General features: G+C 48.5%; 1 protein-coding gene across 2 annotated transcripts; it reads right to left on the bottom strand.

The window, feature by feature from the left end:
• Positions 1 to 21,749: 21,749 nt before the first annotated feature.
• On the bottom strand, positions 21,750 to 68,702 carry CD82 (CD82 molecule). Of its 2 annotated transcripts, none has more exons than XM_040409389.1 (9): positions 68,570 to 68,702; positions 40,753 to 40,827; positions 30,297 to 30,369; positions 29,690 to 29,814; positions 29,508 to 29,582; positions 27,424 to 27,531; positions 25,573 to 25,722; positions 24,624 to 24,707; positions 21,750 to 22,065 (listed from the first exon to the last, which is right to left on the bottom strand). In XM_040409389.1, exons 2-9 carry the CDS (start codon positions 40,816 to 40,818, stop codon positions 21,988 to 21,990), a joined length of 759 nt encoding a protein of 252 aa, XP_040265323.1. In that variant the 5' UTR covers positions 40,819 to 40,827; positions 68,570 to 68,702; the 3' UTR covers positions 21,750 to 21,987. The 2 variants fall into 2 exon arrangements, with proteins under 2 accessions (XP_040265323.1, XP_040265324.1); XM_040409390.1 differs by lacking the exon at positions 68,570 to 68,702 and adding an exon at positions 65,495 to 65,621.
• Between the last annotated feature and the right edge of the window lie 3,387 nt (positions 68,703 to 72,089).

The following is a 72,089-nucleotide window of genomic DNA, read 5'->3' as shown; positions in this document are numbered from 1 at the left end:
ACAGCCTGTCCCTGCTCCACACAGCAACCTCCCCCTACACTGGCAAAACACGGAATGTAAAATGGCGGCCAGATCAGGTTTATTTATAAGGTAGGGGGTACGTCCATGTGCTGAAACATCTCAAATGGCTGTCCTGTACCACCCGATGGATGTGTCATGGGTCAAAGTTCTTCACAATGTAAAAGAATACGGCGGGCGCGAATATCTCCATATGTCCGCATGTTCGGCGAATCGCAAACGCGCAAAGTGCGCTGCGAACCGACCGCCGGGTGAACCGCAAGGCCATCTCTAGTCCTCAATGCCTTATAATAAAAAGAAAAGTCAAATTGCCCCCACATTAATATAAATCAAGCTCCCCTCACAGTGTCAATTGCGGTCCGCAATGCACGGGCACCGACCGCGGGGCAGCCGCATGTGGATCGCAGACCCATTCACTTGAATGGGGTCCGCAATCCGTCCGTTCCGCAAAAAAAAGATAGAACAAGTTCTAGCTTTTTGCAGAACGGAAGCACGGAACAGAACACCACAGAAGCCCTCCGTGGGGTTCCGTAGTACTTCCGCGGGGTTCCGTAGTGCTTCCGTGGGGTTCCGTAGTACTTCCGCGGGGTTCCGTTCCGTGCTTCCGTGGGGTTCCGTTCCGTGCTTCAAGTGAATGGTTCCGCATCCGTGATGCGGAATACACACAGCCGGTGCCCTGTGTATTGCGGAACCGCTGTATGCGGCCCGCAATTCGGCCACGGGAGCACTACGGCCATGTGAACAAGCCCTTATATTGAACAGTATTTTGCGCTGCACCGTGGTATTGTTGTCCCTGCCTTCTGCCAATTTGCACCCGTTTACACCATGGGGATACTTTTAGTTTTTGTTTGCCAGGGCCACATCAGGTTCCCAGTCCTCCCTTGGTCGCAGTATAAAACAAGTGATGGGGTGTCTCCTGCTGCCTGCTCTTCTGGGATGACTCTGTTTATGGCTCACCCGTATGTGTCCCTCTATATACAGTAACCATATGGTAGCGCCTTGTGTCAATGGAAACAATCGAAGGATAACAGGTTGTGTAAGCTGCATGTGCGGAGTACGAGCCCCTGACAAATGCCAGTCGTATATATATACATATGTATATATTTTACTTGCTCGGCCCCCAGACCCCTCTCAGTGCCCAACATGCTGCAACAAATGCTGACAATCTGCCATTAACCCCAAACAGGTGCCTTGTAAACAGTCTGCTGTGACACCCCTCTGACCGGCCCAAACAGGTGCCCCCATCACCAGACTGAAAGGGTCAGGAGCATCTGTGGAGAAACCCCACGGAAGGAATGCTGCATCGTCTCTACTGATGGGGAAGTGAAGAGACAAAAAGTTCTCAGAAAATCCACCAACGGCTGCAGATTAATCTGAAGAGGGGTTAATAGTAGGGAGGTTCCACCCAGTCAGGAACCAAGAGCGTCGCCCTCTCTGGAGGACTCGGCACATCTGGGAGTTACAGGCACAGTCCATTGCTTTCACTGTGAGAACTGTGCAATGCTACATTTCTCCTGTGGTGGCGCTGCAGGGAAATGGGACACTTGATTACCGCTGATCGTCGACGATTCCAACACAGAGGGGGTTATTTATCAAAGACAAGGTTTTTATGCCGGTATTTAATTGTTTGATAGCCCCTGCACTGCCGGAGGATGCGCCTAGTTTATGATGCAGCAGTCCGTGCGCCTGCTGGAGGATGCACCTAATTTATGATGCAGCAGTCCATGTGCCTGCCGGAGAATGCGCCTAATTTATGATGCAGCAGTCCGTACGCCTGCCGGAGGATGCGCCTAATTTATGAAGCAGCAGTCCGTGCGCCTGCCAGAGAATGCGCCTAATTTATGATGCAGCAGTCCGTACGCCTGCCGGAGGATGCGCCTAATTTATGATGCAGCAGTCCGTACGCCTGCCGGAGGATGCGCCTAATTTATGATGCAGCAGTCCGTGCGCCTGGCGGAGGATGCGCCTAATTTATGATGCAGCAGTCTGTGCGCCTGCCAGAGAATGCGCCTAATTTATGATGCAGCAGTCCGTACGCCTGCCGGAGGATGCGCCTAATTTATGATGCAGCAGTCCGTGCGCCTGCCGGAGGATGCGCCTAATTTATGAAGCAGCAGTCCGTGCGCCTGCCGGAGGATGCGCCTAATTTATAATGCAGCAGTCTGTGCGCCTGCCGGAGAATGCGCCTAATTTATGATGCAGCAGTACATGCGCCTGCCGGAGGATGCACCTAATTTATGATGAAGCAGTCCATGCGCCTGCCGGAGAATGCACCTAATTTATGATGCAGCAGTCCGTGCGCCTGCCGGAGGATGCGCCTAATTTATGATGCAGCAGTCCATGCGCCTGCCGGAGGATGCGCCTAATTTATGATGCAGCAGTCTGTGCGCCTGCCAGAGAATGCGCCTAATTTATGATGCAGCAGTCCGTACGCCTGCCGGAGGATGCGCCTAATTTATGATGCAGCAGTCCGTACGCCTGCCGGAGGATGCGCCTAATTTATGATGCAGCAGTCCGTGCGCCTGGCGGAGGATGCGCCTAATTTATGATGCAGCAGTCTGTGCGCCTGCCAGAGAATGCGCCTAATTTATGATGCAGCAGTCCGTACGCCTGCCGGAGGATGCGCCTAATTTATGATGCAGCAGTCCGTGCGCCTGCCGGAGGATGCGCCTAATTTATGAAGCAGCAGTCCGTGCTCCTGCCGGAGGATGCGCCTAATTTATAATGCAGCAGTCTGTGCGCCTGCCGGAGAATGCGCCTAATTTATGATGCAGCAGTCCTTGCGCCTGCCGGAGAATGCACCTAATTTATGATGCAGCAGTCCGTGCGCCTGCCGGAGAATGCACCTAATTTATGATGCAGCAGTCCGTGCGCCCGCTGGAGGATGCGCCTAATTTATGATGCAGCAGTCCGTGTGCCTGCCGGAGGATGCGCCTAGTTTATGATGCAGCAGTCCATGCGCCTGCCGGAGGATGCGCCTAGTTTATGATGCAGCAGTCCATGCGCCTGCCGGAGGATGCGCCTAGTTTATGATGCAGCAGTCCATGCGCCTGCCGGAGGATGCGCCTAGTTTATGATGCAGCAGTCCATGCGCCTGCCGGAGGATGCGCCTAATTTATGATGCAGCAGTCCGTGCGCCTGGCGGAGGATGCGCCTAATTTATGATGCAGCAGTCTGTGCGCCTGCCAGAGAATGCGCCTAATTTATGATGCAGCAGTCCGTACGCCTGCCGGAGGATGCGCCTAATTTATGATGCAGCAGTCCGTGCGCCTGCCGGAGGATGCGCCTAATTTATGAAGCAGCAGTCCGTGCTCCTGCCGGAGGATGCGCCTAATTTATAATGCAGCAGTCTGTGCGCCTGCCGGAGAATGCGCCTAATTTATGATGCAGCAGTCCTTGCGCCTGCCGGAGAATGCACCTAATTTATGATGCAGCAGTCCGTGCGCCTGCCGGAGAATGCACCTAATTTATGATGCAGCAGTCCGTGCGCCCGCTGGAGGATGCGCCTAATTTATGATGCAGCAGTCCGTGTGCCTGCCGGAGGATGCGCCTAGTTTATGATGCAGCAGTCCATGCGCCTGGCGGAGGATGCGCCTAATTTATGATGCAGCAGTCCATGCGCCTGCCGGAGGATGCGCCTAGTTTATGATGCAGCAGTCCATGCGCCTGCCGGAGGATGCGCCTAGTTTATGATGCAGCAGTCCATGCGCCTGCCGGAGGATGCGCCTAGTTTATGATGCAGCAGTCCGTGCACCTGCCGGAGGATGCGCCTAGTTTATGATGCAGCAGTCCGTGCGCCAGGATTTACGCTTGTTTCCAGGTATACATGGTAATGAACTTTCCGAGGCTGCTGTCCGCGACCCCCATGGACCCTTGCACCCCTGCACCCCGCCTGCCACTCCACAGTGGTAAGGATGACATAAAATAATGCCACATGCGACAAAATATTGTTGCACGCGTGTTAAAAAGTCACAAAAAGGGTCTTGCAACTTTTTTTAACTCCAAACTGACATTACTAAATGACCCCCAACGCGTGTAAATGATTTTCTGGGGATCTTTTCCTCTTCCATTCGCTTTCAGCGGGATATTTGGAGGCGTTACAGAGTCTGGTACCAACCGGTGATGGATCGACCTGAGGTGGGAGGGGGGCTGCCGGGAAATGGAGGAAGGGAGCGTGGGAGGGGCGGGGGGTGATGTCATGTCTTTAGGGAGCAGTCACCTTCTGCCCCTTCTTTTGGGCTTGTATGCGGCCATCCCTCGGTATCAGGAGACGTTCGTCTCTTTTGCAGATTTTGATGAGTTCTCTGGGAAATCTTACATCTATTTATAACAATGTGGTCGGATTCTAAGTAAAAACACGTGTTCCCGGCCGTTACTGAGCGGACATTTATGGGGACCGCTCGCTGTGTGAAGGTCCTGGAGCGCCTATTTACACTCAGCTATCTCTTTACTTTGGTCAATAGGGGGCGCTCCTGGTCATCACAATTAGCAGGTCCCCCAGGGGCGAGGAACCGTACAGCTGAAGGGTAAACCGTGCAGGCACATGAGACAGGAAAGCCCCATGACAGTCCACACGCGCGGTCATGGAGCCGACTACACAAACGTCTTCTTTTAGGGTTTCCATTCACTTCCAGGGAAGTTCCAGCTAAAAAGTGCATTTATCCAGTTGATTTCAAAGGTTTAACCGTTGTTTCGGAATTGTGTAATATAGAACGCGATTCAAGTCTTCTTTATTTTTCAAAAGCTCTGCTTGCTGTCATGGCTCAGTGCAGACTTCAGGCTGGACTCCACACTGATACATTTTACCTGGACTGATACACTGTAACGATTTGACAGGAGGGAGCTCACAGAGGATTGCCAAGACTGGATTCCATTGTCACGAACTGTCAGCTGTGATCGTCTGCTGCTCACATACACGGCGACAAGAGGTGTGTCACCTGGACATGATCAGGGTTGATTTTTAGCCGCACTGACAGAAAGCAGAGATCTTGAAAGTGGTGGGAAACGAAAAACGTGGAATGTGATTGTGAATCAAAAACACAGAAGAAGTGGAAATCTTTCCCTTAGGGCTCGTGCACACGACCATATGTATTTTGCGGTCTGCAAAAAATACGGATGATGTCCATGTGCATTCATTTTTTTTGAAAAACGGAACAGCCATCCCCTAATAGAACTTTACTATCCTTGACCGTAATGCGGACAATAATAGGACAACGGAAATACAGACATACGGAAATGGAATGCACACGGAGTAACTTCCGTTTTTTTTTGCGGACCCATTGAAATGAATGGTTCTGTATATGGTCCGCATAAAAAAAAAGGAACGGACTCGGAAAGAAAATCCTTAGGGATCATGCACACGAACGTTTCCTGCCCTTTCCGTGCAATTTGCGGTCCCTAATGCACGGGCACCGTCCGTGTGGCTGTCCCAGACCTGTTCAACTAGAAACAGAAATATGGAAACAGAACGCACACGGAGTACCTTCTTTTTTTTATTTGCGGACCCATTGAAATGAATGGTTCCGCATACGGTCCGCAAAAAAAAACAACGTATTGGACACGGAAAGAAAATACATTCGTGTGCATGAACCCTAAGGGCTCATGCACACGGACGCATACGGCGGGTCCACGATACACGGGCACTGGCTGTCTGCATCCCGCATTACGTATCACGGATACATTCACATCAAGGGGTCCGCAATCCGGGAGAATTGGAAGCACTACGGAGTGCTTTCTTGGGCTTACTGTACGTGGTTCCGCACCGCAAAAAAGTAGTGAATGCACTACTTTTTTGCGATACGGACAGATCACGGACCCATTCAGGTTGAATGGGTCTGGATCTGTCTGCGGCAGCCGCACGGATGTTGCGGTCCACAATGCACGTAACGGCTAGCACATTGTCGTGTTCACGAACCCTAAGACATACTAAGCATCTCTGTATGAATTTGCTCAGCAGCACAGATCTCTCTCCTATCCTGATAATCTGTTACAATGTGTCAGTGCTAATAAAATGTATCAGCCCGGAGTCTGCGTCGCCCACAGGGGATACAACTCAGAGGGGAATCTGTAAACAATAAAGGTTTATGCCCATTGACAGCAGGGATCTTGAAGACGGTGAAGATGCAATGATTAAAGCGGTTGCGATAAGAAATAATTGAATTCCTTATCCACAGGAGAAGTGATAATCATCTGATCTGTGGGGGCCTGACCGATGGGATCCCCACTGATCACAAGAACCGAGCGGATCTATAGGACTGCTGTAGATCGCTAGCTATCTCCATGAGGCCCAACACGAGGAATGAAATGGCAGCGCAGATGCTGGACCACTGCCTCCATGCGTATAGACCCTACAGGGAGAATTCCCAGTGGGCCGATGACCCCCCAGGTTGCCTGAGCCCCCCTCTTGAGATCTGATGCCCCCAGTGTTCAATAAGGTCAGGGACCTATGTACCAGGCCGCTGCCGCAGGTGCCCTCCTGAATTCAACTGTGCTACAGTCCTCAGGGGCTGTCATGGAGGTCTGGGCTGAATGGAGAAGATGAGGAAAGAGAACATCTACATCAGTGCTGTACTGGGTGGTACTGCTAGGGTAGTATTTTGGGGTATTTCATTCTGCTCCAGCTATATTGTGTGTAACACTGTGTTGGACTCCCCCACAACATGAGGCCATGTTTAGTATTTTTTTTCCAGGGCTACTTTAATTTCCCGTTGCAGCCCTGCCTATAGGGGGGCAACGGACAACCCATTCTTGTCATCAGCGATGGTCCCAGTGCTCAGACCCCCTCCTATATGAGTAAATATCCTCGAAGCTGTGTATAGGGGGGATACATTTAAATCTTGGGGCAACCCCTTTAAGTTTTACTTACAAAGCCCCAGGTGCAGGGCTGGAGAGCGGAGGACGCCTGACCGCTCCCTGCCCCCCGTCCTCCTCATCTGCTGATCTTGCAGCATCGTGTCAGGTGAAGTTATTTTCGACCAGTCGGAGATTGTGCCCCCATAGCCTCAGGCAGCACTTTCTACACATCCTGCTTCAATGCTCTGCCCTACATAGCGGCCTCTCCCATCCTCTCACATCTGCTCGACGCGCTGAAAACAGGACGTATGCTGAGCGCCGCTCCGATACACGTCCTGTAAGGACGGCTCATGGAGGAGGATCTGCGACATGGTCTGCCAATTGTACAACCTTACGGTGTTGGCTCTCCCGTCTCTGCTCCGATCTACCTACCTGATCAGACCTGGGAGAAGGTGGTCAGTTGTCCGGGAAGGATCCGTGTGTCCGTTTTTTTTGCTGTCCGTGTGTCATCCGTGTTTCACAAAATAAATTTCAAAGCATCTCTACCTATTAATCCGTGAAACACAGATGACAACCGTGGTTTTTCATGGACCCATAGACTATAATGGGCGTGACAGACAAAATAGAGCGTGCATCCCACGGACCGCGCTAAAACACTGATGAATGGGGACGTGTGCTGTCCATGGAGAACACGTACGTGGAACGCTGACGTGTGAATGAGGCTTTAACATTGGGTCTGGAGGGTGGACCCCCGCTATGACATCCTTATGAGAGAACCCCTTTAAATGGCATCTGTCAGCAGTTTTGTCCCTATGACACCGGCTGACCTGTTACATGTGCGCTCGGCAGCTGAAGGCATCTGTGTTGGTCCCGTGTTCATATGTGTCCGCATTGCTGAGAAAAATGATGTTTTAATATATGCAAATGAGCCTCTAGGAGCAACGGGGGCGTTGCCATTACACCTAGAGGCTCTGCTCTCTCTGCAACTGCTGCGCCCGCCCCCTGCACTTTGATTGACAGGACCAGGCAGTAAAAATGTCATCTTGCCTGCCTGGCCCTGTCAATCAAAGTGCAGAAGACGCTGCAGTTGCAGAGAGAGCTGAGCCTTTAGGTGTAATGGTAACGCCCCCATTGCTCCTAGAGGCTAATTTGCATATAATAGAACATAATTTTTCTCAGCAATGCGGGCACATATGAACACGGGACCAACACAGATGCCTTCAGCTGCCGAGCGCACATGTAACAGGTCAGCCGGTGTCATAGATACAAAACTGCTGACAGATGCCCTTTAAACACTGATGAATTATCTTCAGGACATGCCATCAGTATAGGAGTTGTGGTGGTCTTATCCCAGGGATGATCAGAAGAATAGAGGGGTCTTGGAAACATTGCGCACTGGCTTGTCTGTGAATGGAACAGAGCTGCAGTACCAGGTACGGCCACGTCTGTATGTGTGGCGCTGATCATCAGCATTTAACTGCTGGAAATCCCTTTAAATAAGGCACAAAAACTTCAAAATAAAAAAGACTAAAACTATCATGTATTTTCCTTCTCGTCTCTCATTCTTCCACGACTTTGGCATCTTAGTAGCCAACATCTGACGGGCACAGCTTGGGTGCCGAACATTAAACAATGAGGAGTCTCCTGGATATTTTGCATCACTTATGCTTTGGCTCAAAATTGTTGGCTGAAGTCTCCACCATTAATGGCATCACAAAGTGCCAGAAGGCAAAGGAGGCCCCCACCACCACCTCCTCAAGCCAAAAGACCGGGGCCCCAGCACTGGAAGCCAAGACGAGGAAACGACTGAAGACAAGAAGTAGCCAGTAATGGGCTGACGTTCCTCCATGTGAGTCAGGAACCCACAAGGAAGAGGAATTCTGGGTAGTAAAAAGGGTTGCAAGCTTTTCTGCACTGCGAGTGCCATGTTACCATGTATCTGAAGATCTGTGACTCAGTTATTGCTATTGCAAGACTACAACCCCCAGCATGTGCTGAAAATGATTCATCAGGGAAAAAAAATCCCCCAAAATTGGAATGAAAATCAGCACAGGATTCAATGTGCTCCTCTTATCGCCATCTTGTGGTCCAATTAGGGAATGACATCTGCAGGCACAATCTATGTGAGGGGTATTTTATATGTTATGTGCGATAAAGTCAGTCAGTTGTATATGGAGGATAGATCCCTAGGCTTGTGCCCCCCATAGACCAATGAGACATTGACCTCCTAAACTTCCATCCATGGTGCGCTTGTTCTCGATCACAAAAATTTAAATGGCTCAAAAAACTCACAGTAGGGGGCTTTGTTACCCATCCGCAGGCTCCCTCAGACCCCCTGGTCCTTTCCCATATTGTATATAAGGGAGTGGGAGTCCCATATTGTATATAAGACATGCTGCTCTGAGGAGGGTCCCCGACTCTGTACACTATGAAGTGACATTTTACGGGGTGCTGTCAAAGCAGAAGGAAGGGGCTGACAGGCCAATGCTGAATTTGCCATTGCAAAATGTTTACTTGTCCACTGCCCCCATAATAGTGCTGGCTATAGTGACCCTATAACAAGAAAGCCAACCACAGTGCCCCCATAACTGAGCAATCCAGTGCCCACATAACAGTGATGGCTCCAGTGCCCACATAACAGAAGACGCTCCGGTGCCCACATAACAGTGACAGCCCAGTGCCCATGTAACATAGATGGCTCCAGTGCCCCCATAACTGAGCCATCCAGTGCCAACATAACGGAGGCGGCTCCAGTGCTCATATAACCAGGGCCGTCTTTAATATTGATTGGACCCTGGTCCCTGGGCAAAAATTTACTTGGGCCCCCTGGATCCCGCCTTCCCACACCTTAGCAGGCAATCACGCCCTCCACCACAACAGACACACAAAAAATCCACACATCTGGTAGAGTCCAGTGAATGACTGTAAATACTTCAAGTTCTGAGGACTCCAGCGGCTCAGGGTCAGTGCTCGGGGCAGCTGGGCTCAGGCTGGAAGTGGGCACCGCTCTGCAGGAAGGAGACCGAGGCTCGGCTCACCCTAGCGTTACAGTGCACCCCAGCACCCCACAGTATGCAGTATAGCACCCTATAGTATACAGCACCACACAGTATGCAGTATAGCACCCCACACTATACAGTACCCCACAGTATATAGTAGAGCAGTATAGCATCCCACACTATACAGTACCACACAGTATATAGTAGAGCAGTATAGCAGCCCACAGTATACAGCACCCCACAGTATACAACACCTCACCGTATACAGCACTCCAAACTATACACGATACAGCCCCCCACACTATACAGTACAGCAGTATAGCACTCCACACTATACCGCACCCACAGTATACAGTATACAGACCCCCACAGTATACAGTACAGCACTATAGCACTCCACAATATACAGGCCCCCCCACACTATACAGGCCCCCCCACAGTATACAGGCCCCCCCCCCACAGTATACAGGCCCCCCACACTATACAGGCCACCCACACTATACAAGCCCCCCCACACTATACAGCCCCCTCCCCAGTATACAGGCCCCTATAGTATACAGGCCCCCACACAGTATACAGGCCCCCACACAGTATACAGCCCCCCACACAGTATACAGCCCACCACACAGTATACAGGCCCCCACACAGTATACAGGCCCCCAAACAGTATACAGCCCACCACACAGTATACAGCCCCCCCACAGTATACAGTCCCACACAGTATACAGCCCCCCACAGTATACAGGCCCCCACACAGTATACAGCACCCCACTATACAGTAGTTTACAGTATATTAACATAACAGCCCCTGTCACCTTTTTCTGATGTAATATTCACACAATAAAGCTCCACAGTTAACTTCTGCAACACTCCTTGTAGGACCTGTGATGACCTCATAGCCATGTGACCAGTAATATTGCTAGGTTACTGGTCACATGGTGATGATGTAATCTAAGGTCCTAGATCACAACTTTAACACAGTACGATGCCTGGACTCAGTGCCGGCAGGCATGGCATAGCAGCACCCCTGTGTAGCTGACAGCTTGACACCCGGGGGAGTGGCTAGCAGGGCTCAAGAGGCAGCTGCCTTGGGCCCCCCAGGAGCAACTGGGCTCGGGGCAGCTGCCCCTTTTGCCCCTTGGTAAAGACGGCCCTGCATATAACAGTGACAGCCCCGGTGTCCACATACATGTTTTTTAATGTTAGATTAAACCTCTCTACCAGGCCGTCCGTTTGCGGATGATAAACGGACGTCCGTAGCCGTTTTATGTGCAGCAACTTACAGAGTTCCCTCATGACCTTTGATATAAAAGGAGTCCCTTGGTTGGTCAGAACCTCTTTAGGTAGTCCCACTCAGGAAAACATCTCCATTAACTCCTTAGCTATGAGTTTGGCTGATGTATGACGCAGTGGCACCGCCTCCGGGTACCGAGTGGCGTAGTCTAGGATGACCAAGATGTGTTGGTGCCCTCTAGCGGACTTCGGTACTGGGCCTATGAGATCCATATCGATTCGATCGAACGGAACCTCGATCATCGGGAGAGGGACCAGGGGACTACGGAAATGTGGCTGGGAGCTCGTTATCTGGCAGGTTCGGCAAGACTTACTACTGTTCCACCTCTCTGAACACACTGGGCCAGTAGAACCGCTGTAGAATCCGGTCCTGTGTTTTCTGTTGGCCCAGGTGTCTCCCAAGAACACGAGCTTGCGATACGCCTTGGGCACCACCAGCTATTCAATATGCTCACCCCGCATCTTCTGATGAACCACAAAACGGGGAAACATCGACTCGGCCCCCGGTTGTTGAGGTTCACCATCAACTGTTACCACATTTTCCCAGGCCTGAGATAGAGTCGGGTCCTGGTGCTGTACTGAAACTTTCCCCGGAGACGTTGAGGTCTGCCAGCTCAGGACCCGGCGGCAAATCCTCCACATCTCCCACCCTTACACTCAGCGGGGTTGCCTCCCCCTCTTCCACCGCAGTGGCAGTCACCCCTACGGCTGGCCCTTCGTTTTCAGGTTCCCAGGGGTCCGGTTTACCCCCTGAGCCAGGCCACTCTACTGGGGTTACACCTGTCTCACGGTTATTGGTAACTTTCGTATCAGGCCACAGGGTCGGGAAACCCGGGAAGTCTCTCCCAATTATAAGTTCATAATGTAAATTGGTGGCGACGGCCACCTCGTGAGTCCACCTGCCGGCCACCGTGGACAGAGACACCAGGGCGGTGGGATAGTCCTTTAAGTCTCCATGGATGCACACGACCCCGACTTTTCGGCCAGTATACTCGGCGAGCAGCACCAGGGCAGCTCTTATCAGGGACACCAGACTCCCTGAGTCCAGCAGAGCCACCGCCAGAGTGTCTCCCACTTCCACCTGGCACAGGTGGCTGTTGTCTATTGTCTCGGGAGTACCTGTTGCACACAGCTTCCTGGCATACAATGAGTGGCGGTAGCCATAGTTAGTATCCATGGGTTTACCCCGATGGAGACAGTCGACCCTTATGTGGCCAGGCTCCCGACACCGCCAGCAGACCATCGGAGCTGAGTCTGCAGGGGGTACATCCCGTGCGGGTTTTGCTGGCACCAGTCGCCGGGTCTGGGGTGGAGATTTCCGGGGTTTGACTGCCCCCCTCCCAAAAGATCCCTGGTAGCCTCATAGCGCTCCACCAGGTCGACCATCTCAAGGGCATTACCAGGAGACACCTGGCCGATCCAGTGCTGGAGAGGGTGCGGCAAAGCCCTCCAGAATACATCAGCCAACAGACGGTCCAGCATAGCAGTGGAATTCAGCACATCAGGCTGCAGCCATTTTTGCAACCGGTGTAACAGATCATAATACTGCAGTCTCGTGGGTTCAGCGGGGTAAACTCCCACCGATGCACCCGCTGGGCCCGGACCAACACATTCATCCCCAGTCTTGCCAGAATCTCACCCTTTACGGTCAGGTAGTCGGCCGCTTGATCATCCGGTAAGTCGAAAAACACCTGCTGGGGTCCGGATGCCAGGAACGGAGCGACGACCTCAGCCCATTGATCTCAGGGTAGCTTCTCCCTCACGGCCACCTTTTCGAACACCACCAGATAGGTGTCGATGTTGTCTGAGGGGGTCATCTTAGGGATCACCGCACAGATCGCTTTCCGGGCATCGTGGCCGTTCTGGGACCCTCCTGCCGCTTGTAAAGCCATCACATGCTGCAATAGCAGCTGGTTGGTTTCCTGCTGCTGCTTATTAGCCTCCTGCTGCTGCAAGTTACCCTCCACAAGGGCTTTCACAACAGCTTCCATTTTGTTAAGGGACACGGGTTGTAATCTCGCTGGTTTGATGTAAGAAATACAACCATGCCCGGAAAAACAAACATTTTTCGGCCTTCAGGCCAGCCTCACTGTGCTGCCCGCATCCTCCACCAATTGTGGGGATTCGCTCTGGTAGGCAGGTTAGCGGATAAAAAGTCAGTTTCAAGGAAAACAGTCACCTTGTGTTTCTGGTGTTCGTTTACACCATGCATCAAAGAAGAAGTCCTTGGACAAAGCAGAATCCACCTGCTTTTTACACCAACAAGGTAGCAGGCCTTAATCCAGGCCCAAACTACCAGGCCCCAACACAGAGACTGACAGAGCTCCACTGTCAGAGAAGAGTAATCCACACCACCGGACAGTGCTGCCTGTGTTTTATAGCCCCGAAACCAAGACCCGGCCTGGAACGTGGGGAGTAGTCACCCACCCAGCACTTTGACTACTCCCAGTAAGAGCCGCCCCGGATAAGCTATTACAGCCATACTAACCAGCAACGGGCCAAACAGCAACTGCTGCTAACACATGAAACCGGCTCTTACTTCCCCCGAGGCCAGGAACCTGGGTGACACATATCTATCATCCACGATCATCCCTTGAACCCTCCTACACCACATAATGCGATAGCTCCAGTGCCCCCATAACTGAGCCATCCGGTGCCAACATAACAGAGTCGGACAAGAGCCCACATAACAGTGACAGCCCCAGTGCCCACATAACAGAGGCGGCTCCAGTGCGGACATAAGAAACTGTCCGCCTAATAGCACCACCTGCAGTTCTAGTCATACTATCCTGTATCTGCGTCAGTCACAGTACCCTCATATTATAACTGTGCCAACCACAGTACCAGTGTCCTAGATTATAATGCCTCATTCACATGTCAGTGTTAGAGCTCATGCACACGACCATATGTATTTTGCGGTCCGCAAAAAATACGGATGACGTCTGTGTGCATTCCGTATTTTGTGAAACGGAGCAGTTGGCCCCTAATAGAACAGTCCTATCCTTGTCTGTAATGCGGACAATAATAGGACATGTTCTATATTTTTGTGGAACGGAAATACGGACATACGGAAACGGAATGCACACGGAATAACTTCCGTTTTTTTTGCAGACCCATTGAAATGAATGGTTCCGCATACGGTCTGCAAAAAAAACCAAAAAACGGAACGGACACGGAAAGAAAATACATTTGTGTGCATGAGGCCTTAGGTCAGTGATTTCCAGGACTGGAGCCTCCATGGACATAAGGTATACGGGAAAGTTCTGCTCCTGTTCTGTGTTTAGAGCCGCACCTGGTTTTGGATCACAATCACTGTGTGAATGAGGCATAACGGAGGCGTCATCAGTGACCCCAGGATATCCGCTACCTGTGGTCCCCCAGCTTTCCTACACTCTGGAATGGACTGATACATGAATACATCTCCTCCCTCAGAGGGGTCATTCAGGAGTCTAGAAAAGCTGGGTGACCACCATAGCAGGAGCCATATTTGTCCGGAATAATATCGGACCTCAACATCACAGCAACACCATAACATGAAGGCAAGGAGCCCGAGACGTCTCCCCGCTGGCATCTCTCGCCTGGTCCCAGATGTCTCTCGGATGTCCTTATGCCCCTCACTGTAGACCCCACAAAATAAATATGTCACCGGGTGCTGCCTTTTCGGTCCGTCTGCTCCGCTTTTTGTTTCAGTCCTTGCAAATCTCCAACCATCTGTCCTCAAGGATCCTCTTCCAAGAAGAGATCGGAAAGCGAGAGAGACGCAGGAAGCAGGTTCAGTACGCCGACTACAGTTAAAGGGGTTGTACAGGATTAGAAAAACATGGCGGCTTGGCTTGCTGTCAGTGAATAGAAACCTTCATATTTTATTTTTTTTACTACCAAAGAGAATGGAAACTGGAAACCTGTTCTGATTGTGTCCATCTGACACCGGTGTGACAGAAAACTGATACACTGTAACAAATACTGCACTTGTGCCAGTTGGGTAAGATCAGGAGTAAAGACAAACAGTGCGTCCACAATATACGGGCGTATACAATATACGTATCACGGATGCAGACTCATTCGCTTGAATCGGGAGATACGGTGCTGTGCGGAACAGACGCACGGATTGGAAGCACCACGGAGGGCTTCTGTGGGTTTTCAGTCCGTGCATGCACTTCTTTTTTGCGGTACGGACCGTCAGATGAGGATCGCGGTGCCCGTGCCTTGCAGACCGCACACATTCGGAGTAGAAAATGATCTAAATGTAAGACAGCGAGGAAGCGGTCTTACATCTGGACTGGCGCTGGATGTGCCAAAGTTATGTAGAGGCCGGCGCCTCTTCAGAACTTCCGCGGATCCACCGGCATCGCAGGGGCTTATTAGGACCAGCGTCTAAAACGCCAGCCTTGATAAATGACCCCCACAGTCTATTAGAAAGTTGCAGGATGTTTCATTCTGCCATCACTTTATGATGGGTGGGGGACTGACCTTTGGGACCCCCCGCATAATGGCGATTCGGCGCTGCGCCCGTTCTCTATTTTCCCCTGTACAGCTGGAGGTCCTAGAGGTCGGGACCAGATCCTAATGAGAGGTCATCCCTTTTGGAGAGGGGACTACCGCTTTAACGAGTGGAGGGAGACACCTAGTGGTAAATTGCAGAATTGCATCCACGTCATATCTGGCGGAGAGGCTTCGGATGGGATCTCAGACATCATTTTCTTTCCAAACTCGGAAATGATCTATTTAAATGCATGAGTCGCCGAGTGCAATTGCCGGAAAATTGGTAGCAATTTGGAGGTAAAATATTGCACTCGGCTGCAATGAATTCTCCATCACAGAGGCCCCCTGCTAACAAGCCGCTGATTCAGACGTCGCCCCATCATGGAGCTGATCTTACGCTTGTTCTAACGCTGTGAGGGTTATAGTCCACAGCGCAATCCGGAAAATGGGGCTTTATGGCGCCTGAACCTCAACTGCATAGAAATAAAACCGCAATTCTGCAATGTTTTTTGGACATTTTTGTTAGGTTTTGTTTTTACGTGTTTCCATCACGTTACCTTTAGGCCCCATGCACACGGCTGTTGTGCGGCCGTTCCACGCATTGGGGACCGCAATTGCGATCCCCAATGCACGGGCAACATCCACGCAGCGGGCCGGACCCATTCAACTTGAATGAGTCCGTAGTCTGTCCGCACCGCAAAAAAATTCACTCCGCAGTGCTTCCGGTGTTCCGTTCCGTGACTCCGTTCTGCATCTCCGGAATTGCGGACCCATTCAAGTGAATAGGTCTGCATCCGTGATGCGGGGTGGGGTGCACACGGCTGGCGGCCGTGGATTGCCAACCCGCCATTTGCGGGCCGTAATACGGCTGTGTGCATGAGGCCTTATTCTACGGTAATGTATAGGTCGTTATGTTTTGCTGTTTTTGTACAGTAAAGCCACTTTTTTTATTATTTTTTTTAGTTTTTGCCACCAAAAAACAGAACTTTTCTTTGCTGTTAAGAGAGCTGCGTCGTGGCTTATTTTGCTTTTTATTGATGCCATTTTGGGGTACAGACATTTTTGTGTTTTTTGGGGAAAGAGGCATAAACAAAAATCTGTGTTCCTTCTATTATTTGTCAGTGTCTTTTAGGTTTGTTTTTTTGACATGCACCAAACATCAGGACCATTTTATAGTTTTCATCGTTACAGGAAAAATGCAATATTTTCAGCTTTTCATAAGATTATTGATCAGTGAGACCCGACTCCTAAAATACACTACAATATTCCTGAATTACAATGTATTAGGTCATTGAAATAGAACTTCAAAAATGGCGCACCTGGGCTCCTGGTTGCCATCAAAGCCCATAGGCACCCCGCGATCGTGTTGTGGGGGCACCAATAGGGTGACAAATGGAGCCCCCTTTCTCTAACTGCTTAAATGGGGCGTCCATGTAGTTAAAACAGTTGCTCCAATCTCTGGCGTTACAGTGGACACCCACGCGTGGATTCAGAATCTGAGCCCACTCTGGAAACGTACAGCACTTCCCATTAAGGCGCACATCGTGGCGTAACTAGAACTGACTGGGCCCCACAGCAAAATTTTGAATACCCCCCTTCCTCCAACCCTCGCGGCTAGTCAAGATCGCTCTCTCAGACCAGGTCCTCCTCCTAGGTGGGCCCCTTCTCAGTTTGGGGCCCAGTAGCAGTCGCTTCCCCTATAGCTACTTGCCTGGGCCCAACCGCCGGTGCTGTCCATTTATGATGCAAGGCAGGAAGGGGTTAATCACTGTATAAGGAAAAGTTTAGCAATATATATATTCTCCTATATGGAGAACGGAGCCCCGCAAGGTGGTGGCTGGACTCGGGACCCGATAGAAGTTAATAGGAGTGCACCGCGCATGACCGGCCGCTGCTCCCATTTACTTCTGAGGGCCCATCAGCCAGATAGAAATGAATGGGGGGCGGCTGCGCATGCGCAGTGCGCCCTCCACCACTTTCGGGGCTCCATTCTCGATATAGGTGCAGGTCCCAGCACCTATCAGACAATGGGGGCATATCCTAGCAATATGCCCCCATTGTCTCAGATGAGACAACCCCTTTAAGTATTTCTGCTTGCAGTCAGTAAATAGAAACATTCTTGTTTCTATCCAGAGGCTACAGACAGGACATTTCTGGCAGCGGAGAATGATCGGATATTGTATCCAGTTCTAGACTGCAGACTGATACATTGTAACAAACAAAATCAGGAGAGAGATGTGTACCTGGGAGGTGCTCAGCTCACCGAGGAGTGTCTTGACTGGATACAATTGTAGCAAACTGTCAGCTGTGAGAAGTCTAGTGGGGTTTTCGGCCTCTGGATGTCAGTGAACGGAAACAAATGTGTATAATGGCATCATCTGGCATTTTTCAGACGCACATCTGCACAATTTGTACAATGTTCCTGCTGTAGCTCTGCTCCGACAGGAAGCCTCAACCGTAGACCGCCATATTGGAAGCGTTGGAGTATTGGATCTGGTCCCCGGTCACGACAGCAGTCCATAGAAACTCTTCTTTAAAGGGAACCGTCACTGCCCAAAAAACGCCAGGAGTAGCTCCCAGCTGAAGTCATCCGGACGGGCAAGATTGCAGGAGAACCACTTTTTTATTCTGCAAACTTAGGCCTCATGCACACGACCGTTTTTTTTTAAGGTCCGCAAAAACGGGGTCCGTAGGTCCGTGACCGTTTTTTCGTCCGTGGGTCTTCCTTGATTTTTGGAGGATCCACGGACATGAAAAATGAAGAAAAAATCTAAGTCAAGTTTGCCATTGAAATGATAGGAAAAAACTGACATGGATCACGGACGCGGATGACAATCTTATTGACTTGAATGGGTCCGCGAACCGTTGACCGTGAAAAAAATAGGACAGGTCCTATTTTTTTTCACGGCCAGGAAACACAGCTCACGGATGCGGCTGCCAAACGGTGCACTTTCCGATTTTTCCACGGACCCATTGAAAGTCAATAGGTCCGCGAAAAAAAACGGAAAACGGAACCGCGGATGCACACAATGGTCGTGTGCATGAGGCCTTAAAGGGATCCTGTCACCGAGATTTTGGGTATAGAGCTGAGGACATGGGCTGCTAGATGGCCGCTAGCACATCCGCAATACCCAGTCCCCATAGCTCTGTGTGCTTTTATTGTGGAGAAAAACTATTTGATACATATGCAAATTAACCTGAGTCCTGTCCCCGACTCATCTCAGGGACAGGACTACTTTTATTTTACACAATAAAAGCACACAGAGCTATGGGGACAGGGTATTGCGGATGTGCTAGCGGCCATCTAGCAGCCCATGTCCTCGGCTCTATACCCAAAATCCCGGTGACAGGTTCCCTTTAAGGACCCTGGGATTTTCCATTTTTGCGTTTTCATTTTTCACTCCCCGCCTTCCCATAGTCCTCACTTTGTTATTTTTCCATTCACATAGCCTTATGAGGGCTTATTTTTTGCGGGACAAGTTGTACTTTCTAATGGCACCTTTAACGGCTGCATACCATGTAGTGGGGAGCGGGGAAAAAAATTCCAAATGGGGTAAATTTGGAAAAAAAAAGCAATTCTGATAAAAGGTTTTTATTTTTTATTTTTACACTGTACATTACGCGGTAAAATTGTCCTGTTATCTTCATTCTCCAGATCAGTACGGGAACAACGATGCCACACTTTTTCTTCATTTTTTTCATAACCATATTCTGACCCCTGTAACTTTTTGTAGCTATGTGTACGGGGCTGTGTGAGGGCTCATTTTTTGCGGGACCATCTGTTCTTTTCAGTGATACCAATTTTAAGTGTGTGCGACTTTTTGATCACTTTTTAATTAAAAAATTATTGGGTAATTGAAGTGACAAAAAATGGCAAATTGGCTGTTTTTATATTTTTTCCCGCTACGCCATTTGCCATATGCCATTAATATTGTTATATTTTAATAGTATGGGCGTTTTCGCACGTGGTGATAACCAATAAAAAAAATAAACATCATGGGCAAGTATTTTTATTTTAAGGAAAGGGGGGTAATTTGAACTTTTTTTATATATATATATATTTGTAAAAACTTTTTTTTAACTTTTTTTAAGTCACCTTGGGTGACAATAACTGGCAATCATTCGATTGCCCATAGTATTCAGTGATGGCCATCATTGAAGACTTCAATTGCACTATATCAATACAAGGCTGCCACCTGGTGGCCTGTATTGATATATACATCTAATTGACTCTGAAGCCTGCTTGAGGCTTCGGTCAATAAGCGCAAGGCAACAGGTCCCCCAATCTCAGCCGGGGAAAGCTGTTACCGGACCGGAAGCGCGCGACTTCCGGTTACGGTCTGCGCAGATGCCGTGGTCACATTTGACCACGGCATCTGAAGGGTAAGATGTACGCGATCAGCCTTAAAATAGAAGAAACCCTGTGGCTAAGGCTCCCGCTGCACGTGCGAGCGGGCGCCATGTTTAGGGATCGGACCTATGACGTACAGCTTCGTACAAAGTCATGCTTTCACGCCCCCTTCCTGCCTGTTTGCATTTGATTGATGGCCTTGTTTTGTTTTTGTTTTCTCCAAGAGATCCCACGCCTGCGCAGTTAGCCCTGCCGTGTTTGTACTTGGCTTGTGCCTATGAGTCAGCGCCTGCGCACTGAGCCTCTGAGGCAAAGTGCACTACAGCAGGGCTCACTGTGCAGGCGCAGGAAACAAGACGAAGCACTTGGCGTCATATACTTAGTCCCTATCAGGCAGATCTCTACGCCGCCTCGTGGCTGCAGGGCCCATAGACCAACATTTTTGTCCCATTTTATTTGGTAGATCTCCCCCTGGCTGTTTAACATGCTATGGTCGCCCTCTTGTGGCCACATCCAGGAATGACACCGCATTCACTTTGCAGGGTCCAGCTGTTGCGCAGGAGGGTTGACGGATTTCTTCAGGATATATAGTCCCTGGAGGAGGATAAAGGCAGCGATGGCGCAGGGAAGGAACGTGGGAAAGTGTAGAGGGATGTGAGACAGTGCAGACCCGGGAGGGGAGAGGCAAGGAATGCAGGGAGGATCCTGCAAGAGATTAACCCCTCCAATGCACAAGACCAGGGAAGTTGTCCTCCTGGGCCCCAATGCAAAATCTGCACCAGAGCCCCCACCTGCCATTAACCATTTAGAATACTCCCCTGCATTTAATTCAATGTATTTTCACCAGTTGGCAGCATATGAAGCGCCAAAAATGTTAGCAAATCCTTGCAAAATTGTGCAACAATTTCACTCTTTACACCACGACGTTGGACATGTAAAAAGAAGGGCGCGGTCACTACAGGGCGAGCGCGGCCGCCATATTTTAGACAAAATTATAAGTCAGAAGCCAGAAGATGGGGCATTTTTGCCCCAAACCCCTCCCCCGTTCATAGATTATAGCTTTGCACATTCAGACATTTATTAACAGACCTGCAGCTTATAATACATTTGGTGCAAACCCCGTCTCCAGCACCGTCTCAACTACACTGATACACTGTAGCAAACCCCCAGAAATGTGTGCTGCTGATGTGTTTAGCGCAAAGAGAACTGTCCAGACTGGATACAACTGCATCAAACCCTCAGCTGTGAGAAGTATTGGGGAGTATTTCAGCTTCTGGATGTGTGCAAGAACGATGCTATTCACTGAAGGCTAGCAGAGATCTTGAAAATGGAAAAGAACTGACAAGCTCAGTATATTAGAAAGCTGCAGAGCTTCTTATTTCACAGAAAGGTCTCACTTATGTATCCCATAATGTGGTCTCTGAACTCTGACCCTACAGCGACCGAGGCATGCTGGGAGTTGTAGTTTCATACCATTAAAGCAAGCAGAGATCCAGGCAGCACTGAGTACCATACATTTATTTACATCTATCATATTTATACAGAAATAAAAATGCTTTATTTAGATACTTTTGCTCCGTTTCTTTACATATCACTATACAAAGCCCCCCCCCCCCCCCCCCCCGTCTGTTATGGGGTTTCATGCAACCCGCATCTTCCCCAGCATTTGCAATGCTTCAGGCTCGCCCGTCGTGCAAGCTGGGACCTGTAAGCATCAAAAGCGCTAGAGGTCTGCAGAGCGTCTCACCCCTACTCTAGTCACATCTCTACCCAATACTAATTCTAGGCTAATCCTTCACGGGATCCGAATGCCCCCCCCCCCCTATTGTGTCGGGTCAGAGACCTTCCCTCTTAGAGGTAAAGACAATCTGCTGTGTAATGAAGTCATTAACCCTCGTGATGTCACTACTATGACATCACGTCTCCTCTAAGCATGGTTCTCTCATAGGTTTGCGTTATATACATGGTGGGTCGGGATGTTACATATCCTCCCCCAGGGCTTCTTCCATCCGGGGCGGTCATTCTGTGGGGTTCGGAAGAGGACGATGTTCTTTAGTATTTTGGCACTTTGGTGTAATCTTCATTTTGGATGTTACGGCAGAGACAGATGGAGAGGACGAGTCCTAATAACTGGGGAGATAAGAAGGGCATGGTATGAGGGGAAGAACACGGCATCACAATGTACCCCCCCCTCCCAAATCTAAATGTGGTCCACTGCGGGAAATGTATAGGCTGCCCCTGTCACTCATCAGTATCTGATCGGTGGGGGCTGACACCAAGCAACCCCGCTGTTTACTTGGGTGAGCACCTTAGCCTGGGACATCGCGTCCATCGATCCCATGGACTATGTGCAGCTCAGTCCTATTCAAGTGAATGGGATTGAGCTGCAATACCAAGCATAGCCACTATGCAATGTACGGCGCTGTGCTTGGGTAATTCAAGTGAATGGGATTGAGCTGCAATACCAAGCATAGCCACTATGCAATGTACGGCGCTGTGCTTGGGTAATTCAAGTGAATGGGATTGAGCTGCAATACCAAGCATAGCCACTATGCAATCTACGGCGCTGTGCTTGGGTAATTCAAGTGAATGGGCCTCGGCTGCAATACCAAGCATAGCCCCTATGCAATCTACGGCGCTGTGCTTGGGTAATTCAAGTGAATGGGATTGAGCTGCAATACCAAGCATAGCCACTATGCAATCTACAGCGCTGTGCTTGGGTAATTCAAGTGAATGGGATTGAGCTGCAATACCAAGCATAGCCACTATGCAATGTACAGCGCTGTGCTTGGGTAATTCAAGTGAATGGGCCTCGGCTGCAATACCAAGCATAGCCACTATGCAATGTACAGCGCTGTGCTTGGGTAATTCAAGTGAAGGGGATTGAGCTGCAATACCAAGCATAGCCACTATGCAATGTACGGCGCTGTGCTTGGGTAATTCAAGTGAAGGGGATTGAGCTGCAATACCAAGCATAGCCACTATGCAATGTACGGCGCTGTGCTTGGGTAATTCAAGAGAAGGGGATTGAGCTGTAATACCAAGCATAGCCACTATGAAATGTACGGCGCTGTGCTTGGGTAATTCAAGTGAATGGGCCTCGGCTGCAATACCAAGCATAGCCACTATGAAATGTACGGCGCTGTGCTTGGGTAATTCAAGTGAATGGGATTGAGCTGCAATACCAAGCATAGCCACTATGCAATGAACGGCGCTGTGCTTGGGTAATTCAAGTGAAGGGGATTGAGCTGCAGTACCAAGCATAGCCACTATGCAATGTACGGCGCTGTGCTTGGGTAATTCAAGTGAAGGGGATTGAGCTGCAGTACCAAGCATAGCCACTATGCAATGTACGGCGCTGTGCTTGGGTAATTCAAGTGAATGGGATTGAGCTGCAATACCAAGCATAGCCACTATGCAATGAACGGCGCTGTGCTTGGGTAATTCAAGTGAAGGGGATTGAGCTGCAGTACCAAGCATAGCCACTATGCAATGTACGGCGCTGTGCTTGGGTAATTCAAGTGAAGGGGATTGAGCTGCAGTACCAAGCATAGCCACTATGCAATGTACGGCGCTGTGCTTGGGTAATTCAAGTGAATGGGATTGAGCTGCAATACCAAGCATAGCCACTATGCAATGTACGGCGCTGTGCTTGGGTAATTCAAGTGAATGGGATTGAGCTGCAATACCAAGCATAGCCACTATGCAATCTACAGCGCTGTGCTTGGGTAATTCAAGTGAATGGGATTGAGCTGCAATACCAAGCATAGCCACTGTGCAATGTACGGCGCTGTGCTTGGGTAATTCAAGTGAATGGGATTGAGCTGCAATACCAAGCATAGCCACTATGCAATGTACAGCGCTGTGCTTGGGTAATTCAAGTGAATGGGCCTCGGCTGCAATACCAAGCATAGCCACTATGAAATGTACGGCGCTGTGCTTGGGTAATTCAAGTGAATGGGATTGAGCTGCAATACCAAGCATAGCCACTATGCAATGAACGGCGCTGTGCTTGGGTAATTCAAGTGAAGGGGATTGAGCTGCAGTACCAAGCATAGCCACTATGCAATGTACGGCGCTGTGCTTGGGTAATTCAAGTGAATAGGATTGAGCTGCAATACCAAGCGCTCAGCATTTTACTGCTCTATGACCCTGGCCTGGTCCACTGACCGGTGACTTGTGGGGTTCAGGTACATGGAGCTCAGTATATGTTTATTGTTCCATAAGGCTCCATTCACATTTTGCGGAACGGAATTGCGGACCCATTCATTTCTATGGGGACACACTATGTGCTGTCCGGATCCGGAAATGCGGATCCCCACTTCCAGGTCCGCAATTCAATTCCCGAAAAAAATAGAACATGTCCTATTCTTGTCCGCAATTGCAGACAAGATTAGGCATTTTCTATTATAGTGCCGGCGATGTGCAATCCGCAAAACACATACAGATGTGCGAATGGACCCAAACAGTCCATATACTATTAACCCTCTGAACTCATGTTGTAGAGGGATGTAGCAGAGATGAGTTTGCCATTTGGTAAAAGAATGTGTTATCTGTGGACTTCAGGTAAATCGTCTGCATCATAAAATAATTGTGATGCCCAAAAGAGGCAGTTCCATCACAAAATCAGCTCTGCTACATCCATTTGTGTGCACATACATCTAATATATAAAAGTCTACCTTCTTACCTCAATAACGCCAACTCCAACACAGACGCCCAAGATGATGGCCAGGTTGTCCTGCAGCCAGCTCTCCACTTTTTGCATGCAGCCCTGAAAGACAACGTTGACATATAGAACCAGAGGAGTTAAAAAATAAAAAACAGCAAAGCCGCAGTTCACATTGTACAGTGAGATTACCAACTGGAAGAGTCCAAATTTTACTCATTTACTGAGATCATCACCCCCTCGCCCCATTCTCCTCCAGTGGAACAGAACCTCTTAGGCTACATGCACACGACCGTATGTGTTTTGCGGTCCGCACGTTTTTTTTTTTTTTTGCGGATCCATTGTAACAATGCCTAAAATGGACAAGAATAGGACATGTTCTATTTTTTTTTTGCGGGGCTACGGAACGTACATAGTGATGCGGACATTTTTTGCGGACCCATTAAAATGAATGGGTCCGCATCCTATCCGCAAATAAAACGGAACGGACGCGGAAACAAACATCGTTCGTGTGCATGTAGCCTTAGTCAGAAAATGGTTAACTGCAATGTTCTTGCATCAATTTCTAATTGTACCATTCTCTCTTCTCCGTTCACATCCAAAGCTAAATTGGTTACAAATTGTAAGCACGCAGTGCAGGAGCTCGACTGACGGAGTAAAGCGTTCAGGCCACACAGTTTTCTATAGCATGAAGGCCAGCAGCTTTTGGTAAGGGAAACTTATAGTTTTAAATGCAGCTTTGGATGTGACTGGAGTAGAAGACATGAAGGAACATTAAAAAAAAAAATTAAAAAAAAATATCATATAGCCCAGACAGCCATGAAAAACACTAGAATCCAGGCTGACCTCATTGGGGTCTGCTGCGTCCATTTTAATCTGTCGGGAAGTGGATCCCTCACAACGGAAGGCCATGGCGCCCGGTGTGTACAGAGCATTAATCTACGTCTTAAATCAAGATTCAAAAACTCACGTTTGGATACAGATTCGAGACGGTGGAATTGCAGAAACCATCCGATTGTGACGCATTCTTAACGCAGGAGCAGGGATAGAGGTCGGTGCTGTTCTTAACAATTGGATTTTCGGTCCAGTTCTGGTAATTCAACCAACCACAACATTGGAGCTGCAACCAAAAACCGCACAAGACGTTACAATTGCACAAAAAAGTTCACATAAAAATTCACTGTGGAGACCCTGGTCCTGCCCCCGTGATTCACTGATCGCAGATCAGAAGGACTCATGAATAACTACCATAAGATATTCTACATTTTACTGGAGATTCCCTTTAAATTGGGTTGTCTATAAAAATATCTAATAGAGGGTTGCTAGTGGGCGGGTCTTCCACAAGTCCCTCCCCTGAAGAACTGATCAGAAGTGAACATAATGAGACTATGCCATTAGGACAACTTATCACCTATTCACAGTATAGGGGATAAGTGTCTGATTAGCGGGGGTCCGAATGTTGCCGCTGATCAAGAAAACAGGGGGCTCCTCGTTTTAATGAAGCAGCGGACAGGCTCTCCCCTAATTAACCTACGGCAATAATAATAAGACTATGGGTTCTTCTCCTCTTCTGCTGTAGGTCCTAAGAGCAGCCAATGAAATGTAAAGAACCCGCCATGTAGTGAATTACAGGATGTGTAAGAGGTGAGGACAGTGATTATACCAGTGCGTTATGATTCTGAACCTCCCCTCTAAACATAGAAACATAGAATGTGTCGGCAGATAAGAACCATTTGGCCCATCCAGTCTGCCCAATATACTAAATACTATGAATAGCCCCTCGTCCTATCTTATATGAAGGATGGCCTTATGCCTATCCCATGCATGCTTAAACTCCTTCACTGTATTTGCAGCTACCACTTCTGCAGGAAGGCTATTCCATGCAACCACTACTCTCTCAGTAAAGTAATACTTCCTAATATTACTTTTAAACCTTTGCCCCTCTAATTTAAAACTATGTCCTCTTGTAGCAGTTTTTCTTCTTTTAAATATTCTCTCCTCTTTTACCTTGTTGATTCCCTTTATGTATTTAGCAGTTTCTATCATCTCCCCTCTGTCTCGTCTTTCTTCCAAGCTATACATGTTAAGGTCCTTTAATCTTTCCTGGTACCAATCCATGTACCAGTTTAGTGTCTCTTCTCTGAACTCTCTCCAAAGTATCAGTATCCTTCTGGAGATATGGTCTCCAGTACTGAGCACAATACTCCAGATGAGGTCTCACTAGTGCTCTGTAGAGCGGCATGAGCGCCCCCCTCTGTCTACTGGTAATGCCTCTCCCTATACACCCCAGCATTCTGCTAGCATCTCCTGCTGCTCTATGACATGGTCTGCCTACCTTTAAGTCTTCTGAAATAATGACCCCTAAATCCCTTTCCTCAGATACTGAGGTTAGGACTGTATCACTGATTGTATATTCTGCTCTTGGGTTTTTATGCCCCAGGTGCATTATCTTGCACTTATCAACATTACATTTTAGTTGCCAGATTTTTGACCATTCCTCTAGTTTTCCTAAATCCTTTTCCATTTGGTGTATCCCTCCAGGAACATCAACCCTGTTACAAATCTTTGTGTCATCAGCAAAAAGACAAACCTTACCATCGAGGCCTTCTGCAATTTCGCTGATAAAGATATTAAACAATATGGGTCCCAGAACAGATCCCTGAGGTACCCGACTGGTAACAAGACCATGGTCTGAATATACTCCATTGACTACAACCCTCTGTCGTCTGTCCCTCAGCCACTGCCTAATCCATTCAACAATATGGGAGTCCAAGCCCAAAGACTGCAATTTATTGATAAGTAGTGGCCGCTCCATACTCACACTGTCCTGGATGTAGTCCCAGGTCGCCTCCGCGCTCACATTCGCACTGTCCTCGGGGTTGTAGACCACAATCAGCTCATGGATTATACCAGACATCTCAGTCTTCAGCTTCAAGAGAAAGATGAACATTATTCACTCATCCAGTCACCTACCTAACTATATATCCGCTGACCCATCTACCCACCCAACTAGTCACCTACCTATCTATACATCTACTCAACCCATCTATCCACCTATAAATCCACTGAACCCATTTACCTACCCACCCAACCAGTCACCTACCTATAAATCCATTGAACCCATCTACGTACCCAACCAACCAGTCACCTACCTACCTACACATCTGCTCAACCCATCAACCCACCCAACCAGTCACCTACCTATCTATACATCTGCTCAACCCATCTAACTAAAATAACCAGTCACCTACCTACCTACACATTCGCTGAACACATTTACCCACCCATCCAACCAGTCACCTACATATCCATTCAACAAACAGCCTATTTAACCAATGAATCAGCTATGGATCCATCCACAACCCACCAGCCATTCATTACTCCACCCACCGATTCAACCAGTCACCCACCTACCGTTTTATTCATCCAACTATTTGTCCACTTAATTGAACAATCCATTTACCCACCCATCCACCAACCCACCTATAAATCCACTCAATTATCTATACACCTAATCCCATGCACTCACCCGCCCTACCAAGCACTCGCCTACCCATCCATTTACTAATCCACAAACCGGCCCACCCAACTGTACCCCTACCTATCTATCTGTCCATCCATTCCTATTCACATCTACCCAAATGTCCATCGGTGCTTGTGCACCTACCTATTCATCCATCTCCCCCTACCAATCCATCCGTCCCCATGCCGCCAATTCTTCCATCTCCCCCCTACCCATCCGTCCCCGTGCCACCACCCATTCATCCATCATCCCCCTACCCATCCATCCATCCCTGTGCCGCCACCCATTTATCCATCTGCCCCCTACCCATCCATCCGTCCCTGTGCCGCCACCCATTTATCCATCTGCCCCCTACCCATCCATCCGTCCCCATGCCGCCATCCATTCATCCATCTCCCCCCTACCCATACATCCGTCCCACCACCCATTCATCCATCTCCCCCCTACCCATACACCCGTCCCCGTGCCGCCACCCATTCATCCATCCCCCCTACCCATACATCCGTCCCCAGGCTGTGCCGCCACCCATTTATCCATCCCCCCTACCCATACACCCGTCCCTGTGCCACCACCCATTCATCCATCCCCCCTACCCATACATCCGTCCCCGTGCCACCACCCATTCATCCATCCCCCCTACCCATACATCCGTCCCCAGGCCGTGCCGCCACCCATTTATCCATCCCCCCTACCCATACATCCGTCCCCGTGCCACCACCCATTCATCCATCCCCCCTACCACCACCCATTCATCCATCCCCCCTACCCATACATCCGTCCCCGTGCCACCACCCATTCATCCATCCCCCCTACCACCACCCATTCATCCATCCCCCCTACCCATACATCCGTCCCCAGGCCGTGCCGCCACCCATTTATCCATCCCCCCTACCCATACATCCGTCCCCGTGCCACCACCCATTCATCCATCCCCCCTACCACCACCCATTCATCCATCCCCCCTACCCATACATCCGTCCCCAGGCCGTGCCACCACCCATTCATCCATCTCCCCCCTACCCATACACCCGTCCCTGTGCCACCACCCATTCATCCATCCCCCCTACCCATACATCCGTCCCCGTGCCACCACCCATTCATCCATCCCCCCTACCACCACCCATTCATCCATCCCCCCTACCACCACCCATTCATCCATCCCCCCTACCCATACATCCGTCCCCAGGCCGTGCCGCCACCCATTTATCCATCCCCCCTACCCATACATCCGTCCCCGTGCCACCACCCATTCATCCATCCCCCCCTACCCATACATCCGTCCCCGGGCCACCACCCATCTACCCTTGCTCTGCAATGTATATGGGATCTACAGTAACTGTATCCGTCCCGCAGTTACCTCATTGCGGGTCCCTTGTACTTACCGAATCCCTGTAGACATAGATGAGGACGCCGGCAGTGATCTGAGCGATGAGTATGAGCAGCAGGAACGTTAAGTACTGAAATATAAAGCACAGGGCGACTGTCAGGACGACCTCGGGTAGCACTGCCCATGTAAGGGCTCTCCCCTGGTAGAGCGGAGATGAACATATACATATATACTCACCAGTCCCAGGAGGCATCGGACTTCATTCACGGCCCCGATGCAGCCCAGGAATCCCATGATGATTGTGACCCCGCCTACCGCGATCAGGATGTACGCGCCGGTCGTCAGAGACGACGATGAGGCGTCTGTGAACAAGACAACAGTGTCACGTCATATACTGCCCCCAATAGGCACAGGCTGTCAGGGCATGCTGGGAGTTGTAGTTTGGCATCAACTGGAGAGCCGCAGGTTGGAGACCACTACGCTAGGGATCACTGGACCAGAGAAGCTAGCCTTCACCCCTATCTATGAGTTTCGGGCACCCATGCCCCTGTTTCTGCGTGAAAATCTGGGGAGCGTGCGAACCCCTAAGAGCTTTGCCACGTGAATCCCTAGGACTTGGCGATACGGCGGTTTCAGATCTGCCGTTTTCTCGGTAGTCACTGACCAGGGAGACATTGCTTAGACACAGCAGGTGAAGGCACCTACCAACAATGGCCTACACAGCACCCACCTTCTAGCCCCCGTGGCCCAGCCTCATAGGGCACAGCTCTGGAGAACATGAAACGATAGCGGCCGCCTCTGCAGAACCGTTCTCATGGTAATCAGGATCATTTTACAAACTTACGTAAGATGGCGATGAAACTGGTTTTGTCTACCAGGATCCATACTCCGAACCCGAGGATAACGGCTCCAAGAATCTGCAAAGGAGACATGAGATTTAAAAGCTTTAGTAACATCCTCCTATAGTCCAATCACATCCAGAGCTGCATCTAATATTGTACTGGTTGACATTTGGAGTCCATAAGATCATAAGAGACTTGACTACCGCCCTGTCTGTTGTATTAGACTATAGCACAGCGTCTTGTGCGAGTTACATCTCCCATAAACAACCAGCAGGGGGCAGCCGTGAGATATGAATTACTGCAGAATACAGCAGAACTGTGAATGCAGTTTTCGTAGGAACAGAAGTAGAAAGCATGGCGGCGAGATCTGAAGTGCTGCAGATAACCAGAGTGCTAACTATATACAGCAGAACTGTGAATGCAGCTCTGGAAGGAACTAGAGTATGATGCATGGCAGTGAGATATTAACTGCTGGAGATAACCAGAGTGCTAACTATATACAGCAGAACTGTGAATGCAGCTCTGGAAGGAACTAGAGTATGAGGCCTGGCAGTGAGATATGAACTGCTGCAGATAACCAGAGTGCTAACCATATGCAGCAGAACTGTGAATGCAGCTCTGGAAGGAACTAGAGTATGAGGCATAGCAGCGAGATATTAACTGCTGCAGATAACCAGAGTGCTACCTATATACACAGCAGAACTGTGAATGCAGCTCTGGAAGGAACTAGAGTATGATGCATGGCAGCTAGATATGAACTGCTGCAGATAACCAGAGTGATAACCATATGCAGCAGAATTGTGAATGCAGCTCTGGAAGGAACTATAGTATAAATCATGATGCAACTCAAGATAAATATATAGCAAAGTATATACTATGGGGTATAATAATATATGTAATTGTTACAGGAGCTGCTGTCAGTCAACTCTTAAAATGCACAGGAGGCTATAAGAAGTGACTATCCCCAGGCCGGGTTTGCCAGGGTCCACCACAGTACAGGACATCTTGGTGCTCATGGATCCTGCTCCTAGGACATCTCGGCTCCTTCCCCACATTCCTGCTGCTGGGAGGCAGCACCTTCCCACCGGTCTGTAAACCCGAACCTGCGCCCCTTACCACCGCTTCACACTGTCCATAGGCAAGGAAGACAGAGTCCGCCTAAACTGGGAGTCCCGCTGCCCCACGTCAGCCCTCATGGCGATAAGACTTCCCAGAGCCGTACCCCAATATCTCAGCTCTGCGTAACTGATCTCCGTGAGATCCAAACCCCAAAATCAACAGCCAATGGACAAAGTGCCCCTTCTAACATATACGTTATTGACTCCTTACAGGAGTCAAAGAGTTAAAGCCGCCCTGCTGCCGACTGGACCAACCGGTTCGGTCAGACGAGGAAACGTTGGAGGGAGGAACCTACTGGAACAACACAAAAGGCCAAGTCATGGGTGCACAGTGGGGCTCAGAGCCAAATTGGAACAGGAGTGGATAAGCGGCGCCATTAATCAGCGTTGTGTTTATTAAAAGACATTAATGGTCCATTTGCTCGGCAATTACAGAACAGTCAGAAAATGTTCCAAAACTTTAGTCGGGGCATGCTGGGAGTTGTAGTTTTGTAACAGCAGGAGAGCCACATGTTGGAGCCGAAAGACTTTACTGCAGGGATGCCCAACCTGCGGCCCTCCAGCTGCTGCAAAACTACAACTCCCAGCATGCCTGGACAGCGTACAGCTATCAGAGCACGTTGGGAATTGTAGTTTTGCAGCAGCTGGAGGGCCGCAGGTTGGGCATCCCTGCTTTACAGTGACATAATAAGGCAGATCTGCTGCTCTGGGGCCTGGGAAAGCTGGGTGAAAGCTCCCGAGAGAGCTAGAATACAGGTCATTTAGTTTCTCAAGATATTCCCAGAAACAGGACTTGAAGCCACCTTTGTAGCTTAGGCAGGGCGCCGAATCTCCTTACGGAGACCAGTCCTGTCTGGAGTCTTACTGGCAATGCTCCGTGGGAAACAAATTTGCAAAGAGATATCTCCTAAGGAAGCAAGCACCCTGAAATAGCCGTCTACGGGCGGACATCTGGCTTGTTGTAAGGCGGCATACCGACTCATAGAGAGACACTTCCAATAGGTGGCGCTGGCGAGATGGTTCCCTTCCTTGGGAGATAGCTCTTTACTTTGCAAATCACTTTCTAGAAAATGAATCGAGGACTTTTTGAGTGGTTTGGGATTTTTTTTTAATAGCGGACATTAATTGTTCTAAGGATCACTTTTTTTTTTTCTTCCTCCATTTGAAATATTGATCTAATCCTTTTCATAGTTTCCAATAATACGGCCACTAGGTGGCGCTGCTGGACAAAATCTGACAACATAAGCTCTTCTACCATACAGAGCTGTATTCCCACCACTCACTGGCTGTCAAAGCTCAGCTCACTGGTAAGCCTGGCCTAGCAATGGTAGGTCATGGGCACAGTATCTGAGGCTATGTAGAGTGTCAGCTCTGTGGTCCAGTGATCACTACATGTATCCAGCAGTGTGTTACATTCAGGAAGCGAGGCACATGACTTTAGGGCTGATGCCCGGCGCCTGCTGAGGGTCTAGGACGCACTTTTATTTCATGTTTCCTATCTGAGGAGCAGCGTCACGTGGGCAGCAGCTGCTCGGAAAACTTTCTTGCCACATCCTTCCTGGCCACAGCACGGTGGGTGCATGGGCAGCCACATGTCCGTCTGTCTAGAGCCGTATGGCGACGCGTCTCTTGAATTTGTACTTTGTCCTATGCAAAAACACAACCGGGAAACATCGAGGTCTAGGAGGAAACTCATTTTAGAAAAGCGGTGGCCTGAGTAAAATCATAACCGACGCGTGAAAAGGCCGGCGGTGGGAAATCGTAACTCTGTTCACAAGGGAAGAAGATGCTTGTCACATTCCGTACCGCGCTGGCGACAACGCAACTTTCAAATCCACTTTTCGTTTCAAGTTCTCATCATTTGCAAGATTTCTGCTTGCTGTCCGTGAATGGGAACATCTTCGTTTTACATCCCGATACTTCTCATCACTGTATGCGGTTTAGGTGACCCTCCATCAGCGGCACAAATCTCACTCCTCGTCTTGTTTGTTACAGTGTATCAGTGCAGCGCTCACACAGGATTGTCCAGACTGGATACAAAGTAACAACCCTGGAGGGATGTCCGGCCATGATAATCTGCAGGAACATTAGTTAATGGTCTGTAGAGGGACGCTCCCTCACAGATTTGGGGCTCATTCACACGACCATATGAATGGGTACGCATCCATTCTGCAGTCATTTCAATGGGGCCACACCGGGTGCTGTCCGCATCTGTTGCTCCTTTCCGTGACCCCACAAAAAAGATAAAACGTGTACTATTCTTGTCCGTTTTGCGGACAAGAATAGGCATTTCTATAACGGGCCGCCCCTTCAGTAAATTGTAGGCGGCATCCGTGTTTTGTGGATCCGTAATTTTCGGATCGCAAAACACGATGTGGTCGTCTGAATGAGCCCTTAAAAAGGGTTTTCTGACTTTTTTTTAATGATCCTTGGGGGTCCGACACCTGGGACCCTCGCTGATCAGCTCTTGGATAAGGAGTGACGCTGCCTTCTCGTAGCTGAGCCTAGGACAGTGATGTCACGTTCACCAGTCACGTGGCCTAGGCGCAACTCAAGTGAATGCGCCTGCGCTGCGTTACCAAGCACAGCCACTATCCAATGGTAAGCTGCAAGGAAGCCATGGCGCTGACCAGAGCTCCGGAGATCGCCGCGGCTTTCTCAAACACCCGATCGGCAGGGGAGTCGGACCACCACCGATCAGATACTGAGGAGATATCCCGAGGGTAGTCAGAAAACCCCTTGAAAGTTTGTTTGGATGAACAAATGGATTCACTCATCTCTACGACCTGTAAACATTAGGCCATGACCGGCGTACAGACGCAGAGACAATGGCGCGCTGACGGTGTGTGTGGTGCCGTCCACCTGCACCAAAATTTTGCCTGCAGAAACAATTCCACCAATTAGATCTTAAAAATAGTAAAAAAAATAAAAAATAAATAAAAAGTCCTTTTCTGCTCTACCCCTGAAAGCTATCCCACAATGCATTGCGGGAGGCCTCTTTCTTGGACGCCAAGCTTCCAGGGACGGACCCTGGCTGACCACCATCACGACCAGTTCAGCCCGGCGCCTGCCGGGAAACTTATCGCACGGTGCCAGTAAATCCTGGAATAACAGACTAGAGGCAGGGGCGTAGCTATAGGGGGTGCAGAGGTAGCAGTCGCTACCGGGCCCAGGAGCCTGAGGGGCCCCAAAGACCCTTGTGCCACATAGGACACTGGCATTATAGAAAGTGCATACTGGTCAATTTACACCTCTGGCTGGAGGAAAGGGGTTAGGTTAAGAATTTGGCATGAGGGGTGTGCCCTTACAATGTTTGCCTCAGGCACCAGGAAGGCTACGTGCTCCCCTGCCCCTCGCCAACAAGCACTGAGGGACGGGGGCCCAAGCTGAACTCTCGCGCCAGGGCCCATGAGCTTTTAGCTACGCTCCTGACTAGAGGTGTCATCTGTTTGCGTCGGCGCAGAAAGGGTTAATGCATCCGGGGGGAGTTCTTCCCTGGAGGAAGTCAATCCTAAAAAGAGACGCATTCCCGAAATTCCCAGGATGGGTCCAGCTGCCTCTTCAGATGCAGAGTTGAAGGGGGGGGGCAGCCGCTTCACCCATCCGCCTCATCCCGCCAGCAGAGCACTCCAGGCCCGATCCCGCAGCTGTTCTATGTCCAGCGCTGCAGGAATGTCTAAACAGATGCGCAGGCTGGCCCGCAATTAACCCTTCGCTGCCTGGACTGCGACCAACGGAGGTGCTGGCGATCGCAAAGGGAAATCAGTTACGGTGGACGGGATTCTGCTTCACTGGCTGGAATACAGCAGGTGGGTTTCCACCTACATAGTTACATAGTTGATACGGTTGAAAAAAAATACATAAGTCCATCAAGTTCAACCAAGGGATCGGTGGGGACGCGAATCCCAGAAGGAAGTGAGACCCAGATTTCTACAAGTTTTCATAAGCATTAATGTGGTTTACTTTTAAGAATTCGTCGAAACCCTTTTTAAACCCATCCACTGTTCCTGCTGTGACCACGTCCTGAGGAGTCTACTGTAAGAACTGTGAATCTGTGTAGTAAAGAAGCTTTGACTCTTCTGGAGACTGAACTTTTTCCTCTCCAGTCGGAGGCAGCGCCCTCTTGTTTTTTGAGGGCATTTTACATGGAACAGTTTTTCGCCGTATTTTTTGTATGGCCCATTTATATACTTGTACAGGTTAATCATGTCCCCCCCTTAGACGTCTCTTCGCAAGACTAAATAAATTCAATTCTTTTAGTCTTTCTTCATAACTCAGACCCTCCAGGCCCCTCATCAGTTTAGTCGCTCTCCTCTGTACTTTTTCCAGCTCCAGGGCCTCCTTTCTATGTACTGGTGCCCAGAACTGGACTGCATATTCCAGATGAGGCCGCACCAACGCTTTGTAAAGTGGTAATATTACATCCCTGCCCCGCGAGTCCATGCCTCGTCTAATGCATGACAATATCCTGGTGGCCTTAGAGGCAGCTGATTGACATTGTGCTGTAATTTAATCTACCATCTACAAGGACACCCAAATCCTTCTCTACAAGTGACTCTCCCAGTGTTACCTCCCCTAGGACATATGAAGCACAGAGATTATTACTACCAAGATGCAGAACTTTACATTTGTCCACATTGAACCTCATTTCCCAAGTTGATGCCCAATCACTCAGAGTGTCCGAGTCAGCTTGTAGTGTGTGGACATCTTCCATAGACCGTACAGTTCTACACAGCTCAGTGTCATCTGCTGAAATAGATATGGTGCTATTAATCCCGTCCTCGATATCATTAATAAATAAATTTAATAATAGAGGACCCAGCACTGGACCTTGGGGTCACCACTTATAACCCGGGACATTCTGAATAGGAACCATTGACCACAACTCTCTGGACACGGTCCTTCAGCCAGTTCTCAATCCAATTACAAACTATACTTTCCAAGCCTTTTCTCTTCTTTTGTATATACAGAGCTATAAAACCCATTTAGTAGCTCTGCCTTTTCCTTATCTTCAGTGACTCCCCACCCCCATAACCATTATTTAGGGGACCTACCTGCTCGGACCTTGGGGATTTGTTTTGCTCCCTTTGCCACCTGTTGTTCGTTTTGTATTTTTGCTAATTTTATCTCCTTTTTACACATTTTATTAAGCCCTTTGTAATCTTCAAACCCTACATCTGACCCCTCAGATTTGTATTTTTAAATGCCCTTTTTTGTCTTTTATTGACCTTTTTACAGTAGCTGTAAGCCATGGGGGGGGGGGGGGGGGGGGGGATTTTTAGCCGTTTATACTTGTTACCTAAAGGAATACATTATTTACTGCAATTACTCAATGTTGATTTAAAGCTCACCCATTTAGGCCTTTTGCAGACGAACATAAGGGGCTCCGTTGTCGTATTGCGGATCGCATATACGGATCCGCAATACACGGGCACCCTTCCATGTGCATTCCACATCACGTTTGCGGACCCATTGACTTGAATGAGTCCGCAAATCCGGAGATGTGGAACGGAAGCACGGAACGGAACCCCTCGGTGTTCCGTGCTTCCGTTTCGCAAAAAGATAGAACTTATCGTATTTGAATGGGGTCACGAGCTGCATGCGGCTGGCCCAGGGTCTGTGCCCGTGCATTGCGGACCGCAATTTGCGGCCCGTAGCACGGGCACGGAGCCCTTGCATTCGTCTGCAAGAGGCCTTATCCTCTGTATCATTATGTGACAGTAGCTGCCCCCAGTCTATGCCCTGAAATGCTGCCCTCAACCCAGGGAAATTGGCCTTTTTGAAATTCAGTGTCTTTGCTCTGGCGGACAGAGTTTGCTTCTTATAGTGTAGGGGGAATATAATTATACTGTGGTCACTATTACCCAGTGTTTCTCAAACAGTAACATTACCAACGAGCTCTGCATCAGTAGAAATGACCAGATCCAACAGAGCATCGCCCCTTGTGGGAGCTTCTACAGACTGACCCATAAAGTGGTCCTGGTGCAAGTTGAGGAATCTTCTCCCCTTTGCGGTTGAGGCAAAACCATGACCCCAGTCAGCGCCTGCACAGTGAGGTCTAAGACTAGTTTCACACTAGCGGCAGACTTCTGTTCACCTGCCGGATCCGTGCTGCCGCTAGTGCATGCATGCCGCCACAGGTACGCTCTGGACCCATTGACTATAATGGGAGTGGCCGGAGTTCCGGCGGCAGCACGGCAAACATGCCGAGAGGCGGCCGGAATAAAAGTACGACACAAGTAAATCTATCAAACCTTAGTTTCTTGCTCCTTGTCTTAAACTTGAGCTTATTCACAAGCCCACTTAGTACAGCAAGCCCAGACAAAAAATTCCAGCTGGAGCTTTTTAATATACTTTGTGCTACAATGTGTCACTGTTTTCAAGATCTATGCTTGCTGTCAGTGAATAGAAACATTCCTGGTTACATCTAAAGCCAGTTTTCACAGCTGAGGATCCAGCAATCATTCTCTTGAATTACACATTTTATCTAAAACAGATACATTGTAGCCAATTGTGAGGACGAGAGAGAGAGAAATGTATGCAGCTTATAGCGCCCCCTCTGTTTGCTCATGGGACACCGGAATGACACAAACAGCAGATTACTCTACGGAGATTACAGGGTAATGTTTAGAAACAGGAAGGTGCAGATCACGAGGCTTATCTCTTCCTCATTCTGCTGCAGATACAAGGCTCCATCATCAGTATCGCAACTTCCTAGAGAAATGAATCTAGAACAAGGACCAGTGATCCATCACATGGCCCATGGGAACATTTATATACTAGCAACACAAGGTAGACACTGCTCGTCCTGTTCTCCCTGGTGCATGAATAGAATGCTAGAACTACAGTAAAGACTGACCTTCATCCAGACAGAGAATTTAGAAGAATTCCAGGGGAGAGATTATCACCCTGCATTATAGAATGGGTAATAGCCCCTATGGGCACCGTAATGGCTGCCACCATACCTATAGGAGACTAAGATAATAACAGAATCCACAGGATGAGAACCCCGGACCAAGTATTTCATAGAAGGAACTTACAGGAGGAAGTGCAGAGTTCTCAGAATAAGTTACTATTGATGAGAAATGACAGAAAAAGTACCAAAGTGTTAACGAAATGAAAGTTTATAGAGAAATTACAGAGAGTCCCTGGAAGATTCATCACATGGTGATCCTCCTCTAAACACTTTACCTGAAATAATCGTCCCCGAAACAGCGCCACCCTCGTCCATGGACTGTGACAGTTATTGCAGCTTTGTCATATTTACTTGTAAACCACGCACGACCCCTGGACAAAAGTGCCAGTGCATCACTGCCCTGTACCCCAAGTGCCAGTGCATCACTGCCCTGTACCCCAAGTGCCAGTGCATCACTGCCCTGTACCCCAAATGCCAGTGCATCACTGCCCTGTACCCCAAATGCCAGTGCATCACTGCCCTGTACCCCAAGTGCCAGTGCATCACTGCCCTGTACCCCAAGTGCCAGTGCATCACTGCCCTGTACCCCAAGTGCCAGTGCATCACTGCCCTGTACCCCAAGTGCCAGTGCATCACTGCCCTGTACCCCAAATGACAGTGCATCACTGCCCTGTACCCCAAATGACAGTGCATCACTGCCCTGTACCCTATGTGCCAGTGCATCACTGCCCTGTACTCCAAGTGCTAGTGTATGACTGCCCTGTTGTACCCAAATTGCCAGTGTGTCATTATCCTGTACCCCAAGGGGCGACGTGCTCCTGCGCAGTGGGATGTGCTGAGAGAACCCTATTTCTTTCTTTGCAGGCCTCATGCACACGTGTGTTGTGCGGCTGTTCCGTGCATTGGGGACCGCAATTTGCTGTCCCCAATGGACGGGCAACGTCCGTGCAGTGGCCGGGATGGATCGAGACCCATTCAACTTAAATGGGTCAGTGATCCGTCCACACCGCAAAATAAATTTTTTGCGGTGTGGAGGCCCGGACAGAAACACCACGGAAGCACTCCATTCAAGCTGTTTGCGGGCCGCACGGCCATGTGCATGAAGCCTAAAGCTGTAGCCTGCTCCCCCTGCATTTGTTGGAGGCCAGGTAGAAGGCCCCTTTCAGACGAGCGACTGTCACGCTCTGGACTTGCAGCGCAGCTCACCGTCCTGAACTCCCAGCACTGCCAGGGTCGCATAGCGTTATATTGATCTATGATGCTATGTAACCCTTAGAGGTCTGGAATGTACTGGATAACACTGACCTAATGCTGTCAGTGTTATCCAATACATTCCAGAACTGTAAGGGTTACACAGCATCATAAATCAATATAACGCTATGCGACCCCCCGGCAGCGCTGGGAGTTCAGGACGGGAGCTGCGCTGCAAGCCCAGCGCGGGACACTCGCTCATCTGAAACCAGCCTAATACAGAATGGGCTCAGCATACACGCGGAACCTGCATTCCCTGAACATCAATGGAGGCCAGTGTGGTATCAAAAGAGTTCTAATATACAGTGGGCTCAGCATGCATGTTGAAAATGCATTCCCTGAATTTAATGGAGGCCAGAGGAGGTAGTATTTAGTGTAGTGTCCTAAAGAGATCACCTTGTCGTTGGTGGACAGGAACAAATAATTTTGTACAGAATGTATTTGCCAAGAATCTCACATTTATAACGTAGCATTAGTACATTTTCTATACCGAGTATGGCACGATTGTATTCACTTTATTATTTGTGTGTGCAGAGCGCTGTTACATTGGGTTTGTTTTTGCTTTTGTGCTTTCAGCCATGGCGATGTGCACCTGCGCACTAGGATGTGCTGACTAACCTCCATTTTTTCCTCTATGTCATTATCCTGAACCCCCCCCAAATATAACATCAAGTTATACCCCAAGAGGGATAACACACCCTCCCCAAATTCCAGGATACCATTCTCCTCCAATGCAGATAGAGAAGTTGACTGACGCACCCTCGCAATGCCCGTGTACCTGCTGTGTGCACAGCAAGGGGGCGCTCTCCGGGTGCAATCTACAGGACGTGACTACAACTTGGAAAAGGGCTCAGTAGTAATTAAGAAACAATAGGTGAGATAACAGCCATGGGGCCCTGATAAGCAAGGAAAAGGGTGGAGACCTGACAACCACGCTGCGTGATCTCTATAATACAGTGACCTCGCACGGGGGTCACCAGGCGACAAAACCCTCCAAACCCATCAATACAACTGGGCTGTAGGTGTGTTAATGTTCTCAGTTATCAGCCACTTCGGGCTGGGGAGAGGCGGACGGACCTTTGTGTTACATTATCTGCCATAGGGAGAAGCTTCAGGTACAGCTGTAGGTGTTCACCATATTAGCAGGTTAAGGATATTAGGGTTGGTACTTACGAAAAACAGGAGGTTAAATATGAACAGGAAGTATTTGATCACTTTCATGCAGCCTCCGCTTGCCATTTTCAGGATCTGGAGGAGAAAAAAAATAAAAATAATACAGAAAAGTGAATGAAAGAATTTTTTTCCCCTCTAAACTAAGCAACTTCAGCTCTGCTATTCCACGCACAGTGGGCTCTCATGGACTAAATGGCATAATGCAACTTTCCCACTTGAAGGGGTTTCCAGTTCTTGCAAATAAAGCTTACATTTCACTGTCACCAATTTTATAATATCTCTGCTTGCAGTCAGGGAATTCATGGAACAAGAATGGTTTACATCTTCCATCTACAGTTGTATCCAGCCTAGACAACCCTCTGCCAGTCCAGACTGATACATTGTGTCAAACTATCAGCTGTTGATGTATTCAGGACTGCTTTAAAAGGCACAGTACATCATTCATTCTACGCGCATTATGGTTTTTTTTTAACCGCTAACGACCCAAGTGAACACCTTGCGCAGGGCATTTATTATACATGCGTGTTATTTCGCTTTGCTCGCATTAGGTCATGCTGCTTCTCTCTGGCAAGATTTGCTGGAAGGAAACACCTGGAGCGGAGAAACATGACATCCGTGAGAATGCGCCTGTACTGCTCCAGTCCCAATAAAAGTACGAAGCATCCAGGAAAGAGTTAATTCCGCCGCGAAGTTCTCCGACCCGTGATTGTCCTATGATAGGATTATTATACAAGACATGCAGAGTCACCTGCACAACAAGCCCAGACGCCCCACAGCCCGGGGAACGGGCGTCGCTACCTCTGCCTTTCTTTACGCCCTATTTTACACCCAGTAAATCGCTTATGACGTGTGAACAGAAGAACAATCGCTTATTGACAATCGCTCTGCGTAAATATTCCATAACTCATACTGTATATTGTATATTACAGACAGGTCTGTAGGCAAAAACATTACAGATACTGCAGTCAAGTAGTGTCCTTAAAGGGGAAGTCCACCTTAAAGGGGAATGGACCAAACGCAGAAAGCAAAAAAAACAAATAGCAACAGAGGAGAGAATGGGGTTTTGGAGGCGGATAGGGCCCTGGCCCAGTGACCCATTATACACTTTCATTGGGGCCCTGAAAGGCGGTGACGATGTGGGCACTGTACGGTACTATTTATTACTACCATCAGGTTCCCCCCCAGTATCCAGCGAAGTGTATGGTGCTCCTCATCTGGACACTGTATGATGATGCTTATCTGGATACCATACGTCTGGGTACTGCATACATTCATCTATCAGGCGTGGGCAGGGCCGGTGCAAGGATTTTTGCCGCCCTAGGCAAGATAAAAATTGCCGCCCCCCCTTATCAGATGATCTGCCCATATCATGACATCACATATGTTCCACCCCTTTCTCAGCTTTTAAATAAAAAGAACTGCTAGGTTTCCCTTAGGGTTAATCCAGCTTCTTGTAGCTGTCTTTTTTTGCGGAACGGAATTGCGGACCCATACATTTCTATGGGGCCACATGACGTGCGGCCCCGATCCGGAATTGCGGATCCGCAATTCCGATCCGGAAAAAAAATAGAACATGTCCTATTCTTGTCTGCAATAGCGGACAAGAATAGGCATATTCTGTTAGTGCCGGCAATGTGCGGTCCGCAAAATGCGGAACGCACATTGCTGCTGTCCGTGTTTTGCGGATCCGTGGATCCGCAAAACACACATGGATGTGTGAATGGACCCTAAATGTGAGATAAATTAGTTTCCAATGTAGTATTAATAACTAAACAATTACATAATAAACATATTGCATTGTCTACTTACCACCAGGACAATAAGATGATCTGGACTCTGGCTCTTGGTCTGGCTCTGGGGACTCCCTTGTCACTCTCTTCTCCCCCACTCCCTCCCTTGTCACTCTCATTATTCCCCCCCCGGCACCCTCCTCCCTTGTCACTCATTATTCCACCCCCCCCCCCCCCCCCCTCCCTTGTCACTCTCATTATTCCCCCCCCCCTCCCTTGTCACTCTCATTATTCCCTCCCTCCCCCCTCCCTTGTCACTCATTATTCCCCCCCCCCTCCCTTGTCAATCTCATTATACCCCCCCTCCCTTGTCACTCTCATTATACCCCCCCCTTGTCACTGTCAATATTCCCCCCCTCCCTTGTCAATCTCATTATACCCCCCCCCCCCTCCCTTGTCACTCTCATTATACCCCCCCCCCCTCCCTTGTCACTGTCATTATTCCACCCCGGCACCCCCCTCCCTTGTCACTCTCATTATACCCCCCCCTCCCTTGTCACTGTCATTATTCCACCCCGGCACCCCCCTCCCTTGTCACTGTCATTATTCCACCCCGGCACCCCCCTCCCTTGTCACTGTCATTATTCCACCCCGGCACCCCCCTCCCTTGTCACTGTCATTATTCCACCCCGGCACCCCCCTCCCTTGTCAATCTCATTATACCCCCCCTCCCTTGTCACTCTCATTATACCCCCCCCCCCTCCCTTGTCACTGTCATTATTCCACCCCGGCACCCCCCTCCCTTGTCACTGTCATTATTCCACCCCGGCACCCCCCTCCCTTGTCTCTGTCATTATTCCACCCCGGCACCCCCCTCCCTTGTCTCTGTCATTATTCCACCCCGGCACCCCCCTCCCTTGTCACTCTCATTATTCCCCCCTCCCTTGTCACTCTCATTATTCCCCCCTCCCCCCTCCCTTGTCAATGTCATTATTCCCCCCCTCCCTTGTCACTCTCATTATTCCCCCCCTCCCTTGTCACTCTCATTATTCACCCCCCCTTGTCAATGTCATTATTCCCCCCCCTCCCTTGTCAATGTCATTATTCCCCCCCCCTCCCTTGTCAATGTCATTATTCCCCCCCCTCCCTTGTCAATGTTATTATTCCCCCCCCTCCCTTGTCAATGTCATTATTCCCCCCCCCTCCCTTGTCACTCTCATTATACCCCCCCCCTCCCTTGTCACTGTCATTATTCCACCCCGGCACCCCCCTCCCTTGTCACTGTCATTATTCCACCCCGGCACCCCCCTCCCTTGTCACTGTCATTATTCCACCCCGGCACCCCCCTCCCTTGTCAATCTCATTATACCCCCCCTCCCTTGTCACTCTCATTATACCCCCCCCCCCTCCCTTGTCACTGTCATTATTCCACCCCGGCACCCCCCTCCCTTGTCACTGTCATTATTCCACCCCGGCACCCCCCTCCCTTGTCTCTGTCATTATTCCACCCCGGCACCCCCCTCCCTTGTCACTCTCATTATTCCCCCCTCCCTTGTCACTCTCATTATTCCCCCCTCCCCCCTCCCTTGTCAATGTCATTATTCCCCCCCTCCCTTGTCACTCTCATTATTCCCCCCCTCCCTTGTCACTCTCATTATTCACCCCCCCTTGTCAATGTCATTATCCCCCCCCCTCCCTTGTCAATGTCATTATTCCCCCCCCTCCCTTGTCAATGTCATTATTCCCCCCCCTCCCTTGTCAATGTCATTATTCCCCCCCCTCCCTTGTCAATGTCATTATTCCCCCCCCTCCCTTGTCAATGTCATTAGTCCCCCCCCCCCTCCCTTGTCAATGTCATTAGTCCCCCCCCCCTCCCTTGTCAATGTCATTAGTCCCCCCCCCCTCCCTTGTCAATGTCATTAGTCCCCCCACACACACACCTCTAATGTAGCGTGGCCGAGCTCTGTTCGGTCCGCGGTACAGGAGCATTTGTTTCCTGTACCCGGCCGGACTGACAGGAAGTGCACACTAAGTGAGCACTTCCTGTCAGTCCGGCCGGGTACAGGAAACAAAAGCTCCTGTACCGCGGACCGAACAGAGCTCGGCCACGCTACATTAACAAAAGCACAGAGCAGACACCCAGCAGGCGCAGGCTGCGCAGCACTCCGTCCTGAGCGCTTGCCGCTCTAATTTGAATCTCCGGCCCCGCCGGAGATTCAGGAGGCGCAGCATGAGGGGCGCCGCCGGCCGAACTTATATAACCAATTTTTATTTATTTTTTTTTACACCGCAACGGGCGCCCCCTGCTAAATGGCGCCCTAGGCGACTGCCTAAGTCGCCTTACTGGTGGCGCCGGCCCTGGGCGTGGGCAACCTGCGGCACTCCAGCTGTTGTAAAACTACAACTCCCAGCATGCATACTTGCTCTGCTCTTCTCAGAACGCTTATAGAACTAAATGGAGCATGCTTATATGGACACTGCATGGCAGTACTAGATAGAATCGAGCGAGAGCGAGCAGAGAGTGTAGACAGATTATAGACGGGCCGGTCTGCTCCGCTCCTCCTGCTCTATAACACACTGCTGCATTTTCATGGTGACCGTTTCTCTTTCAGTATATAGATTCAGGGCCGGACTGGCCTGCCGGGATACTGGGAAATTTCCCGGTAGGCCGGCAGGCCTGAGTGCCGCAAGGCACTGGCAGCCTATCAGAGGCCTGTGCAGGCGGCGCGATGACGTCATTGCGTCGCCTGAGCCATATAGCGAGGGACACAGGCCGGAAGGGGCCTGCATCGCTGGAGGTAAGTATAAGTGTGTTTTTTTTATATACTGGGCTGGCACATGATAAGGGGGGACTACTGGGCTGGCACATGATAAGGGGGGACTACTGGGCTGGCACATGATAAGGGCGGCTACTGGCACATAAGGGGCGGCTACTGGCACATAAGGGGCGGCTACTGGCACATAAGGGGCGGCTACTGGCACATAAGGGGCGGCTACTGGCACATAAGTACATAAGTCAAGTAATTGTAAGTTTTCATGTGAAATATGTTTATGTTTGTAGTTGATCTTTATTATCGATTTTACATTGCAGATTTAATTTTATTTTGCAGCATATGGGTGAGATTTTATAAATATTTGTATTATTTGGTCGAAAGGCTCATTGGGGGGGGGGATTGTAACAGGACTGCCGTAGAATATCTAAAATAGCTGGTCAAGTAAAATGTTGCATGCAACAATCATTAAATGGTGCCAAAAAATTGAACCATAATCTTCACAAAGTGAAAAATCGAAAAGCTTTATTGATAATATATAATAAATACATACATAATAATAAAAGGCAGCACAAAGGTGGAACACAAAGATGAGGAACAGGACCCATGAAGGGAGAGGAGAGGTCAGCACACCGAAGAGCAGGGAAAAGAATGGAAGATGAAAAACAAAATTGGGTGGCAATCATTAAATAGGTGGCCAACAAAAAAGGGGCGGGTCAAAGGGCGTGGTAAAACACCCTCTGAGCAGGATGAGAGTTGTAGTTTTGCAGCAGTTGGAGGCATCCTGGTTGGGAAAACACTGTGATAATATGAACAATGGGGGTTCTACAAAAGAGCTGGCGTGGGGCAAAGTTCATATTCGTGTTTACACACGTGTTTTAAAATGAACGCTTTCTCCCATTATAAACAAGTAAATAATGACGCAATGCTGTGGGGCTGGGGGGCAACTTTTTCCAGGGCTGGTTTTTATCCCCAGCCCGGCCCTGTATAGATTTACACAATAAACATTTGCGCGCCCTCATTGCTATACGATATATTTGGGGGGCCTCATTACTATATAGCAGGGATCAGCAACCTTCAACACTCCAGCTAGTTTGAAACTACAACTCCCAGCGTGCACACCTAGTTAGCTGTTCTTGTAACTCCCATAGAAGTGAAAGGAAGATTCTGGGAGTTGTAGTTTGAGAACAGCTGGAGTTCCGGAGGGGCCTCATTGCTATCTAGGATATATTTGGGGGCCTCATTGCTGTATAGGATATATTTGGGGGCCTCATTGCTATATAGCAGGCATGCTCAACCTGCGGCCCTCCAGCTGTTGTAAAACTACAACTCCCACAATGCCCTGCTGTAGGCTGATAGCTGTACGCTGTCCGGGAATGCTGGGAGTTGTAGTTTTGCAACAGCTGGAGGGCCATAGGTTTAGCATGCCTGCTATATAGGATATATTTGGGGGGCCTTATTACTATATAGGATATATATCCCCCCCCCATTACTATAGGCTATACATATTTGAGGCCCCCATTGCTATAGGATATACATATTTGGGGCCCCCATTGCTATAGGATATACATATTTGGGGCCCCCATTGCTATAGGATATACATATTTGGGGCCCCCATTGCTATAAGATATACATATTTGGGGCCCCCATTGCTATAAGATATACATATTTGGGGCCCCCATTGCTATAAGATATACATATTTGGGGCCCCCATTGCTATAGGATATACATATTTGGGGCCCCCATTGCTATAAGATATACATATTTGGGGCCCCCATTGCTATAAGATATACATATTTGGGGCCCCCATTGCTATAAGATATACATATTTGGGGCCCCCATTGCTATAAGATATATATTTGGGGCCCCCATTGCTATAAGATATATATTTGGGGCCCCCATTGCTATAAGATATATATTTGGGGCCCCCATTGCTATAAGATATATATTTGGGGCCCCCATTGCTATAAGATATATATTTGGGGCCCCCATTGCTATAAGATATATATTTGGGGTGTATTTCTAGTAGAACATTTCGGTGTCAGGCTTTTTAACTCTTCGTAGTCAGAGTAAGGACCCTGCTGTTACACGCGATGCTGAGGCTTCATGTGACCTTATGTCTATGAGGAGCGGTGACAACACCGGGTCCCCTGCCAGGGATGTGAATCCTGCGCCTCCAGCGGCGTCTTTGTGCACAGCGCTGCATACGGAGGGGGATGGGGGGGGGGACCCGTCCGCTGTCATTATAAGTGTTGTGTCACAAGAGGGCTGGGGGACGGGGGGGGACAATGAGGCCTCTGTTTTTCCGAAATCCAAGCAGCACTCCTTCTGTCCCATGCATTGGCATTAATAAACGAGCCACGGGGGCGACCAACAAAAGCTGCACAAGAGCCCAGTCTGGCAGCTGCAGGTCGGTGCCCTCCTTTATGTCTCTGAGGCTTTTATATCTATGGAAATGAACTTCACCGAGGCCTCGTTCCCAGACGACAAATGGACAGACACAAAGCCAGGCATGGAGCGAAGGCTAATAATCTGATTATCACACGCAGAAGATAAGAGCATATGGTCATTGGGGGGGGGAGTCTACCCCTTTACTGGGACTTTAGGGTTAAAGGTCACAGCTTGGTTAAACCCAAAGCTACACCCAGTGTCATGGTAGTTTCCGCACTTGTTATAACGCAGGTCAGGGACAAAGCATCATTCCATAGCGGCGATCAATATGGCTGCACCCACTCATTATAAACTACTGTACTAATGACTGCGCAGGCGCAGGGCGGTCATAGACGACCTCCGGCAGCAGACAGGACCAAAATGTTTGTTCCCACTTTAGGTCAGATTGTGAAGAAACTGACCCAAAATGGTCCTTAAATGTTCTATGATAAATTCATCACTGACGCATTTCAGGCCTCAGACATTAGAAAGGCTCCAATGGCTGCTTTCTTCCAAAAACAGCGCCACAGGGGTTGTCTCATCATAGACTATGGGGGCATATTGCTAGGATATGCCCCCATTGTCTTATAGGTTGGGGTCCCACCTCTGCACCTATACAGAGAACGGAGCCCCATAAGTAAAGGAGAGCACACAGCGCATGCGCAGCCGCCCTCCATTCATTTTCTATGGGGTTGGCGAAAAACAGCCGTGGTCGAGCCCATAGAAGTGAATGGGAGCAGTGGCCGGTCATGCGCGGTACGCTCCCATTCACTTCTATGGGGAGCCGGCTTGATGGTGGCCGGACGGGAGTCCTCCAGCCGCCACCTTGCAGGGATCCGTTCCCGATATATGTGCGGGTACCAGCGGTGGGACCCGCACCTATAAGACAATGGGGGCATATCCTAGGGATATGCCCCCATTGTCTATGATGAGACAACTCTTTCAGCAGGTTGTGTGTAGTACTGCAGCTCAGCTCCATTCACTTCTATGGACAAGTCATGGACGAGGGAGGGCACATTTTTTGGAAGAATGCAGTCCTATCCTGTGGAGTATCTGATCGGAGGAGGTCTGACCACTGTCCCAAGATGGGGTTCTGAATGAATGGAGCAGCTGTTCTATTCATTTGGGGACCACCATTTTCACGGTCATGGCGGTTGCATTGGCCGTACCCCCACCAATCAGATAGTTATCCTGCATCTTGTGACAACCCCTTTAAAATCTAAGTCATAGGGGGGGGGGGGGCACTAAAAAAAAAACCTATACATTCAATAGAACATTGCCCCCTGGAGGCCAAGAAATTGTGAAAAGACTTTCCAAAGATACTGATAAACTAATTATTATTTGCAATCTAATAGGACAAGTAATGTTGGGGTGGTGTGTGCCCCTTTAAGAGACCGCTACTAAAATGCGGACTCCTCAGAATATTCTTTGGGGCCTCGCTCCAGCTCATTCTTCTAGCGATGAACATCTAAAAATAAAACCAGAAAACTGCTTCTTTTTTTTCTCTGGAATATTTGCAAAAATGTCTAAAAACACAGCTCGAGTCTGCAGGCAGCAGGGAAGGATTTCAGCGGATCTGCCGCGCACGTCCTTACTGCTCTATGAGGCTCGACACCCAGCTTTTCCAGACTCCTGAATAGTAAATCTGATACAGCAGCAGCAGGTACGAAATCTCATCCGCACGCTACGGAAAAAAACCTGCATCGGAACCCACATCACCTAATCCTATCACTAGGATATGCCGTAAATGTCAAAAAGGAGTGGGTCCCAGAATTGGGACCTGCACCCATCTCCATAACAGGCGGCCCCAAAGTGAAAACAAACTGCGCATGCGCAGTAACCCTCCATTCACCACTATGGGAGTTCCAAAAAATGTCTTGTACAGCTGAGCACTCTCTCTTGGCGATCCCATAGCAGTGAATGGAGAGGACGCTGCGCATGCACAGTGTGGTCCCCTTAAAGGGGTATTCCCATGTCAGACAATTGGGATATGCCCCCATTGTCCGATAGGTGCAGGTCCCCTACCTATATCGTAAACGCAGTCGGCAAAGTACCGGAGGCGCACTGCGCATGCGCAACTGCCTTCCATTCATTTCTATGGGGCTGCCAAAAATAGCCGAGCGCTGGTTCGCCCATTTTCGTCGGCCCCATAGAAATGAATAGGAACAGTGGCCGCGCATACGCGGTGCACTCCCATTCACTTCTATGGGAGAGCGCTTGGTGGTGGCCGAATCTGGGGAAACCCGAGGTCCTCCAGCCACCACTTTCCCCACTCCATTCTCGATATAGGTGAGGGTCCCAGCGGCGGAACCCGCACCTATCAGACAATGGGGACATATCCTAGCCATATGCCGCCATTGTCTCAGATGGGAGTACCCCTTTAACTTCAGGAGCACCCGCACCTTTCTGACATTTATGGTATATCCTAGTGATATGCCATAAATGCCCCAGGTGGGACGACCACAGAAACACCCTCAAAATGGTCACTGTTGGGGTGACTTCACATAAACCTGTCCCCTTTCAGCCTAGTCAAGGGATAGTCCCATCAAAATCAGGACGGTTTCATATATGAATCTAATGGGCCTGAGCAGACCCACCATAGAGGCAGTCCACAAGACCCCGTCTCAGGTTTGCACAGTGATGGGGGACGTAGTCCAATGATTATACCACCCGATTATATTTTGCATAAGTAATGGGGGTTCATGCGCTGGGGATAGCGGGTGTACCTAAAACTAATGTCTATATTTGTCTCAGCCCTCACATCCCTCCAAAAAAAACACTTTTTAATATAATTTTAGTGTCACTGTCACTTTAAATGACTGCTGCCAGCGGACTGACAGCTCGAGATGGTGGCAGCTGGTTATTAGCATTCAGATAAATATTTACCATCTTCCATAGAAAACACATGGTCAGACAGCGAGTGCCAATGTGACTGCTGCGTCTGTGTATGGAGAGCGCTGTGGGAAAGGCGGCGAGACCGGGGATCCTGAGCAGAGAGGGGGGAAAACGAGGCCAACGTGTAAACAGACCGAGCATTGTGGCCCCAGACCACGACGCGTTTCATGGCGGGGAAGAGAACTGTGACTGCTCCAAGCCCATATGCACACTAGAGCCATACATGCAGCTCACAGACAGTGTCACCCAACTTTCCCAAACTCCAGAATGGAAAATCTGCCCTAGATGTAGCGATAAACCCATATAAGTGCAGAATTCATTTTACTGGTGGTATATATAAAAAAAGACTTAAAAGGGCACTTGTCGACAGTATCAACTCCATTAAACCAGTCGTTCTGCTTGTTAGGGTTGATTCTGCCGATTAAAATGATACCTGTCTTGTGAAAATCGGATGTGGCATTCCCAAGAAAAAAGGCTTTTATTCTTTACACACTGAGGGGCGGAGCCTAGACCCTTAGCTTTCCATTGGTGACCTCCCCCCTAGGCGCACTGGAGCCCTCATCCGCCAAAGAATAAAGGGTCTTTTCTCAGGAACGCAACAACCGATTTTCACAAGGCAGGTATCATTTTATTCAGCAGAATCCTCCCTACCAGGTAGTATGCCTGGTTTAATAGGGTCGATCGGGATGATAGGTGCCCTTTAAAAAGGATATTTTAAGTGATGTGTGGTATTACAGCTCAGTCTCATTCACTCCACAGTAGCTGCAATATTAGATAAAACACCTGTGGACAGGTGTCGCACCGTTTCAGAAAGAAAGCATTCAGGTTTCTCTAATCCTATACATCCCTTTAAGGTGATAACGGGTTCAGATCAGTAAAGATAGTGTTGGCATAGTACTAGGATATCGGTGGAAAACCCATGCTAGTCACTGGAATACAATGGCAGCGGGTCTTGGAAAGCTCTGTGCCCCTTCAGCTCCACTGGACTTTTTATTTATTTTTCCAGAGGGCTGTTCAGCCATTGACTATAATGAGCCAATCATATCAAACTAAAGCAGAGCCAAAATATAGACAGACAATAACATCATAACAACCTACTTGTGGACGGTTTCCTAAAAAAAAAAAAAGTTTTATTCAAGTAGATAGTCAATGTTACTGTCGGCAGGAGCTTCACTTTAAACTTCTTGAAAAACTAGGAAGCCAGCAGATATTGACACATAATAAAATGTACCAACATCCTGCTTGCTGATGGTTTCCAAATACAAAAATACATAGAGCCATAAAAATTGATAAAAAATTAAAAATAAAAATCTGTATTTTCTCACCAGAGCACCAACATTAATGTTGGGCAGAGTTTCACTTTAATTTCTGGTATCACTGGAGTATGTCACTTTACTACCGACGCAATAGAACACAAGGTCTTCATTAGAAAAGTGTCATTTTCTCTTATAGACTCTGACTCTCTAATACCTCTAAGAAAGGACGCTCCTCTGGTTTTACCATTGTTAACCTTTCTCTGCCACTCCCGTATGACGAGGGCTACCAGAGGTGGCACTGCCAACTTACATGCAAGAAAGACCTGTCCCCTCAGTCTATTTTAGTAATTACTTGCATTCCCCATGTAATAAATATTCTAGAGCATCTATTCTTATGAATCAATTTTGTACAGTTCCTCTATTATTCCTACTAGAAGTTTATGCATGAATAGCCAAATGGATGTTACCAGTTGGCAGCGTGTCCATGCACAGTATGACACAGACATCACTGACTGGACAGTGCAGGGACAGTGCAGGGACAGTGCAGGGACAGTGCAGGGACAGTGCAGGGACAGTGCAGGGACAGTGCAGGGACCCCCCCCCCCCCGTTATTCATGAATTTCTAGTAGGAATGATACAGGAACATCGCAGAACAAAGTCAACAGCTCCAGAATGATGATTATTTAATTTGGAATACAATGATTTACTAAAACTGATAAGTCAGGTGACGAGCCCTCTTTAAAGGGACACTATACCCGCAGCCTCATTTGCACTTTTTACAGCTCTTCGGCTATGGGACATTTGAGGCTGACAGATAAATCCTGATATCTCATTGGGCAAGGGGAGGGGGGGGGGGGGCTAGACTATATGTGGGTTGAGTGGGGAGAGTGCAATATTCATACTCATCTTCTTAAAGGGGTTGTCCAGAAGAAGAAAATCATGGCTGCTTTCTGCCAGAAATAGCACCACATCTGCCCATGGGTTGTATCTGGTATTGCAGCTCCACTGAAGTGAATGGGAATGGACTGCAATACCACACACAACCTGTGAACAGGTGAGGGGCGCTGTTTTGGAGAAAGCAGCCATGTCTTTCTTCTTTTGGGTCACCCCTTTAAGAAGCTGTAAAACAATTATCCGCACTCTGCAGTGGTTAAATTCTCAAATTTCACAACCTTTGCACAGATCGTTGGGAAATTAAACCAAAAATATGTCAAACGTCTTTTCACTTTGAGTCATTGGAAAATGTGCAGAAGCAGCGTGGCCCACTGCCCGGTCCGTGCCCTCCATGACATCTAGGTTAGGAATCGAACACTCACCCAGTGTCATCTGTAGAAAAAAAAACTCTGCCTAATACGTCACCCTACAGGGGGCGCTAAATGTTCTTTCCCCCCCAGAAACAGCTTCTTAGCGTCCGGAATTACAGATCTGTCACCTTAAAATCAATTGGAGTTAGGCTGCAATACCAGACAAAGCCCATAGACAAGGGTGGAGCTGTTTTTGAAAAAAAATTATAAAATCATATGGTTTTCAATATGGAGATTTAGAAGCTACTTCCTCGGACCACTGACTATGCAGGGGGTTCTGTGAGGGGTGGTCCTATTGTGAGGGTCAACTGTGATTTCAAAGGGTTGTGACCGTCTATAAGGCCTCTTGCACACGAACGCAAGGGCCCCGCGCCCGCGCTACAGGCCGCATACGGCGGTTCCACAATACACTGGTCACCAGCCATGTGCATTCAGCATCACGGATCGGACCCTTTCACTTGAATGGGTATGCAAATCTGGAAACGCGGTACGGAACGGAAACACGGAACGGAAGCCCACAGAAGCACTACGGAGTGCTTCTGTGGTGTTCCATTCCGTGCTTCCGTTCCGCGAAAAGATAGAACTTGTTCTATCTTTTTGTGAAACTGATGGATCGCGGACCCCATTCAAGTGAATGGGTCTGCGATCCGCATGCGGCTGCCCCACGGTCGGTGCCCGTGCATTGCGGACCACAATTTGCGGTCCGCAGCACGGGCACGGAGCCCTTACTTTCGGGCCTAAGACTGACTTCAGAAATCAAGGAGTCTGGCACAAAAAAAAAAAAATAAGACTCCCCATCGCCTCTTGAGATCGTTCATCATTTGCTAGAGACTAATTTAAAGGAGCGCTCCTCTATCGGACATGCGGAAGAGCCCCTGAACACGGAGATCATGATGAACAGTAAACACTGTAACGAGTGTTTGATTTCCCCGCAGCACCTCCACCTATATTAGGTGCATTTCTAGCATAGATTGCGGCGCGGCGCAAAGGTCATTTGCGCCGCAATCTGCAACTTTTCCCTGCCCATGCCAGGTCTAATAAAGTGTGAGTGGCATGGGCAGGCCCGTCTCATTCATTATTTTCTACGCCCGTTTTTTTTTTGGCATAGAAAATTGTCTAAATGTAGGACAGCAAGGAAGTGGTCTTACATTTAAACCGGCATTGGATACGCCGAAGTTGTGCAGAGGCCGCAGCCGCTACATAACTTCCGCAGATCCACCGCCAGCTATAGCGGTTATTAAGACCGGCGTCTAAAACACCGGTCTTAATAAATGACCCCCAAAGTTTCTAAATGAGATGAACCCTTCAAGGGGCAAACCTTAGTTTTCCTGGATGTCATTGCAGATTTAGAAACGGAGGGAGATTTCTGCTGCAGCGACACAAAACAGGACAAGCCACTAGAGTTCTACTTTAAAGAGGCTGTCCCACCACAAAAACACAGGATAGATTAGAAGTATTAAATTGCCAGGGGCTCAACCGATAACAAAAACGTGGGTCGCCGAGTCCCTGGAGTTAATAGAGCGATGGGCAAGCATGCCATCTCCGGCGCTCTCATAGAGATGAATGGAGCAGTAGTGCGCATGCACGAGAGCCCATAGACAGGTGATCATAACAACCTTATATAAAGGCTGAAGTTGTGGAGAAGATGTTGGGAGTTGTAGTTGCGCAACACGTGGAAATCTACCTAGTACACAGATGCCTCCAGGTCGTGGCAGTTTTTTTTTTTATAGGCATTACTACACCACGTGCCACATTTCATAATGTCCAAATAAACGTTGATGCCCATAAAGTGTGAATTACATAACTGTCCCGTTAATTACCACACACCGTACGCATGATTCACGTAATAACCTGACGCGGCGGGTGGACTATCCGCTGTAACACCTTGGCCCATATTGATCTATGGATGCGTCAGTTTGGGGTACAAAATGCAACTTTTTAAAAAAAGTTTACATTCAAACTTTCAACAAATTTGCACACAGGTTTTTGCAAAAAAAAGTGGGCACCAAGAATTTATTAGGTAGCAAAATGGCGCAAATCTGATGACAGCAGGCGTATTTTCTACTTTTTTTTTTTTTTTGAAAGTCTAATTCAAGGCTACGAAGGCAAAGTCAGGAGAAGATATTCTGTGAGTCATCCGGGCCATATTCTCCAGCACAATGGTAATGGAGTCATCATCTTCGTTGCTCTAAATAGTTGACCCGTTCCTCCAACCTGCAATTATTGGGATTTTGCTTTGACACGTCTGATCTTATGATTAGCTCCATGTCTACAGCGTGTGTGTTTTTGGACCTACAGGAGGTGGAACATTTTACATAACATCTAAAGCAGCATTTGCATGAGTAGATGAGCAGCAGATTTTCGGGAAGGAAGTTTTCCTTCCCGACAGTTGGCTGTTCGTTAAATGGAGGCGACGCGCTGCATTTACATACAGCAATCGCCTCTACAGTATGAGAACGAGGGATTGCTATTGTTTCGATAATTAAGGTGCATGCTGCATCTTCAGACTGGTAGATTGTCAGGAACGTTCATTCCCAATAATCTGCCCGATGATTGCACCTTAGGCCTCATTCACACAGCCGCTGCTCAGCCGTTCTGTGCAATTTGTGGTCCCCAACGCATGCAGATGGATTCAGACCCATTCAACTTAAAAGCGTCCGTGTTCTGTCCGCACCGCAAAAAAATAGAACACGTTCTTCCTTCGTTCCACACCCCAGCTTCCGGATTGCGGACCCATTCAAGTGAGCACACGGCCAATGTCCGCATATTGTGGACCCGCTGTTTGCAGGCCCCGATACGGGCACGGCCAGGTAACGCCCATGTGCACGAGGCCTTGAACGTGTTTCACGTCCCTTTTTTGCAAGTGCCAGAGGGAAATCAAGAGATAAAGGCGTTGCAATTTAAGCAATTGTCTAGGGCAAGTATAAGAATTGTAGCAAAAGACTGTAAAAGGTAAAAGAAGAAGAAAAGTAAACAGTCTGACAAAACTGATACAATGTATCTCCCTATATTGGACATACCACAGTGCATTAGTTTTGCCCAAAAATCCACAGGATAGGTGATGAATGTATGATTTTGGGGTACTTACTGCTGGAACCCCACCAGTTATAAGAACGAGGAGGCCTCTCTGTAAACGGAGTGTGCACATCAGCTTCATTCATTCTAGGTGATTGCCAAAGTGCTGCCTACACCAGCCCCATAGGAGTGAATGGAGTGGTGGACTGACATGCAGACTCCATCAATCTTGCGGGGGGTCACCGTGGTCGCACCCCCAGTGATTCTACACTTCTCACCAATCTTGCGTGATAAGTCCAACCATATCTCCCTAAAGAATTTGGTAAGGGTAGAGGCATAACTTGAAGCTCCTAGATACTAATGCAAAATCTGTTTTAGGACCCCCATGTATTTGTTAGGGATTGACAGATATTGATTTTTTTGAGCCGATACCGATAACCTGTGAACTTTCAGGCCGATAGCCGATAACTTATACCGATATTCCCTATTCACCCTGATAGAGCCTTTTTAGGGCGAGTAGGATCTTACACTGTCCCTGCTGCCCTGCGCATAGTACACACAGCAGCAGGGAGGTGACCATGGCAGCCAGGGCTTCAGTAGCGTCCTGGCTGCCATGGCAACCAATCGGAACCGCAGGATTACACTGCTGGGGCTCCGATCAGAGCTGCCACTGCCACCAATGAAATTGCTATGCTGGCTGCTTGGATCTGGGGAGTACACTCAGGAGGAGGCCGCTGCTGCCGTTCGCTGAGCACACTAGCTGAGACGGCGCAGCGGTAAACGCTCCCCTGTCCCTCCTCCTGATTTAATATTAGTCAGACATTCATTGGTGGCAGTGGTGCGGGCAGCTTCAGAGCCCGCTCGCTTTATTGGGCTCTGCAGGGCTGCGTCATAGGTGGTAGGGATTCCCTCCCTCCTTCTCTACTGATTCTGGCCACTGAACATGGCGGCGCGCGCCATGTTTTCTCATAAGCGAGCAGTGCTGGACGCATTATCGGCATATCGGAAAGGTTAGATGCCGATAACTTTGAAAATCATGAATATCGGCCAATAATATCGGTAAATCCAATAATCGGTTGATCCCTAGTATTTGTGCCAATTGAGGGCCTGGTGTCAGCTGCTACCTCTGCACCCCCTATATTCTTTCTATGGTAAAAGCTGCCCCCCCTCTCCTGTTAGTCACTAGAAAACCACTTTCAATGTGCACACAGTCACAGGTTATAGACCCCTGTGTCACCCAGCCATGGAGGGTCCCACTATAACACAACCTTTGCACTAATTTTGCACCTCTTCCCCCTCCTACAACTCCTACGATCGTTCTCCAGTGCAAAAATAAAGTGAATTTTTATTGGTGACCCGTCATTGCTGCCTCCATCTCTGTGAGGTGCTAGACCCGTCTGCTTAGAGGTCAGGCTGAGTTTACTTCCCCTTCAGGTAAAATTCCAGGTAAACACCCAGTCACGTGACCTTGCCGTGTGAGCGCGGCCCCCGTCACACACACCTGCATTTTCTGCAGACCCACAGATAGAATACATGGTGGATTACTGGGGGCACTGGGACTGGCCTGGCGAAAAATGGGACAGATTTACCCCCAGGGTCAAGAACACTAGTGGTCCCGTCAACAGGATCACAAGTGATCTAGAGGAACATTGTACCAGTGACTGTGAAGGGCACAGAAATGGTGATAGATTTAGTCTGCACCAGTCCAAGGACTGCACGTTACCCGCTGAGTCCCCAGCACTTGTATCCTCTGACAGCCATTGTCTCCCCTAAGCCCCTTTTATCTCCACCCTCGCTGCTCCTCCCCAATTCAAGAGCTCTGGTTCCCATGCATTTCCCAGAGTGGGGGCAGGGAAGCGAGCAAAGGAAAGCGATTCCCACACTGGGAATTCAATGACTACAACAGACTTTCATTACCAAGACAATTGTGACAAAACCTCAGCTGTGAAGTGTTAGGCCTGTATAGGTTTTCAGCCTCTGAATGTAAACAAAACTATTCTTATTCATTGGTAGCAAGTACAGATCTTGAAAATTAAGAGGAATTGAAGCAAGAAGTGTTAAAAGTTGTAGAAAGTTCAATTAAAACTCGATTTCCACATAGAAAATTTTTAGTGAGCTCTCCAGAAGCAATCAGAGCCGCTTCAGCAGGAAAATTCCCATAAAGATTGGAGACTGAAGATTATAGGAATTTGGTAGGGTTTGCCTCCTCCGTTACCCCTGACCTTGCCTCCTCCGTAACCCCCGGACTTCCTTTCCTCATTTTCCGTCCGCCTTTGCTCCCATCCTTCTCCCTTTGCTCCCTGTCCTTCCTTTCCTTCCCTCCTTTGCTCCCAGTCCTTCCTTCCTTCCCTTCCCTCCTTTTGCTCCCCCGTCCTCCCTTCCCTCCTTTTGCTCCCCCGTCCTCCCTTCCCTCCTTTTGCTCCCCCGTCCTCCCTTCCCTCCTTTTGCTCCCCCGTCCTCCCTTCCCTCCTTTTGCTCCCCCGTCCTCCCTTCCCTCCTTTTGCTCCCCCGTCCTCCCTTCCCTCCTTTTGCTCCCCCGTCCTCCCTTCCCTCCTTTTGCTCCCCCGTCCTCCCTTCCCTCCTTTTGCTCCCCCGTCCTCCCTTCCCTCCTTTTGCTCCCCCGTCCTCCCTTCCCTCCTTTTGCTCCCCCGTCCTCCCTTCCCTCCTTTTGCTCCCCCGTCCTCCCTTCCCTCCTTTTGCTCCCCCGTCCTCCCTTCCCTCCTTTTGCTCCCCCGTCCTCCTTTTGCTCCCCCGTCCTCCCTTCCCTCCTTTTGCTCCCCCGTCCTCCCTTCCCTCCTTTTGCTCCCCCGTCCTCCCTTCCCTCCTTTTGCTCCCCCGTCCTCCTTTTGCTCCCCCGTCCTCCCTTCCCTCCTTTTGCTCCCCCGTCCTCCCTTCCCTCCTTTTGCTCCCCCGTCCTCCCTTCCCTCCTTTTGCTCCCCCGTCCTCCCTTCCCTCCTTTTGCTCCCCCGTCCTCCCTTCCCTCCTTTGCTCCCCCGTCCTCCCTTTCCTCATTCGCAGCATTGGACTGACCCACCACCAGAGGATCCTCCGGTGGCCCCAGGCTCTGATACCATAGTGGGCCCTAAAGTTTCAAGAGAAAAAAATAAAATCATTTGGAGCTTCCTTTGGAGATAATAAATTTCCGCTAGGGTCTATTTCTTTACATCAAAACCTCTTAGATTTTATGGATGATGTGGGGGTTGGGCCCGGAGAATATTTCCTCTGGATCTGCCCCTGTCCTCCCCCATCTGTCCTATTACCGTCCTATATAACACTATGGCAATGGTTGTAAGGACGGTAAGATTTCTCTTTAGATGAATCCAGCTTGGAGCTACATTTACAACATGCCGGATTATCAGGATTTCCAGACTATTTTATCCTCCATATGTGTCTAGAGAACATATCTGCCTCACAGAGCCCCGGATGGAGACCAGGGGCCATTTCCATACGACCCCTCACACCTTCCTAGCAGAATAACGGAATGAAAAGTTTCAGGCTTGTTATAAAACCCATCAGCAGACGACGCTCCGCAGAAATCTAGAGACAGCGCCCGTCCACTCCAGCTGTAATATGGACAATCAGGCTGCGGAGCGATTGCACGTACCCACTTAGAAATGGAAAATCTCTTAAAAGTGAGACGTTAATACACCAATAAATAATGCATTTTATATACAGAAGAGGGGGAGGGGAACTCGGGAACTATGGGGTGGAAATCATAGTTCTGCAGTGTTCAGGAAGAGATACGAATGGTGACAAGAGTAACACGCAATAGAAGACAAAATGACACGTTCTGCATGTGATTTAACACTTTGATAGTGTGTCCCCCCCCCCAATATTACACTGGTACATCCCACTTAACTATATTCATATCATGTGGAAGGCATAAGATCGTATCAGTGTGTTATCTTAAAGGGGTTTTCATGGTTTTTTTTTCTTTTTGCAAATAAAATGTCATTGTATAATAAAAAGTTCTCCAACTTGTTTTAATTTCTCACCATTTTTCAAGATCTCTGCTTGCTGTCAGTGAATGGGCAGGTCCTTGTTTATATCCAGAGGCTGAAAACCTGATCACATTTTAGGCCATGTTGCAAATTCACTTGTCAACCCTAATCCATCCCTCCACCCCCACCTTGAGACATGAAGCCCCCCTCCTTTCCCTTCTTAACCTTTGTAGGCCAGAAAAGACTCAACTCCATTCCAACTAAGGAGACAGCGAGGCCATGTACAGGGTGACACCATCCCTGTGGATGAGGTCAATCTGAACCTCCTCTTTACAGGCTGCACCCTTCAATACACCCAAAATACATATATATGCCCCCTCAATATAAAACCCAATTACTTAATATCTGTTCCTCCAAAAAATTATGATAAGCACTAGGTTAGTGAAAAAATAGCATCCCTATTCCTACACGACCATACCCAAGTGAACTCAACTACATCGAAGTCCATGTAAACTAACTTGCATCTTCAGTTTATTGGACAGTGAACTTTTTGGAATTAACACTTCAGATCCCACCCCCACATCAGCCTAAGAAGTAAACACAATGCCAGTCTGCGGCAGGAAGTGTTTACATATAATTATCATTCTGAAGATAAATTTAGATGTGAAGTAACACACCCCTCATGGAGGTATTCAGGCCTGGCACCATGCCCGCTCTGCAACCGTCACAATGCCATAACACATCCAATAAAAGCGATGCAAGGTGTCGTCCATTGACAGGATTTGGATCACTGCAAAATTATTTACCCAACTTCTCAATGAGCAAACAGAAGTAATCAAAGAGGAACCGGCCCAAATTCCCTCACCTAAAGGGGTTGTTCTGTTTGGTGGTGGTGGGGAGCTCACAATGCTAGAAGCCCCCTCTTATCAGTTAACTGGAGATAAGCCGCATGGAACTTCATAGAAACTAATAAAGCTTCATTGTATCCAGCAGGGCCGAGAACTATGCTCAAGTTAATTGTAATCTTTGTATAAGAGCTCTGCTTGCTGTCAGTCAATCAGGACATATGTATTCATTTCCAGAGGCTGAAATCCCAAAATGCTTGCACTGGAACTTTTTCTACAATTCTACAGATTGATAGATTTTATCTGCATTGATACAATGTAGCAAATCATTATTCCGGTGCCATATTTAGCACAGAGGGACTAGTCTTGTCCCAATATCAGGATTTGCAGACCATCAGGTTCTGGTCATCTCCAGCTCACAGGACCTTGGATTGAGGAGCTTGGACACATCTAGGCTTTTCTTCACCCGGGACAAAAATTTGCTAGCCCTGTATCTGATTACCATAGCCAAGGCAGAGTGGCTTATCTGCACCCTTCCTGGCACCCAGTGCAGATGCCAGAGGGGCATGCCCAAACTGGAGTGAGAGAGGTTATCAAAGAAGTTAAAGAAGTCACCTGATGTAAAAGTTTTTGTCCACACCTTCTCCCTCATTAGCTTTTAATGGAATAAATCTAGATTCCTATCCCTTCTACAGGATGGAAAACAGGATCAGGGGGTCAGCCAAAGCCATCGCAGAGTTCGCAAGGGGGGAAAGTAACAACATTCCAATAGATCAGCACTAGTTCTTCCCTAACTTTCCCTATCATTGTGCCAGATGTAACCTTGTATCTACCCAGGGATAGTATAGGTTTCTCTTGGAAATGCTTAAAGAGCAATTCCTTTGTAACTGTAGTGTTAGATTTGGTCACAAGTTCTCAACAGTGGTCAACAGTTTCTAGCCTGGCCATCTACAGTTCTGTGTTGAAGGTAAAAGCATGGTGGACCAAAGAGGAAGAAGCCCCTATGCTTGCATATTAGGGAAGTGCATATAAAACAATTCCATAGTATACTCTTATTATCAAAATAACAGAAAATTGAACACTTCCCCTCCTGCTGATCGCTTCTCTTCGCTGTGATCAGCTCATCAGGGGGAACCAGTGGAATTGTGAAAAGTGGAAGCTCCCTATAAAAGCTGTCCCCGTGTTATAATAATAATGAATTATCTCTAGCCACTAATGAAAAAGAAATGAAATGGTGGAATTCTCACATTTCTTACATAATTATGTGGAATGACTGTCAAACAAGCTTTCCAAGTACATAAGACAAGTAACACAGGTTGTCACTGTCACATGGAAGAAGCCACACCTAATAAAACAATGTGTCATAACCAAACAAATATTTCTCAGTCTCTGCATTATACAGTGCATAACATTACTTATCCTGTACTGATCCTATACAGCCTGTATTATACTCCAGAGCTGCACTCACTATTCTGCTGGTGGAATCACTTTATACATACTGTACTGATCCCAATTTACAGCCTGCATTATACTCCGGAGCTGTATTCATAATTCTGCTGGAAACATTCAACAAGTCTGTTGATAGAAATTCCCAATATGTAGGGAGCAGTTTTTCCTCCAATAGATTACTGGTTTTATATAGTGCAAATCACCACAGCAAGCTCTGTGCCAACTGACAGGCAGCATGCAGAAGTTTTTGATTGCAGCTCTGGATGTGACTAGTGTATATCGTAACTTAGTTGAGTCAGTTGAATGTACATTTTCCTTCCTCTGTTTTATTTCCATTAAAAACCCACTACCGCTATATACTGAAATCATGCTATTGCTACAGAGTGTCATAACGTTCGCTACAACTACAGTCCCCACCATTTCCTCTCGAGGACGCCCACGTCACCTACACGGTCTTTACTGTAAAAGAAAAAACAAAAAACTCCCACTAAAGCCAAGGTGTGACACAGAGAGGCGGCCATGATGTCATTGTGAGAAAACCATGTGCATAGGAAACAATGGAACTAGAGAAGAGAAATACTGCATCACATCTCAGCTGAACCCATAAGGCTTGTCACCCAACTTTCCAAGACTCCTGAGTGTCACCTCCCCATCCCTGTCCATATCTCTGCATATCTGGCAAAGCAGAGTGACAACCCATGTGGGGGCTGTTCTGTCACACTGCTCGTCACCCAGCTTTCCCAGAAACAGATTTGTAAAAGGGGTGGGACTCGCCTTTATGTGGAGAATCAGGGTTCCTCAATGTTAGCAAGCCTGGGAGTTACGGAAACGGCCAAGAGCGCAGTGTTTTCGTGAACCTGATGGAAGTCAATATGGAGAACTGTGGTCACGCGTGGTCACCTGGATGTGGTGGCCATCTTAGAAGGTGGGACGGTGATCAGGGACATATTGGTGTCTATAAGACATTTATGTCTAGGGTAGGAATACCCCTTTAAGACTTATTGGCTGGAGGTGTTCCTTGAATGGATTTGAAAGGCCTTTTGTGAGATGTGACACCTCCGGCCGATAGTCGTCAGGTGTGATATTAAGGCCTCATGCAAACCGCGGATCCACAAGAAACAGAAGCCGCCCGTGTACCTTCCGCAATTTGCGGAACTGAACAGGCGGCCCATTGTAGAAATGCCTATACTTGTCCGCAAAACGGACAAGAATAGGATATGCTATTTTTTTTTTTGCGGGGCCACGGAACGGAGCAACGGATGCGGACAGCACACGGCTCGGATGCGGACCAGAACTACGGTCGTGTGCATGAGGCCTTAGGGTTCTACTCCTGGGAACCCTACTGATTAAAATGGAGGGCCCCCTTCATCTCAGCACCCCACGCAGTGACTTTGGTAGACATGCGGCTGGGTCTGGTACCATTCACCCCATTCAGCTGATCGATGAGTGGAGAGGCCGTTAATGTAAACCCCAGAAAACCCCTAAATCATGTGTCTTTTATGAAGACTCATGACTGAGGGACTTTCCACGCAGGAAGATTTCCCAGAAAAATCCTCCTGATAACGTTTCATAATAATAATAATTATTGCTCAATATTACTGACGTTTCCAGGAAACGCCTTGGAATAGGGGAAGAATGTTTCACTGGTGGGGGGTCAGACCTCCAGGACCCCCGCTGATCCACACCATGAAGGGGTCCCCCTCATTAGGGCGGATGTGCCTATGAAGCGGACACAGGAGTGACACTTCTTTGTGTCATTATGGGGGGGGGGGGGGGGGGTCATCCAGGAGGTCAGACCCTCGCCACTAGCCCTAGAGAACCCCAAAGACGAAGCAAAGAAAACAGTTCTGTGTGTGTCCGAGCCATACATTTATAATGCAATCCTTTACTCCAGCAACAATAGGACAATAGTAGATTTTATGTGCCATTTTCTTTTGTGCGGTCTTCAAGTAGTAGACGTCTGAATTATCAGACCTCACAAAAGAAAATGTAAGAAAAAAAAAATCGACGATTGTGCCTGTGTTAATAAAGTTTATTGATGAAGCAAACACGTTCTACTATACTGGGCCTCAACCATATGATCTTGTCGCCCATAGCAACTGATTAGCTTTCAGTTTTCCTTAGCAGCTTAGAAAACAAAACCTGAACGGCTGGTTGCTATGGGCAACAAGGGCAGTCTGAATACACACTGGGCCTTCTTCAATAAACTTTATTGATACAGAACCTGTTTGACAGGACAATAAATCGATTGGTTAGGTCTAAAGTCTATGCCCTGCACTAAGGGTCATGGCGCTCGGCTTCCTATTAAAATGGCTGATTAGTTTATTTTATTACAAGTTAATTTTTAACCGTCAGCTTGGAGCAGTTGGTTTACTAGAGCCTGGTGACAACACTGTGTATTAGGCTGGGGCTCCATGCTAGATTTGGAACCAGTCAGTTGCCTTGGGGGACTATTTGCCCTCATGAAGGCGGCCATACACTTTACACAGCTGTCGATTCATCCAGCCGACAACTATTTTTCCTGACTACTCCATATGCGTGTACGCCGAGCTGAGCATGCATGTGTTCTAAATAAAAAGGGGGAAGAAGCCGCTGCCATATCTCCTCTCATCTCCTCTCTGAACAAAGGGATCAGACATGTTGAAATCCAACAGCCCGATCCTCATCTCTCCTGACATCTGCTCAGGACCACACCGTATACATTAAATCAGTGATCAGCAACCTCCGGCACTCCAAGTGTTCTGAAACTACAACTCCCAGCATGCTTCACTCACTTTTATAGGAGTAAGAAGAACAGCAGAGCATGTTTGTATGCTGGGAGTTGTAGTTTCCCAGCAGCTGGAGTAACGAAGGTTGCTGATCCCTGCATTAGATGGTCGGCCGGACGCGACGACGTTCATCTGGCTGGTGTAGGTTTCAGTTATGACTTGCGCCAGTTCTCTTGCATAAAGTCGCAGAAATTTGTGACTTTTGCACAAGAGTTCTTACATGGTTAGTAAATGACCCCCAAGGGGGCTGTATGGGTGGCCACACAGCTTTTCTAGGAAAGGATATGCTGGAATTAAGCTGTTAGCGACATGGGGGGCTATCGATTTACGGAACATACCAGCGTCTGATGCTCGCCCTACAGGCACGTGACTGGAAGGCTGTGATTGCAGATCCTCCTGTGACTTCAAGGAATGAAAGAGAAAGAAGTCCACCCTCGTAGAAACAAGCGGCAGCTGCTGGGGGTGTAACCGGACACCGCGTCCCAGGACGCAGGTAAAGGGCGGGGCTTCCCCAGGTCAGGTAAACAAGAGGGGGGGGGGGCAACTCACTAATAACCCAAGGTCGCCGGGACAACCTGCACCTACGGCAACATCTGACTTTATAGAATACAGGATAATGTAGGTCCGGGCTACACGTGTCCTACCAGAAGTGACCTGGTGCGAGAATGGGGGCGCACTTAAGCAGCTTTATCTGGTTCTGCTGTAAATGTATTTATAGTTGCAGCGCTGTACATAGACTGCAATCACTGTCCCCAGGAGCTCACAATCTAATCTTTCCATTTTGTGTTAGAGGGAGACCGTGCAAACACCATAAAAATCCTCCTCTGGCCCTGGATGAATAGCGTCAGAGTGCCCCCATAAATGTATCCCATGGTGCCCAACCAAAGGGCGGCACAGCTTCTGGATTATCAGATACGATGGGTTAACAGACAGCGATAGAGAAGTACAAAAGGAACCATCCTGTGCTGGATTATTCTGGACTCCATCATCCCAATGCTGCACCGCAAGATCATCAGTAATCGGTCATGTTACCCGATAGGTGCCGGATTATCAAATGGCCATAGAAAAAAAGTGCCCAAATAAAACAGGAGCACAAAAGTGTTCCACGGCTGGATTATCAGACTTTCTGGATTATTGGAAGCTGGATTAAAAGAATTCTACAGAATGGAGGGGTCCTGTACTTTTCCCAGTATGACCTGGCCCTGATTCCCAAGGACATAGCTGGGAGCGGCCAGGAATCTGCTGCGATTCCGAAAATCTCTCCCCCAGGAGCATCACAAGATAAAGCCTGGAGCTATTTACTAAACTAACAGCGTGCTGCAGAACGTCCTCCTCCCCCCCAAATATCTACACAGATCAACGGGACCCGAGAGGTGCCGGATTATCAAATATTCTGGATTATCACAGAAAAAACTAAACAGCATAAATCACAGATCCACTGACCGATCCAACCCAGAATGCTAACGATCGACCATAAATAAAAGAAAAAAATTAGGATTCGGTACTATTGCATAAAATTCCTTTAATCCAGAATTTGACAGTCATCTCAAAGTAGCTGAATCTCCCCTTCAGTCTACCAGCCATCACCAGGGAGCAAACCAAGATAAGACAGAAGACTGCACAGAAAGAGAAGCAGCCGGCATCTGATCATCCAGAAAGGCCTCATGCCCACGACCGTGCTGTTTTTTGCGGTCCGCAAAAAAACAGAAGCCGCCCGTGTTGCCTTCTGCAATTTGCGGAACGGAAGGGGCGCCAGCAATATAAATGCCTATTCTTGTCCGCAAAGCGCGGACAAGAATAGGACATGTTATATATTTTTTTTTTAACGGGGCCGCGGAACGGAGCCACGGAGTGCTGTCCGCATCTTTTGCGGCCCCATTGAAGTGAATGGGTCTGCATCCGAGCCGCCAAAACCGCGGCTCGGATGCGGACCCAAACAACGGTCGTGTGTATGAGGCCAAAGTCTGATAATCTGGCACTTCCTGAACATGATCTAGAACAGGGATCAGCGACCTCTGACACTGCTGCTGTTCTGAAACTACAACTCCCAGAATCCTTCTTTTACTTCTTTGGGAGTTACAAGAACAGCTGAGCAAGTGTGCATGCTGGGAGTTGTAGTTTCACAGAAGCTGGACTGCTGAAGGTTCCTGAACAGGATCTAGAAGCAGAACCTCTTCGTGACATCATCCACCAAACCTTTCACAAGACATTGAGTGGTCGTGGGGTTTCCCCAGTTGCTAATCATAGTTCAAGGAGTCACCTCATCAGCGAAGGGGGTCACTGCAGTGTCAGGGTGGAAACCCCCTTTAGGGTATATTCACACCAGGCAGTCATTTCTGGAAAATCAGTTCCATTCACCTACATCATGGATTTCTGCAGAGGATTAGATGACTAATTCGGCTCTGCTACACCTAGACAACCAAGTAGATTTATACACACCTATAATAAAATGTAAATACACAGATACAATGTATCAGACTGGACATAGTAACCCTTTAAAGCCTGAAATTAGACCTTTAGGTTGATTTAAAAGGAGTGCTGGAGATTTTAATATCCTCAGGACAGGTCATCAATATCAGATCGGCGGGGTCCGACACCCAGGACCCCAACCCATCAGCCGATTGAAGGCACCGCAGTACTCAGGTGAGCACCGCGGCCTCTTCTTAGGTCATTGATGTTACGTTCAATTGGTCACATGGCCTAGATGCAGCTCAGTCCTATTTACATGTATCCATTGACTTTAATGTGTGTCCTCACAGGGTCGGTGGTGGTGACTCCACGGGAGCACGTCCTATTTTTTTTTCTCCATGATTACGGATCCCTCACGCACATTACAGTCTATGGATCCGTGAAAACTACGGACGCGACACATGCCGTCGGACAAACTGACCAAACTCGAATCCTTCCTGGACCTGTTCCCGGCTCATTTTGTCATGGAAATTAAGTGGTTAAAAGCCATCTGACACAAAACATATCAGTACTCTGCGCTGTGCTAAATGACAAACTCAGCTCTGCTGCAATTGTAAGTTGCTCTGTCAGGCCAGCTCCCATAGGATTCAGGTCTAATTAAGCAGCCCCCCCAGCACGGTGTATGCAGTGTCCGCAGGGGTAAAGTACATGGGATCCATGGCAGTGCACAGATCCAATTCCGCTCCAGCAGCTATTGCAGACGTGTCCACTGCCAGTGCTGGGAACATGCTGATCTGTGCCCTGTGTCCCTGCTTGGATCAGACACATATGAGAAAGAACACATGGGGAATGAGTGCAAGGCACAAAGACAAGCCTGTAGACACAATGAGATCTGGAAAAGGAAGTGTCCCTTTAAATCCCTCAACCCATTGGCCTCATATTATAGCAGCAGCTGGAGGTCTCCTGAGGACCTGTAGCTCCTACTGCTTTCCTTCCCCGGTTACCTGAGTTTCTCAGCGACTTTTCAGCCTTCTCTGCGCCTCTTGCAGTCAGGGATCCTACTTGGAAGCTGCCAGCAGCTGCTCTGAGCAAACTTTTCTGACTGATACAATGTCCACAGCAGCAGGGACTACAGGGGGAGGGCGCTGCACTGCCACCTGGCGGCCAACCTCTGACTGACAGCCAGCCGTCAAAACGCAGCGGCCGGTATTTTGTTGCTGGGGGTGGTTGTCTGCGCAGTCAGTTGTCCTGAAATGTCGCAGTCCTTGTGAGGTTTAAAGGGTTCAGACAGGAGGGGGAACTTATTTACAAAAATTAAGGGAGCACCTGGGACAGGTTTCTGTGCGACATTTAACTGGGTGCATGCTGAGACATATTTCACTGGGTTTACTGTGTCAGCTCCTTGTCCCCCTTGTTATTTTGTCTGGTCACTGTCTCCACTGGAAGCTGGGGGGGAAAAAACTCCAAATAGGGTGAAATTGGAAAAGAAAAACATAATTCCACCAAAGTTTAATGGATTTTTTGTTTTACGCCGTTCCCTTTGCGGTAAAACTAACGTGTGCCGTTCATTCCCCGGGTCAGTACGATTACAGCGATACCACATTTATATCGTCTTAGGGTCCATTCACACGTCCGTAAGTGTTTTGCAGAACCACGGATCCGCAAAACACGGACACCGGCAATGTGCGTTCTGCATTTTCCACGGACAGCACACGTACCCATTGATTTAAAGGTATCTGTTCACATTTCAGTATTTTTTTTACTGACCGAGGGTCACTACTTTGATGCGTGATGCGGCCCAAGCACGCCCATAGAAGTCTACGGGGTCCGCGAAAGTCGCGGACAGACCACGGATGCAATGTAATGTATTAAAATCACAGAAATCTAAATGAGCAAATAAACCCAGAAGATATAACCAAGATAATACCGACCACAAAGGCTCCTGAAACCGCAGTCGCTTCTTCTCTTTTTTACGTGCACACGGCGTCCTAACATTTATACTACTGTGTGCGCTCATTGCCTCCCACCATTGTATATGATGAGACCCCCGGATACGATCCCTGGATCTGTGTGGGTCTCATTTCACCTTCTGACTGATTTTAATACATTATAAGGGCTCATGCACACGACCATATGTATTTTGTAGTCCGCAAAAAATACGGATGACGTCTGTGTGCATTCAATATTTTGCGGAACGGAACAGCCGGCCCCTAATAGAACAGTCTTATCCTTGTCCATAATAAGGACACTAATAGGAAATTGCTAAACGGAAATACGGAAACGGAATGCAGACGGAGTAACTTCCGTTTTTTTTGCGGACCCATTGAAATGAATGGTTCCGCATACGGTCCGCCAAAAAAATGGAATGGACACGGAAAGAAAATCCGTTTGTGTGCATGAGCCCTAACAGAGATGATTAGTGTTTTACATTTCATATAAGGCTACTTTCACACGTGCGGCAGAGCGATCCGGCAATCTGTATGCAACCGGATAACATTTGTAGACGGATCCGGATGCGGATCCGTCTCACAAATGCATTGCAAGAACGGATCCGTCTCTCCAGTTGTCATCCGGAAAAACAGATCCAGTATTCATCTTTTTCATATTTCTAAAGGTCTGCGCATGCACAGACCGCAAAACCGGATCCGTTTTTCCAGAACACTTGGGGCCGAATCTGGCATTAATGCATTTCAATGCGGTATTTTCTCCGTCCAAAAACCGTACAGTGACTGAACTGAAGACGTCCTGATGCATCCTGAACGGATCGCTCTCCATTCAGAATGCATTAGGATAAAACTGATCAGTTCTTTTCCGGTATAGAGTCCCTAGGACGGAACTCAGTGGCGGAAAAGGAAAACGCTAGTGTGAAAGTGCCCTAATAGTGCGGTGTTTTGGAGGTATCTGTTGTCCATCTAATATCTATCTATCCCATAAACAAAAAATCTGAGCTGCACTGCTAAGGTACTTTCACACTTGCGGCAGGACGGATCCGACAGGCTGTTCACCCTGTCGGATCCGTCCTTCCGCTATTTCGCCGTGCCGCCGCTCCGTCCTTATTGACTATAATGGGGACGGGGCGGAGCTGCGGCGCAGTACGGCAGTTCGCGGTGAGAGGCCGCCGGACTAAAAAGTCGGACATGCAGGACTTTTAGTCCGGCGGCCTTTTGCCGTGCACTGCCGTGCTGCGCTGGAGCTCAATGGGGACGGTGCGGCGGTCCGGCGGCACGGCGAAATAGCGGAAGGACGGATCCGACAGGGTGAACAGCCTGTCGGATCCGTCCTGCCGCAAGTGTGAAAGTAGCCTAAGTTCAAGTAAGTGTGTGCGCCCCGTGGCCGTGCTGCGGGCCGCAATGCACGAACAGCCACCGTGGGGCAGCCACAGCGGATCGTGGACCCATTCACTTTAATGGGTTCTGCTATCCGGCCGTTCCGCAAAAAGATAGGACATGTTCTATCTTTTTGCGGAATGGAAGTACGGGATGAAACCCCACGGAAGCACTCCGTAGTGCTTCCCGTAGGGTTCCGTTCCGTGCTTCCGTTCTGCACCATTCCGCATCTCCGGATTTGCAGACCCATTGAAGTGAATGGGTCCGCATCATGGATGCGGAATGCACACGGAATGGTGCCCGTGTATTGCAGATCCGCAAATGCGGTTTGCAATACAACCACAGAGCGCACACGTTCGTGTGAAAGAGGCCTTCGTTTTATTTTATTTTATGTGCCAACTTTGGGGGACAAGCCTCCAAATAAATAAGAAAATAAATTCCACAGCACTCCTAAAAAAGTTCAGTAGTAGTGGTCTTAAATCACCAATGCATCTATCTATTATCTATCTATTATCTATCTATCTATTATCTATCTATCTATCTATCTATCTATCTATTATCTATCTATCTATCTATCTATCTATCTATCTATTTCTCTATTTATTTATTTATCTATCTATCTATTATCTATCTATCTATTATTTATCTATCTATCTATCTATCTATCTATCTATTTCTCTATTTATTTATCTATCTATCTATCTATTATCTATCTATCTATTATCTATCTATCTCTCTATTATCTATCTATTATCTATCTATTATCTATCTTCTTTCTATCTATTATCTATCTTCTTTCTATCTCTGAATCATCTATCACATATCTAATAAATACAAGTTGTATAATTAGATACATAGATATTATATAGATAGATGATAGATAATGAGATTCCTGACATTAGAGACATTCTTGTCACCTGATGCGTTATTATTTCCTTACAGGAATGTCCGCGCCGTTGTTGTAATAATAAACAGCGGTTTCTGGACGGGACGCGCTGTTACAGGTGTCGTCTGGTTGTGTCCAGGATGTTACTCTGTCAAAACTCCAAGATGGGACAAGACTTATATACGATTTATGGGACCTCTCCCCCTAAATGACCACTATCTCCTTTGCTGTTATTTAGGGTCTATTAGTCACTGGCGACCTCTGCTGGACATTGTTCGAATTTCATACAGAAATTTTCCAGTTTTAGGCTTC

Source organism: Bufo bufo, chromosome 10, assembly GCF_905171765.1.
Source record: "Bufo bufo chromosome 10, aBufBuf1.1, whole genome shotgun sequence".
NCBI classification, from domain to species: Eukaryota; Metazoa; Chordata; class Amphibia; order Anura; family Bufonidae; genus Bufo; species Bufo bufo.
Note: the sequence above shows the minus strand (reverse complement) of the source record. Positions and strands in the feature narration are given on the sequence as shown.

Bases quoted from the DNA above. Each gene is read 5' to 3' on its own strand.
- CD82 (XM_040409389.1), bottom strand. From the start codon at position 40,818: ATGGCAAGCGGAGGCTGCATGAAAGTGATCAAATACTTCCTGTTCATA. The intron at 30,370-40,752 runs GTAAGTACCAAC...TCTCCTTTGCAG, and splicing joins TATTTAACCTCCTGTTTTTC to ATTCTTGGAGCCGTTATCCT. The intron at 29,815-30,296 runs GTAAGTTTGTAA...TCTTGTTCACAG, and splicing joins CAGTTTCATCGCCATCTTAC to ACGCCTCATCGTCGTCTCTG.